Source organism: Gastrolobium bilobum, unplaced genomic scaffold (assembly GCF_033153095.1).
Source record: "Gastrolobium bilobum isolate Gb01-03AN ecotype WA unplaced genomic scaffold, APGP_CSIRO_Gbil_v1 utg45331, whole genome shotgun sequence".
In the NCBI taxonomy this organism is placed as follows: domain Eukaryota; kingdom Viridiplantae; phylum Streptophyta; class Magnoliopsida; order Fabales; family Fabaceae; genus Gastrolobium; species Gastrolobium bilobum.
In genome coordinates, this window is record NW_026895795.1 from 104,529 (window position 1) to 176,617 (window position 72,089).

General features: G+C 37.1%; 3 protein-coding genes across 6 annotated transcripts; all 3 read right to left on the reverse strand.

Annotated features, from left to right (window-relative positions):
* Positions 1 to 18,146: 18,146 nt before the first annotated feature.
* Positions 18,147 to 41,719, reverse strand: LOC133296061 (uncharacterized). The gene is made up of 12 exons (XM_061495012.1): positions 41,308 to 41,719; positions 41,071 to 41,172; positions 40,903 to 40,983; positions 26,468 to 26,577; positions 23,477 to 23,612; positions 22,749 to 22,847; positions 22,050 to 22,137; positions 20,997 to 21,445; positions 20,751 to 20,927; positions 20,425 to 20,622; positions 19,296 to 19,622; positions 18,147 to 18,481 (listed from the first exon to the last, which is right to left on the reverse strand). Exons 1-12 carry the CDS (start codon positions 41,566 to 41,568, stop codon positions 18,389 to 18,391), a joined length of 2,121 nt encoding a protein of 706 aa, XP_061350996.1. The 5' UTR covers positions 41,569 to 41,719; the 3' UTR covers positions 18,147 to 18,388.
* Positions 41,720 to 50,214: 8,495 nt separating this feature from the next.
* On the reverse strand, positions 50,215 to 52,410 carry LOC133296064 (pentatricopeptide repeat-containing protein At5g39350-like). Its single transcript, XM_061495018.1, has one exon. The coding sequence runs from the start codon at positions 52,408 to 52,410 to the stop codon at positions 50,506 to 50,508; it is 1,905 nt and encodes a 634-aa protein (XP_061351002.1). The 3' UTR covers positions 50,215 to 50,505.
* Positions 52,411 to 52,729: 319 nt separating this feature from the next.
* LOC133296063 (methionine aminopeptidase 1D, chloroplastic/mitochondrial-like) lies at positions 52,730 to 61,716 on the reverse strand. 4 transcript variants are annotated; one of them, XM_061495014.1, is made up of 10 exons: positions 61,579 to 61,716; positions 61,226 to 61,295; positions 60,514 to 60,718; positions 59,961 to 60,122; positions 59,844 to 59,885; positions 59,277 to 59,348; positions 57,246 to 57,325; positions 55,329 to 55,426; positions 53,735 to 53,782; positions 52,730 to 53,243 (listed from the first exon to the last, which is right to left on the reverse strand). In XM_061495014.1, the coding sequence occupies exons 1-10, from the start codon at positions 61,697 to 61,699 to the stop codon at positions 53,098 to 53,100; spliced, it is 1,044 nt and encodes a 347-aa protein (XP_061350998.1). In that variant the 5' UTR covers positions 61,700 to 61,716; the 3' UTR covers positions 52,730 to 53,097. The 4 variants fall into 4 exon arrangements, with proteins under 4 accessions (XP_061350998.1, XP_061350997.1, XP_061350999.1 ...); XM_061495013.1 differs by having other exon boundaries at positions 60,514 to 60,742; XM_061495015.1 differs by lacking the exon at positions 59,961 to 60,122 and having other exon boundaries at positions 60,514 to 60,742.
* Between the last annotated feature and the right edge of the window lie 10,373 nt (positions 61,717 to 72,089).

Here is a 72,089-nt window from a genome sequence, read left to right on the forward strand (position 1 = left end):
ACCTCGAATAAAAACAAAGAGTTAACAAGTCATCTCAGTTAATTTTATTTCTCTAAAAAAAAAAAATGATATTCATAAAGGTTGAAACATTATATTATAAGATGTAAATGATTTTTCATTTTAAAGATTCATTAAATAAATAGACAAACAATAAAATAAAAATTAGTGAATTGAAAGATTTTTTTTTTTCATTATTATTTTTTATGGCTCCCTTTTTAATATGTTTAATATCTAAATTCGTTTATCTGATAATTTATTCTTTCAAACAACTGGTGCTCCATGTGTGTGTGTAAATAGGCTAGGCTAGACTTTGACTTAAATAGGTCAGGCCTGTGTAAAAAGACCTTATGTCTGGCCTGGCCTGTTAGCATGTGTAGACCCATATTACAAGTCTGGCTTGATCTATATTTAAAAAATACAAGTCTTGGCCTAGGCCTGTTAGCCTGCTTAAGCCTATTAAACATTCAACAATAAAAAAATAATTAAAATAATATTACTTTATTATTCAAAGTTATTAAAATAATAATTTTATTTATTTTATTTAAAATAAATAATATGATATAGGCCGGCCTATAAGCTTATAAGCCCGACATATACAACAAAGCATATGGCCTGCTTTCTAAATAGGCTTTTTTAAAAGTCTAAGCCTATTCTATTTGACTATTTATAATAGGCCAAATCTGTCCTAATATAAGCTAGGCCGTAGACACTTGTAGGCCAGCCTAGTCCATTTACACCCTTATGTGTGTGTGTGTTTTTTTTTTATTATTGTATTGTGTTCCATGTGTTTTTGCCTAACCTTTCACGCTAAATATGAAACACATGGAGAAATTTCTCAACCATTATTAAAAAATATAATTCAAATTAATGATAAATATCAATTAGCATTAAATGATTTATCTTCCTTTTTTATCTAAATCCTAAGCTGAATGAAAAAAATTACACATAAAAGGCATCAATCAGCATTTAATAGCATTAATTGATTAAACTTAAATTAACAATAATCATAATAAAAAAGAAACATACAAATTGAATAAAATAAAGGCCAAAACCAATTCAATAGTCAACTTAAAGGAAAAATGAGAGTTTGAACAGTGTGATCGAGAGAGGAAAGGCAATGAAGTGGCTGGCTAGACATGTTGAAAAGTTAAGCTCAATAATGCCGTGGGTAGTCCATAGAAATGTGTGGTTGTCGATATGAATGAATAGTACTAGATGGTGACAGTCGATAGCTTGGTTTGGGAGCAAGGTCTATGATATAAAAATTGGTTCCAAGTCACATGTAGGATGGATGAGACGTCACAAGTAGAAAAATATTTTCGGTATTATCTATGTTTAGTTTTATTTTTTATCAAATATGAAAAAAAATTATTTATATTATCTTTATCTTTATAATTATTTCATTTCATATTCTATTTTTTTTTTTTCATTCTGAGAAAGGAAATACATATTCCAGCACCGTAAATGTGCTCCACAAATAGATAGTGCTAGCATGCAACTCACTACAACGAAGTTGTAGTGGACGGCGGTTCTACTACTATGAAATGGTAAACAAATGACCAGAGACCTTGTTCAAAAAAAAAAAAAAGACCAGAGATTCAATATATGTTTGGTTTTCTAGTTCAGGCGCTCGAGTTGAAGGTTTGATGCAATATGGTCTAGTTATGGTGGTTTGGATTTAATTTAAGTGCCTATGAGAATTGATTTTTATTTTTTTTAATATTTGTTGTTGTTATATTTGCTCCAAAAGCAATAATGGAGCTCTACTACAACCATGTTTGATTTTTCACTCCGCTATTTTTGTGACTCGAAATTATTGAGCGTAGTATAGAGACGAGATAAAACTTGAGCTAACATAAATCATAACTTCAAATGTTACAAGTTACTGATTCATTGAAGAAAAGTTAGAACAACTGCAAATGAGTAGAACAAGCAATATTGAAATCAAGAATTCAAAAGGATTCATAAATCATACCTCCTTAGTATATCTAGCGCTAGACTTGTTTCGTTACTCACTCCTATTTTCCAAATTCTTTTGTGTATTTTTAATGGGTTAAGAGTTTGTCCTTTTAAAAGGTGTAATTTATATTATTTTAGCAATTTATAACCATGTACTAAGGGTAGTAGATAGTTATAATGCTAAATTTGTACTTTTTTTTATTTTTCACGTCAGCAAACAATATCTTAAGAGAGAAAAAAAGTATAATTTCAATATTATAACTATGTACTACTCTTAGTACATGGTTATAAATTATTAAAAGAACATAAGTTATATCCTTTAAATGGGCAAATCATTTCTCCATTTTTAATTTGGGATAAGTGTCTGTCATTTTAAATCATAACTTTGTGTCATTTTTAATGAAACTAACTATGTCGTTTATGTGTGTTTTGTCATTTTTTTTTATAAAATTAGAAAAAAAAAGAAAATGGAGGAGAGAGAATATAAAAATACATCAAAATGACATAATTTCATTTAAAATAACAAATATTTTTCCTTCTTAATTTATAAACGTATCTTCTTCTTCCCCTCCTTCTCTTTCAACATACTTCCTTCATTGCCTTGATTTCACTTCCCATGTATGTATCTCTTCCTCAAAAATGTTCTTCTTTTTTTTTCTCTCCCCCAGTCTCATATTTAGCCTCCCTTTTTAAAGGGCAACATATGAATCATATCATCAACTATTCATCGATCTCATTGTAATTTCCAAAAAAATAGAAAATTTCCAAAAAAACTATTCATCTCATTGTGCTTCAAATTTTCAGAAGACACAGACTATTAGTTTTCAATTATTAAGAAAGTTATTTCCCTTTTGTTGCACTCTAGCTGTTATTTTTTTTTAAGCATCAAGACAACTTGTCACATATAAATTAAATAAATAAATAATCAATTACTATGATTATTATGAAGTAAAGTAAATGTACCTGGTCAAAAAATAGGATGTTCACAATAGCTTTTATTTTAAAAATTATTTGTTTTTTAATGAAAAAATATCGAAAAAGAAACACAAAAAGTGATGTTTAAATCTACTATTGCACGTGCTTACCAAAAAAAAAAAAAAAAAAAATCTACTATTGCACGCAATGCCATTCAAAAACACGTCCAAAGGGACCAATGCCAAAGGGCGATCGAACATAAATCCGTTGATATTGATGGGTACATGAACTTACCGAAGCCTAAGGAACTGGAAGCAAGAAGGTCACACATGTCTTCTCTCTCGAATTTATATAATTAAATCTGAAAGTTCATTTCGTGAAAGCCATTAATATTAACTCGGCAATAGGCGTCTCTCAATAGTGCCTTTGACGACAATCTAATTTAAGCAAATTGGATATGCAAGGTGACCAACAAGTTCAAAACTTCAAATCAGAAGCTACAAATTAGTACAGCTTTATTTGCAACCAGCTTGACAATAAATGCCTTCATATTGATACTTTTTAATTAACATATGAACTCCATAATCGAAGTGAAAGACCATAGGTTTAAAGTACCGAAATCTTTTTAAGGCGTTTGGATTAAAAAAATAAATTATGCTTCACTTATTATTTTAAAATGACTTTTTTAAAAGTTAAAACTAATTTTTTTTTAAAGTTACAACTATTTTGCATTTGGATATAGTATATGAAAAATATTTTTAGAGTAAATATCTTTTATGGTTCTCAACAAATTTTACGATGCCTGCTTCAGTCCCTAGCAAATAAAAAAGCTATTTGTGGTCCTAAGGCTGCGCATGACAACCATTCTAATTCCTGGCATTGTTTCTGAAAAAAATGATTTTTTTTCTATTTCTGTGCTTCGGAAGAGTTCTGAGAATTAGAATTGTGTTTGTTAAAATATTTTATTTTTATTCCGAGAATCAGAATTACGTTTGTTAACACAAATTTTTTTTTCATTCTGAGAATTAAAATTTCATTGAATATTGGGTTGTTATATTACAAGAAATTGCAGGTTTGGAATTGTTTACCTATAACAGCATCTGGCAATTCACAATTCACGGTGAACGAAAAGAATTGTCCAGAATCGGTACCCATAAACCATGGAATAAACCAATGTTGAAAACAGTATAGCCAGCACCTGAAAGGATTGTGAAAATTCAAGCCATAAGAATGACATGAGAAGAAGAATAGAGTGAAAACTTCAATTTCTCTCTCTTTCTCTGAGGATTTCTGGAACTGAAGGGGATGCCTTGATGAAATGATGAAGCTCCCTATTTATAGAGAACCATACCGCCTCCGTTCTGGTTTCTTGAACTTTCCAGCCGCCATTCAACGTTTCTTGAATTTTCCGGTGAACGCATCCAATTCTGAGTTCTTGAGCTTTCGGTACTGGAAGCTCCTCCAACGTTCGTGCTTTCCGCGTTTGGAAGAATGCTCCAGAACTTCTCCGTCCAATTTGCAGTTTAATTGAATATAAAATTCATTGTAAACTTTCAATGAATGAATAGTATGATAATAATAATAAAATAAACAATGCTTTGCCGACAATTAGGAAGAAAAGTCTAACAAGATGCAAGGTTCAAAGCAGCACGTGGTTCTGCCTTACACAATATAACATATAACCTTGGGTGAGAGGGAGAGAGAAAATCGATTCTCTTTTTGTGCCCAGAATTAGAAAAGTAGAAATTTTTTGATTCTTTTTTTTGTTCCCCAGCATAGAAAAAAAACCGGTTCATCCCGGGAACAAAAAAATAAACTGATTTTATCAAACGCAATTCTCATTCATTTTTGTTCCCGGGAACAGAAATTAAAAAAAAAAACTCATTCCGAGAAGGTTATCATGCACACCCTAAGAAATTCAAAGTGAACTCATTTTAGTCCTTTCGAGGGACTAATGTGGGTCTTTTTTGAATTTGTGAGGAACCACGATTTCAACTAAATGGATTCATTTTGAATTTCTTAGGGACCACAAATAGCCTTTTTATTTGCTAGGGACTAAAGCGAGCATAGTAAAATTTGCTGAGGACCATAAAGGATATTTACTCATATTTTTAACTAAATACATTATTTGGATATTAAAATTAAAAAACACTTTTTATATATTAAAAATTATTAAAAAGGACATGTAAAAAAAAATCACTAGAGCAAAGTTGATGGTGGAGGAGATAATGATGGTGGCAGCGGCGACAAGAGGGTGGTGGAGGTGGGGTTATGGCGGTGGTATGGGTAGTGGCAGAGGCGGACGCAAATAAGGGAGAAGGGAGGCAAGTGCCCACCCTTAAATTTTGATATGAAAATACCAAAATACCCTTCACTTAAAAATTTTAATCCTTCTATCTCTCACTTTCTTATCACACATCTATCTCATTCTTTTCTAATTTAAGTGCTACGGCACTTTGTGCTTTTCTTCTCTCTTTTTCTTTCTATTCTTTTCTAATTCCTAATCTCACTTACACACATATCAAACTACAACATACACCTATATATAGACTTCACCTACCGATTTTTTCTTCTATATAATATAATGTTCTAAACTTTTGCTACTTGGACTTTTCTTTCCTTTGCTACAAGTCTACAACTTTCTACATCTTTCTTCAAGACTTCAACGACATGTTTTGTTTCAACTTTGCCAACTTGTCTTCTTTTTCATTTGTTTATTATTATTTGTTGGCAACCCATCTTGAGTGGCGTAGATTCTTCTAGTAAATGGCAAGTCTTTTATTTATCCAATCTTGTAGATTCTTCTTGAACGACGGTGGTAGCTTTCTGGTTGCTTCTTTGATCTTCCACGCCTCATAGCTTCAGGAATTTTCTGGTTTAGCAACTCTTGATTCTTCTATGATTTTCATAGATTCTTCTTGAACGACGGTGGTAGCTTTCTGGTTGCTTCTTTTTCTTTTCAAGTATGACGTCATTATCAATTACCAACTTGATTACTTAATCAATTTCATAAAATATCGCCTGTATGTAATTTGCAACAAGACATCTACTGAAATACCTCAATATATAAATAAAGTGTGTATCTACATCACGGTATTACATCTCGTAATCCGAACAATATCCTGATACATTATTACAACTTCAAAAGACTCAAGACATAATGAAGACATAACAATACTATGCGTCATAGACTATCCCCATGCTCACCAAATAAACATAGTAAACAACCAGTCTCAACATAAAACTCCATAAACATAAACTGAAGCTATAAGCATATAAGCAACATGCATATCCAGCATCCAATCATGGCAGCATAATATAACAGCAATCTAACTCAGCTTCGGCCTCCTGCCGCCTGAGGTCTCAACATTACCTAACCCTGAAATAAGCATTCCCCAAACGTGGGGTGAGATCTCTAAACAAGAAATCTCAGTAAGACAAGGGGTCCTCAAGGATCTTCCACCCCAAGCTCACTTACATGTGCAATATAAGTTCTAAAAGCATTTATGTCATTATCAGTTCCAAAACTATGTAGTGCAACAGATATCTATGGCATGTGTGTAATCACTATCTACTGGCCAGAGAAATGTAGGAATACGTCTATTCCCTACATGTAGTACAAGGAACACCGCTTGCACCTCACCCACAGCCTCACCCTCTTGTATGTTCGACATACTCAGGCTTACCGTATAGGTGGAACACCTCCATGCATATCAACAAGGCACTAACATACAATAGCTCAACAACATTTCCAAAACGTCAAAAGCATGTAACAGAGCATGCATATACCATATCCCCATGGGACATGGTGGAACCACAACATGGCTAAACCGAGGACACGAAAGCTTACCTCTAAGCTAGCTATCCAATGCCACAAGCTCAAAGTCCAATCACAGCAGATCACAATCTGATATGGACCAAATATAAATCAATAAACATGTACCACATGCATACAAATTAAAGACAACGCCTTCTCATTACGTTTTATGTCTTAAAGCTTCTAACAAATTCACAAGCCCTTAATCACATGATTCTGGTTTAGTCCATTAAATACAGAAGTTCAACTTCATCAATCTAGGGTCCACAAACCCGCAATAGCCTACTGTACACACAGCACAGCTACTGTTCTGCGAAATTCCAGAATATCCGGATATTCCTCGGGACCATATCAGGATATGCAATATCCGGATATCTTACTGTCCAATATCCGGATATACAAATTCACATATCCGGATATCCAATATCCAGATATCCCAAAACCCCATATCCGGATATCACATATCTGGATATCATATCCGGATATCCAATATCCGGATATTTCACGACAGAATGCAGTTTCTGCATTTTCATGAAGATATCCCTTAAAGGTTCCCTTTTTACCGATTTTATACACCTAATCATGCATTTCTAGGTGTGTTAAGCCTTACCCAACAACAAGTTATCATCTTTTAACCTTAACATGCATCAAGCTTCCATTTTTAAGCCTTAAAACTCAAGTTAAAGGTTGGTGATCATACCACAGCTCAAAAACAGAGGATGGAGATGCTCTTGGAGCTCAACACAGTCCCTCAAGTCTGACTCAAGGATAATGCACGAAAATGAACAAGAAGGTAGGTCTCTCACTCAACAAGAAGGCATCTTGGAGCATCAAAATGCCAACAAAAGGTCACACCCCTCAAGAACAGCAAACACAGCTCTTCAAACTCCCTCACACAGGTTCTCTAACTCAGAAACAGCACCCCAATGCAGTCCCAAGGCCAACCCTCACCCTCACCAAGTGTTTAAATGGAAGAACAAGCATCAAAGGTGAATTCTTGCTCAAGAAATGGAAGGGAAGGAAATGGAATAGTGTATAAGGTGCAAGTCAGCCACCAAGTCACGTAGACAAAACTGAGTGCTTAGGGTTTAGGGCCAAGTGTGCCTATTTATAGTGATTTAACACATAAACGCACAGTATTAACTTTAATTACTATGCTTAGCATTTTAATCCCAAACTTTGGAATCTGAAACTAAACATTTTTTCAAGAATTAACATATTTTTATTATATTTTTCTGAGCACCTTTCCAGAACGCGCTTTTCAAAGCCAGTACCGGTTTCTAGCACCAGTTCTCATTATTTGGACTTGAAACTCGTTTTAAAAGTCCTACATATTATTCTAGTAATTATCATGCACTTACTTTAATTTTCCGGGATACTTTTTCGGTACGCATTTATATCGACTAGTAGAACCGGTATCTGCACTTTTCTTCCGAAAAGTGACTTTCAGCATTTTTAATCACTTACCATAATTATTAAAGCCTCTTAATAATTATTAGGGTCAATTATGGAATCATTTTCTAATATTGCATAATTAATTAATTAAATACCTTAATTAACGGTGCGAGTTCTTACATTCATCCCACCTTTTTAGGATTTTGACTTCAAAATCAGAAACATACCTGGTTGAAACTCGGGGTACTGCCAGAGAAGCGCGTCCTCACGCTCCCAAGTACACTCCTCAGGAGTTCTTCCGGTCTACTGCACCTTGACCATTGGAATGATCTTGCTCCTCAGCTGCTTCTCGCCACGATCGAGAATTCTGAGTGGTCCGACGGGAGTCTTCAGGCTCTCCCGAACCTCCACATCATCCGGTTGCACCACGTGCGACGAATCTGCTATGTACTTTCGAAGCTGAGACACGTGAAACACGTCATGGATGTTAGCCAAGTTCGGAGGCAAGGCAAGCCGATAGGCAACAGGTCCTACTCTACCAAGGATCTGGTATGGCCCAATATATCGCGGGCTCAGCTTCCTCACTCCGAGTGCCCGACCAACACCGGTGACAGGTGAAAGTCTCAGAAACACGTGCTCACCCTCACTGAACTCCAGCGAACGATGCTTGACATCATAGTAGCTCTTCTGGCAATTCTGCGCCTGCTTCAACTTTTCACGGATCATCTGGATCTGCAAGGTGGTATCTTGGACAAAGTCCAAGCCAAAAAGCTCCTTGTCCCCAACCTCAAACCAACAAGTAGGAGTCTGACACCTCCTACCATACAGTGCTTCGTAGGGCCCCATGCCCAGGCTAGCATGGAAGCTGTTGTTGTAAGAAAACTCAACCAATGGAAGGTACCTATCCCATGCCGAGCCCTGCTCCAATGTGAAAGCTCGCAACATGTCCTCCAAGGTCTGGATGGTCCTCTCAGTCTGTCCATCAGTATGAGGGTGATAGGCGGTACTCAATCTCAATTGCGTACCAAAAGCCTCCTGCAGCGCCTCCCAGAACTGAGAAGTGAACTTCGGATCCCTATCACTAATGATACTCTCGGGCACCCCGTGAAGCCTCACAATCTCGCGGACATAAAGCTTGGCCAACTGCTCTGTAGTGAAGCTCACCTTCACTGGAAGAAAATGGGCAGACTTCGTCAGTCTGTCCACGATGACCCAAATAGAGTCACAACCCGCCTGAGTCTTCGGCAATCCCACCACGAAGTCCATAGAAATACCTTCCCACTTCCACTGTGGTACTTCGAGAGGTTTAAGTTCACCAGACGGTCTCTGATGCTCAATCTTCACCTTCTGGCAAACTAAACACTTGGACATAAAGATAGCAACATCTTTCTTCATGCCCGGCCACCAGAAGTTCTTCTTCAAGTCTTGATACATCTTAGTAGCACCAGGGTGGATAGAAAACTGACCCTTATGGCCTTCTGCCATAACCTCTTCTGTCAACGGACCTCGAGGAACTACAATTCTCTGCTGAAACAAAAGCAATCCATCATCATTCCAAGACACACCGTCTTGGTTCTTCACATAATCCAGACACTCTCTCTGAACTTGTGCCTCTTTGATCTTTTCTAACAGCTCATTCACAACATCTGTTGCTTCCAACTCGAGAAGTACACTCTCACACGGAGCGGTCACTGCCAAGTTTCGGAACTTCTCAACCACATCAAAGTTACCAAGTAACAAACTGGATGAACTACTGGATTTCCGACTCAAAGCATCAGCTACCACATTGGCCTTGCCAGGATGATACCTTAGCTCGAAGTCGTAGTCCTTTATGAACTCCATCCATCTCCTCTGCCTCATGTTCAACTCCTTCTGGTCGAACAGGTACTTCAAACTCTTGTGGTCACTGAACACCACAAACCTCAAACCAAAAAGATAATGCCTCCAAATCTTGAAAGCAAACATAATAGCAGCCAACTCCAAGTCATGAGTAGGGTAGTTCTCCTCATGAGGTTTCAACTGCCTCGAAGCATAGGAAATCACTTTGCCTAACTGCATCAACACACAACCTAGCCCCTTCCCGGAGGCATCGGTGTAAAGCTCAATCTCAAGCGCAGGATCAGGAAGGACCAACACAGGAGCAGTAGTCAGTCTCTCCTTCAACTCCTGAAAACAGACCTCACACTCGTGAGTCCACACAAATGGAGTCTTCTTCCGAGTAAGGCGAGTCAATGGCAAAACCATGGTGGAGAATCCCTTGATGAACCTCCGATAGTAACCTTCCAAACCCAGAAAGCTCCTCACTTCCGTAACTGTCTTGGGTCTCTCCCAATCCAGTACGGCCTCAATCTTGTTCGGATCCACTGCAACTCCCTCAGCAGAAATAACATGCCCAAGAAACTTCACAGACTTGAGCCAAAACTCACATTTGGAAGGCTTCGCATACAGCTTCTTCTCCTTTAACACTTGCAGAACAGTTCTCAAATGCCCCACGTGCTCTTCCTCTGTCTTGGAGTAGATCAAAATGTCGTCAATGAAGACGATCACAAACTGATCCAGGTACAGCTGGAAAATCTGGTTCATGTAATCCATGAACACAGCAGGTGCATTGGTGAGACCGAACAGAATCACCAAGTACTCAAAATGACCGTATGTCGAGCGAAATGCGGTCTTCGAGAAATCCTCCGGCTTCACCCGAATCTGATGGTATCCGGACCGGAGATCAATCTTGGAATACACACAAGCACCCCTGAGCTGATCCAACAGGTCATCAATCCGAGGAAGGGGATACTTGTTCTTGATTGTCACCTTGTTCAGCTGCCTGTAGTCGGTGCACAATCGCATTGTCTCGTCCTTCTTCTTCACAAAGATAACCGGTGCTCCCCAAGGAGACACACTCGGTCTAATAAAATCTTTCGCTGAAAGATCCTCAATATGCTTCTTCAGCTCTGCCAACTCTGGTGGCGACATCCGGTATGGAGCTAAAGAAATCGGCCTCACACCAGACAACAGATCTATGGAGAACTCTATCTCTCTCTGTGGCGGAAACTCAGGAAACACCTCGAGGAACTCCCTCACCACAGAAATGCCGGTGATGTCCTCCTGTGTACCACTCACTAAACCTCCCAATATGACATAACCAAATGCCCCTGCTCTCAAGGCTCTCCTAGCCTGCAGCAACGAAATGTACGGCGAGGAACTGGCTGTGGAATCACACGGAAACAACACTACACGCTTGGCACAACATTCAATCATCACACAATTTCTGGACAGCCAATCCATGCCCAGAATAACCTCCAAGTTGGCCATCGACAATCCTATCAGATCCACCGAGAACTCACGGCCATCCCACTGAAATGCCACATCGCGATGAACAGTGGTAGCATCACATCTTTCTCTGGTGGCGGTAGTCACCCACAGCGGTGGAGAAAGCACAGACATGGGCAACTCAAGCCCCACAGCAATCGGGGTAGAAACAAAAGAATGCGTAGCCCCTGAGTCAAACAAAACATCAACAACTGATGTACCAATCGTAACAGTAGCTCTGACAAGGTTCGGAGCTCGATCCGACTGCTGACGATCCAGAGTATAAGCTCTCCCAGAAGATGGTGGCACTACCGGTGCCGAAGTAGGTGGAAGGGGAACCATCTGAAGTGGCACTGCCTGCACTGTAGTAGCCTTCGCCGTCGCCGACGGACAGTCTCTGGAGAAGTGGCCCTCCTTGCCACACTGAAAGCAAATCAACTGGCCGGTAGAGCACAGCCCAAAATGAGTCTTCCCGCATCCCGAACACTTGGGAGCAGGAGGTCTCGCTGCACTCCCCTGAGCAGAAGTCCTCTTGAAGCCGAGTTTCCATCTGTTTACCCTTGCCCTTGTTCCCAAACTTCCTGTCTCGCCAAGAAGTGAAACTACCAGCTGCAACCTTCGTCGCCTCAGCAACCTTGGCCTTCTTGGCCTTACTCGAGCTGTAGTAATCTTCAATATCACGACACTGCTGAACCAGTGTCCCAAAATCTCTAGAAGCAGAACCAGCTAGGTAACCAGCAATATCCTCACTAAGTCCCTTGCGGAACTTAGCAGCCAGAAATGTAGGAGTAGGCCTCGCCATCCTGAAGTGTGCAAACTTCACCAACTGGTTGAACTTGGCCAGGTACTCGTCCACAGACAACGAGCCCTGAACCAATCTGTCAAACTCTCCCTGCTGCCTCTCCTGAGCGTCATATGGAAAGTACTGACCCAAGAAGAAATCCTCGAACATAGGCCAAGTCATCACATGACCCTGCATCTCGTAGACATGAGAAAGGTTTGTCCACCACTCATGGGCATCTCCCTCCAGCATGTAAGTAGCGAACATCAACTTCTGCGGATCTGTGCACTGCATGACCCAAAAAATCGTCCAACGCCTGAAGCCAACGTGCCGCAGCAACAGGATCAAAGGATCCATCAAAGGTAGGTGGCTTATGCTTACGGAAAGCATTCAGTCGGCGGTCGATCTCATCTCGATCCTCAACAAGAACAGGGACGGTCTGCATGGCCCCCGTAAGGTGACTGCCATCTCCCATTTGACTCTGAGAGTCATCCTGCAGACTGGGTAGAGGTGGTGGTGGTGGCGGTGGAGGTGGTGGCGGAGGGACAGGACCAACATCAGGGCCATTCCTCATCTCCTCCAACATGACTCTAAACATCGTCATGTTCGCCAGACGGTTGGCCTCCAACACGTCCTCAGTGGCCTTCCTGTTCGCCTATCTGACGGCGTCCAGCATGGCCTGGTTTGCCATTCTCATGGCCTCCTGGTCGGCTTGTCGGGCCACCTGCATCTCAGTCAATGCAGCCAGGACAGGATCGGGCCGATCCTCCGAAGTCTCGCGGTTTCTCCCGGGTCTTACCATGACTCTGCACAAGTTACACAAATTATGAATTGATCAGGCCCACGCAATGTGGTCACATATGCATTATCATAATAATACTCGACGGAGCAAACACATAAAACAGACAAAACCAAACATCCTAATCATTGCAATACATACAGGCTTTTCCCTTGAACCGTTGCTCTGATACCATAAAATGTAACACCCCGTGTATACTCGGAATATTAACATTACATCGTATTAAGCGGTGCTTAATTAAAAATGCGGAATATTCTTTTTCTTTTCAAACATGCATCAAGCTTCCATTTTTAAGCCTTAAAACTCAAGTTAAAGGTTGGTGATCATACCACAGCTCAAAAACAGAGGATGGAGATGCTCTTGGAGCTCAACACAGCCCCTCAAGTCTGACTCAAGGATGATGCACGAAAATGAACAAGAAGGTAGGTCTTTCACTCAACAAAAAGGCATCTTGGAGCATCAAAATGCCAACAAAAGGTCACACCCCTCAAGAACAGCAAACACAACTCTTCAAACTCCCTCACACAGGTTCTCTAACTCAGAAACAGTACCCCAATGCAGTCCCAAGGCCAACCCTCACCCTCACCAAGTGTTTAAATGGAAGAACAAGCATCAAAGGTGAATGCTTGCTCAAGAAATGGAAGGGAAGGCAATGGAACAGTGTATAAGGTGCAAGTCAGCCACCAAGTCACGTAGACAAAACTGAGTGCCTAGGGTTTAGGGCCAAGTGTGCCTATTTATAGTGATTTAACACATAAACGCACAGTATTAAATTTAATTACTACGCTTAGCATTTTAATTCCAAACTTTGGAATCTGAAACTACACATTTTTCCAAGAATTAACATATTTTTATTATATTTTTCTGAGCACCTTTCCGGTACGCGCTTTTCAAAGCCAGTACCGATTTCTAGCACCAGTTCTCATTATTTGGACTCAAAACTCGTTTTACAAGTCCTACATATTATTCTAGTAATTATCATGCACTTACTTTAATTTTCTGGGATACTTTTTCGGTACGCATTTATACCGACTAGCAGAACATGTATCTGCACTTTTCTTCCGAAAAGCGACTTTCAGCATTCTTAATCACTTACCATAATTATTAAAGCCTCTTAATAATTATTAGGGTCAATTATGGAATCATTTCCTAATTTTGCATAATTAATTAATTAAATACCTTAATTAACGGTGCAGGTTCTTACAGTGTCGGCCAATTTATTTGCTGTTTACTTCCTTCCTCCTTTGTCACAACCTAGAGTCAAATCTCAACCTAAAGATAAAGTAGTTATTCTTTGTGATGGAAACCACAAAGGTTAGATCCCATTTTTTTGCATTTCAGGTGCGGAGGGGCCCACCCTTCATCAAATTCCTAGATCCGCCATTGGGTAGTGGTGGAGGTGTTGATGGTGGCAAAGTGATGGCAGCGGTGATAGTAAATAAGGTGGTGGCGGTGGCGAAGGCCATGATGACAACAGCGAGGTGAGATTGATTTTGGTTAGAGTTAGGGTGATGGTGGCAGCAGTGGCGACAATGATGAAGGATAAGGAGGTGGCAGTGGTGGTAATGGTGACGGTATGAGAGATGAGATTGGTTGAAACTATGGTTGCAGCAATTTTGGATTTTGAAAAAAAATATATATTTGAGTTTTGACTTTTGCTTTTTTCGTAAGGTAAAACAATTAGCTTTGAAAAAAAGTAAGATTTTGACTTTTTGTGAATTCTATTTTTTGGAGGAGAAAAAAGGTCATTCAAACGGTCACTTAGACTCAAACAAACACATGTTATAATGCCTTACATGAAAGTAAAAGCTAGTTTCACTTATAAATATTATTTATGTATACTCATTAATACAAATTAAGAAGTTTGAAATAAAATTTAAAAACCATTAGCCTTAGTCTAATGATGAAGGACCTGAGTGATTTGCATAATGAAATAGGTTCTAGCCACCATTATATTAAAAAAAAATATATACGTTTATATTTTCATTCACCAATATAAGATAGGAGAAATTTAGATTTATTTAAATTTTAAAAGCAAGAATATTTAATTTTCTATGATTCAAGGAGTAAAATATTTTTATCACTTAAATAAAATTCAATCATTTATATATAACATTTGAATTGACTTCAAACTTTTTAAAATTAAAATATATTAAAAAAGCTAATGAATTGACAGTACAATCATACTAAAGAAGCATAAATTTGGAGAAAAAAATACATGATTAAGTGACAGGTGATATCAATTCACTTCTATATAATAAAATGAGGTAGGATTCTTTGACACCGGTGTCAAATTTGAAATTTGACACCTTATCTGATAGTCGTTAGATCAAAAAAGATCAATGGTGTCACATGTTTACAAATCTGAGTCATTGATCTTTTTTGATCTAACGGCTCTCAGATGAGGTGTCAAATTTAAACTTTGGCACTGATGTCAAAGGATCCTACTTCTAATAAAATTGCAGAATTATAACCGTTAATTAAAAAGTTAACAGTTTAAATTATAATGAAATACATGCATAAATATAACAAATTACAAAATTATTAAAGTTTAGTTCCATAAATTTTTAAATAATAATTATAATTTTGATCTTTACTCTCTAAAATATTCTCCCATTTCAGCCATACAAGTTGACTCAAAAGACATCATGAACCTCCTATTTAATAACCCAGCGAAAAAGATATTATGGATATACATTTTACCGTACTTCACCCACTGCATTATATCAGTGAAGAGTCTGAAGACCATAATAGTTCAGTTACTTAAATCTTGTTATGCTAGTTATCACGTGTGTAGTTTTAATTATTCATGTTTGTATAGTAGCTATTTGTCTATTTCCTTCAGTTAGATTCTCCTATAAGTGAACGTGGGTTAGTTTCTTATTTTGGCCCCTTCTCTTTAGCATATATAGCTAACACACGTATCAGTCACTGTAATCTTACAATTCAGAACATTAAATATATGCAAAAATATACTCTTATGTTATTGTAGTGTATTTTTTTCTCCTAGACATAGATTAATTTTTATGTTATTTTTTTTATATATAATGGTTGTGTCTATAGCATGAGAAAGTTTCCTTTCTATTGCATGAGATAAATAAAGCCCTAAATATAAACCTCTTTTTTTATTCATAAGAAAAGACATCATTAGGGATGTAAATAGACTATGCTAGGCTAGACATTGCCTTAAATAGGTTAGGTCTGTGTAAAATACTTTAGACCTAGCCTGACCTGTTAGTATTATGTAGGCTCAAACTATAAGTCTGGCATGACTTATATCAAAAAAATAAAAGTCTAGGCCTAGGCCTGCTTAATCCTATTAAACATTTAATAATTAAAAAAAAAATAAAATAATATTACTTTATTATTCAAAATTATTAAAATATAATATTATTTATTTTAAAGAAAATAAATAAAATTATATAGGTCGACCTGTAGACTTATAGGCTCGACATAAAAAAGAAAGCCTATAGCCTGTATTATAAATAGGCTTTTTTAAAAGTCTGAATCTGTTATATTTAGGGGTGTAAATAGGCTAGGCTAGGCTAGACTTTGACTTAAGTAGGCCAAGCCTGTGCAAAAAAATATTGGGTATGGCCTGACCTATTGGCCTGTGTAGGGCCCGAATTATAAGGCTGGCATGACCTATATTTAAAAACTAAAAGCCTTGTCTTAAGTCTGTTAGCCTGTTTAAACATATCAAACATTCAACAATTAAAAGTATAACTAAAATAATATTACTTTATTATTCAAATTTATTAAATAATAATTTTATTTATTTTATTTAAAATAAATAATATGATATAGGTCCGATATATACAAAAAAAGCCTATGGCCTATTTTCTAAATAATTTTTTTTTAAAAGTCTAGGCCTATTCTATTTTACTATTTGTAACTTATAGGTTAGGTCGTAGGCACTTGTAGGCCGGTCTAGCCCATTTACACTCTTAATTATATTTCACTATATGCAATAGAGGTCTGATATAGGTAAGCCGGCCTAGTTTATTTACATCCTTTGAACACGATGTTCAAGCCCCTTTGCTCAGTTCTACTTCCATTTCTTCGTTTTTGTCATTCTTCACATAATTTAGATTTAATTTATTGTTACAAAAACTTTAGGCTAGGAGAGTTTGTAAGTAATCAATTTTATGAGTTAACCACCAATGAATATATAAATTATTTATTTTTATCAATAAATGAATGAATGCCATTTAGGCTAGGAGAGTTTGTAAGTAATCAATTTTATGAGTTAACCACCAATGAATATATAAATTATTTATTTTTATCAATAAATGAATGAATGCCACGTTATAAAGTTTTTATAGCAAAAAGTATAATAATTCTTTAAACTAAAGGTAACGTTTGTTTACCGGAAAAAAAAGGTAACGTTTGTTTACCGAAAAAAAAGGTAACATTTATTTATTTAATAATAATAAGGTAAAATTACTTATTTTATTAACGAAATTAAATCCTTCCAAGTATATAACAAGATTTAAAATTAGACCATTAACTACGGAGCAAATCATAGTTTCCAAAATAATTTATTTAATCAGACAACAATACCCCTTTCTATTTATTTTTATTTTTTTGGTAAACTAGCCCTTTCTATTTTAACTACCAAAAAACAAAAACAAAAAAAAAAACAAAAAATCACTCGTAGCTCGTTGGATGCCTGATTCGATTCTCGTATCGGCTAAGTTTGAATTGGAATTTCGATGTGTTTGAACAATCCTTACTTCATAGACTATTACCGAAAATCTCATTTTATGTTAAAAAATATTAATAAAAATGTCATTAATCATGTAGGAGCGAATGCAAGATGATTAAAGAGTTAAAGATGAATTTACAAAAAAAAAAAAAAAGAGTTAAAGATGTCCACCCTCTAATTTCAATTTTGGTGCATATCTCACGTGACAAAAATAAGTCTTTTTTTACCGCAAAAATCACAGGTTGACAGAATACAATGAGAAATTACGTGCACATATTAAATTATTCGCTAAGTTCAGGGCGTTATCTAATTATTTTTTGTGAATATAAATGTATATGAAAAATGATAATGCTAATTCGGGAAAGGACACGAATGAAAAGATAAATAAGAATACATTTTAATCTTCGCGAATAGGTTTCCAAATCATTCGTGAAGAATAGCTTATCATAAATCCACTTGAATCACACCAATAATTATTTTATTAATTACAGCTTTCTCATATTAAAAATGAGAGGATAAAAAATAAAGAGATTCTGTACAGAGATAAGTTTATGTCAATTCAGATTTCGAACAACACAGACTCTCTCTTTGCATCTATCTGTACATGTGTTAGAAAAATTCACAAATTTGAATCAAATAATATAATATTAAAAAAATAATAATATGGCCTTTCTTCAAAATAGCAGACTCGATTTTGATACACAACGACTAGGCAAATATCTGCTGAATGACTGTCTCCGCATTTCCGTTGTATTGTGCAAGCAGATGGATAGCATCGGCCCTAGGCAAAGCCAAAAACTCCTGCACTCATCCAAAAATCCGAACATGAAAAAAATTCCATTCTGCAAAGGTGGTTTGATTGAACAGAGCCTACTAATGGTAAAAATAGAGGCAGCAGATCTATACCAATCGAAGAATAAATAGGGGAGGGTAGAATGAATTTCAAACCTAAAACAATCCCTAGAGTACGACTCAGGACAATGAGCGAAATTAAAACATCAAATAAGATTTATAACATTGGTGTTACTTTGTTTTAGCCGAAAGAGAGAAATTACTTATCACAGAATTGATATAAAGGTTCACAACGAAAGGAAAATATCATGAAATGTGCTCAAAAGTAGCCACTCAAGTTAACATACAAGAAAATCGAAAGAGATTGAAGTATAAACAGCAATACATAACACATTGGGGTTTTGGCATGCAAGTTAGAAATCATGAAAATGCATCTATATGCATTATTTTATTTACCCGATTAAAGAAGAAATACTATTTGATACATAGTCATGAATATAGGATCTGACAGAAAACTTCTCTATCATGAAATGAAATGGGACAGAAAACTAAAGAAAGAAATAAATAAAAAATCTGCCTAGAAACCCATTGAAACTATGGTAGATCCATTAATTTTGCACTACCTACATGAACTTCTCGATCACGAAGGACGTTACCAATGTATTGCTGACAATTGCAAATTTACATACAAAATTGTGCCAGTGAAAACTATAAAATTTTCGCCAAACCCTCTTAAAACATAAGGCATGATGATAGGGTACTTGAATTTTTAATTTTTGCTAAGAAAAAAAAAAAGAATTAATGGCTAGAAACCATAACTTACCATTACTTTGAGTATTGCACCTTCGTCACTGATGACATCCCTTGACGACACTTGAGTTGGACTGCTACCATCTTCTGACATTCTGGTTCCTGATGATACTGTAGCCTGAGAAGATCCATTAGTGCAGCTATCAGCACATGACTTGGCCGTAGATACTGGAGCAAGGAAGGGAATATTAACTTCCTTCAAGGAACCAATCCTCAAAAGACCTTCAAAACTATCTTTGCACATTTGAAGTTTAAACCACTCATTATGAGTATAAAGAGTGGCTCGCATTATTTTCATGAGCTGTGGTTCTTCAACACCAAGCCTCCTACCAACTGCAACCTATACAATATAAAACAAGCATTTCACATTTAAAAATGACATAACAGAGTAAAAACATTGATATTGTATTAAAATGATTACAAAATAATAGAACAAACACCATAAGTAGTGATGGAAAAGCTTTCAGGTACAGAACATAACATGAAGCCACACCGTCACAGGAAATATCGTACTTTAAAGAAGACGTATGATAAGAAGCCTTTGCACTAGATAATTTATAATTACTTGGAACTTGGAAGCGAATATTACTTTAGATTACCTTCCAAGTTATCAATACTAGGTTGGTCTATAAGAAGTTATAAGCTTTCAACCCGCTTCAATCAGTAACACTAAAAACTAAACTAAATAGTAATCCCTTCCCATCTTTTTCTATTAGTAGTCCTGCTCATATTGTTAAGAGATATAATAAAACCATCTATGTGTATCTTCCTAATGGCTTAAGCTTTTGGGAGAGTTAGTTGTGTGTCATGGTATCAGAGCCTACGATCAAATGGTCTAGAGTTTGATCTTTGCCACCCCATTATCAAATAAAAAAGTTAAATTTAAGCACAAGGTAATCAATTCTAAAAAGAAAAAGAACTCTGCATTATTTACACTTTGAACCCAGAAAAAAATTTAAGGTCTCGCCTCTGGGGGTGTATTAGGAGATATAACATGTTAGAATGAAGGAACAAACTTGCCTACAATTTTATCATGACATTTCTAGGCAAGCATCATGAATGAGAAAATCCCATTGATTAACATGAAAATATTAAAAATTTGTATACCAGAAGACATATTAGATCAGCAAAACACACAACACCTGGAGAGAAGCAGCTAGAGCATGTAGAGGTAATGCATTTCCAAGAGCATCTTCATTAGGTCGAAGTAAAGCCAAGAGAGTTTCCTTCAACGGCTTTAATAAAGCAGGATCACTAGCAGCTAAAGGACCCAAATGGGAGCAAGCAACCCTCAAAGCAGCATTATAATCACCAGAGCTGACCAACTTGAGGAATTCAACCTATAGCCAGGAATCCCATTAACGATAACATTATTGATGCAATAATGAGAAGCCCAACAACACCCCCGGCCCTCTAATATAAAGTTAATAAAAAAAAGGATATCAATATCAACATAGAAGCCACCTACCTGCTTGAGTTGGAAGAGTAAAACAGAGTTCTGGACAAAGAAATTGGGATCGATAACATTGACTTCTTCAACTGTTTCAGCAGCCATTCCTTTGCTAGCTAATTCCTTCATTCCCAAGAGAATCTCATATTTATCTTCCACATCACTGACATCAAGAACCGAAAGCTTTTCAGGGCCCTGCAAAACAATATTCTGTCAATAATTGATCTCCCAGACAGAATAACATCAAAATTGACAAACAGATACCTGTTTTTCCTTTGATAAAGTTGAAACAACGGTACTTATGCTATGCTCTTGCTTGCAGTGCTCATCCAAAGAAGCATTGGGCATGTAACTATTGTCATCATATCGTCCTCTCCACCGCTTGCGCTTGCTTCTTTCTCCATTTCCAGGAAATCTGTTTCGTTGCAAAACATTCGGATTTTCAAGTTGCTGCGATCCACTGGTGCTACAATCTTCATTAATGCTAGTGAGTTCAGAAGCATATCGTACTTCAAAATCAATTCTTCGCATGCTTGTAACATCAGCATTATTATCAGGGGAACCGTCCATGTGAGCATTGGTAACAGAAGTTTCACCATCAGAATGCTTGCTGGCATTACAATCAAGCTCAAGAGAACAATCCCTTGATGAGCAATAACCAGGCTCTTGGTGGTTGAATTTTGAAGGTTCTGAAATAGGTTGCTTCCCAAATGCTAAGTTCATCATAAATTGACAAGAAATAATCAAAATAAGATATGAGAAATATGTGTTAGAGAATAATATAAATCATTATAAAGGCCATTACCCAACACCTTAAGGTTTTGGGAGTGGTTCTTTACATGGTATCAGAGCTTCAGTGACCATAGATCACGAGTTCGATCCTCACCGCCCCCCACTTTCTAGTGGAATTAAAATAAACACGAGGTAAAACCAAAAAATTGGACCTGTGTAATATCCACACTTCAAGCCCAAAGGGCTCTTGCGTGAGGGAGTGTGTTAGAGAATAATATAAATCATTATAAAGGCCATTACCCAACACCCCTTAAGATTTTGGGTTGAAATGGTTCTTTACAATATGTGTAACATAGAATAGGACTCAATTTTCTACAAAACCCATTATTAAATTATAATGCATACATGAAATAACCAACTAAAAATTTGATTTAAAATTTTGAGAGACTTGAAATCTAATGCAAGATTAATGATGAGCAGATGCCATGAAAAATATGAATTACTGAAAGCTAGTAGCATGGAAGTTTTTCTAGACATATCACACACACACACACACAGCTAGGTTCAACAGAGGAGAAGCTATACCAGAATCAACAAGGCCTCGATAAACACAATACTCCCGAACAAGATGGTCAAGAAGTGGAACATCCAATCTCATCCGACATAATTCATTCTGCAACAAAAGGAATAAAAAATTAAGACATGAAGGCACAATTGACATGAAAATTAAATAAATCACCAATGCAGCGAAAAATTAATGTGCAAAGAGATTAAAATCATTCAGTCATATTTTGCATCAACTACAACTATTTTTCTTTCTCCTCCTTTTATGTTCCAATTCCCGTAGCCCTTACTCTGACAAGACGATGAGACTGTTCCTTAGGTCTGAAATTGGAAAAAGAAATTCGGGAATGTTGTTCCTTAGGTCTAAATATTGATCCTTAGGTCCAGTTAATATGTGAAACAACTAATTTTTTAAACAGAATTTTCCAAAATCAATGACAATACTACGTCATTAGTATGTTTGATTTCTTATTTTTTATTCTTTGAGTAATAGTGCAAGGGAATTTATTAATCTAAAGAAAGGAAGACTTGAATGCAAAGCAGAATTAAAAGATGATAAGTAAAAAATGAAATTTTAAATTATCTTTTTATCAAAAGAAAAACAAAAAGTCATCTACAATGGGCTAAATATATTTAATCCTAGAAGTAAAATGAACAATTCACAGGCTAATATTTAAAAAGAAGCCAAAAAGAAGATGAACTAGAAAGATTATGTGTAACCTGAAATGCCAGAAACAGATCACCCTTAGCAAATCTCAAGCTATCAATTGCCCCTTGTCTGGTAAGCTCTACAGCATGTGCAAGAGCCTGTATGTCAACCTGGGTTCCAGAATCAAACATGTAGCTTCAGCCTAAAAATGATGCATGCATAAATATATATAAAAAATGGAAGCCAGATGTATCATTGTACAAACATGTAGAAGCAGAGATATCAATGCGTTTTCACAAAATGATAATGTTCACTATCAATAACACTTGACATCTGATAGACATCCTCCCATAACATAGGTGTACAACAGTGGAAAAGGGAATAGCAGCAGAGGATTAGGAACCCATGAAAGGTGTGTGATTTGTGGGTTTGCATTATAACAACCTGCTTATGCGGCTGCTTGTGCGTTATAACCACCTACTTAGGTGGCAGGTGTACAAGAAGGCAAAATCGGGTATTGGAAGTGGAATATAAAGTGCAGAGAAAAGAGGAGGGGTAAGTAAGAACTGAGAAGAGAGATTCAGAGGCAGAGACCAAGGCCTCTCGAATGCTTTGGGACTATCAGAATTTTTTCCTGATTTCTGTTCAATATTACCTATGTGAATCCTTACACTGGCCATATCCCACCGATATCAGATTATCAGTAGTTTGAGTGATAATATACCGCATATATACCATTTTCTTTCCTTAAATTAATTTCCCCGTGAAAGTTTAGAATTATATAATATAGATATCTCACCTCATCAAATGGTGGTACTTCATATAAAATGTCTTGAGGTGTTGCAGGCAGGTCACGCTCCTCAAGAAGCAATCTTTCAGTCAGATCAGAGATGGGTGATGTAATACCTTGACGTAAACAATATGCCCTGTGTATACTGCAAAATAGAAAAAAATTCCAAAAGAAAAATAAATAGAAGACAGCTAAACAATAACACAGATGCAAGAGAACAACCAGAATTGGACTTGTAAGGATTGTTAGAATATCTCAACAGATATGTAAATATGAAATTATGTATTTACTATAGAATCAATTAGGATCATAAATATAAAAATCACTCCATTAAACCCCGACTAACGAGGGTAGAGATGAAGGCAATCCTTCTACGCAGTCTTTTCCTTGAATATTTGCAAAGAGGTTGTTTCCCAGATTCAAACCCGAGACTTTTCGGTCACAAAGGAACAGCTATACCACTGCTCTAGGCTTGCCTGAGGAAGGAAATTATTGTAAATAATTTCCACACTAATATATATAGAGCTATGTGTGATATATTTTATAATACACAAAATTCACTCAATATACAAAAATTTCAAGCTGGTATTAAAACGGGTTTTGACCCGTCTCTGCTGACGAAAACCCAGTCCCATTGTACCCACTGCCGAACAGCCCTTCTCTTGTCACAACTCCCTCCATCCTCAACTTTTTTGCCCACCAGAAAAATTATCCAACAAATTTGCAGCCACCAGAAAAAAATTTCGGGAAATTTCCAGCTGGTGACCACTGGATCAAGAGTGGCTCCTAAAGTCTGATGGACCCATGGTCATCCGTCCAACCACATGCCCAAAAAAGCCAACTCTTTGTTCTGTGTGTTATCTTTTCCGGTGACGTCTCCACCACACGTGGGCACGATACTCGTCCCAACCTCCCCTACAGCAATCTATCTGTTGGTCGTACCATTTTAGAGTTTGTAGGATGTTTTTTCTGCATTCCAGCTTTTTTCAGCACTTTTTTCAGCATTCCAACTCTTTCCAGCATATTCATACCACAATCCAGCATACTTCCATTCAGTTCCCAATGGTAGACAACAATTCTACTGCATCAGATATTTTTTCCTCTGGTCTAGCTTCAGCTAACTTTCCTCAAACAGGGTTAAGCATCATCTTCTACTCCAACTGTGGCCATTCTGAGTGCAAACTATAACTTCCTTCATTTTAAGGCTTCCTCACAGCACCCAGTTGCACAAATCAATAATCCAATTACCTACATCTCTTAATCATCTCTTGGACCCTGGATAATTGATTCCGGTGCTTTTTCTTCTCACATCTCTTACCTACCCTAATAAGGTGACATTGATTTTGTTAATTTGAATTGAAGGGTCTAAAATCGGTTTATTTCTCGCATCATCATCAAAGTTAGAATCTCCAACTCCGTATCAAGATCACAGTCAATATCATCATTATAATCAATAAGGAAACCCTTAGGTTTGTTATCTAGGAACTTGTTCAGAAATGCTATGATGAAAGGAACATAGAGTTCATCACTAGGTATTTGACCAAAAACTATCGTCTAGTTCCTATAGAATTTATCACTAAAATACCCCAAGGGTAGGACTAAGTGGAGCAAGAAGGGTTTCTTATGAGATGGGAGATGAAAACAATTAACCCCTCTGATAAGGACAAACTCCCAGTGCACAAGGCTCCCTGACTTTGCGAGGATAAGAGTGAGGGTCGAATGTATGCAGCCTTACCCTTACAACTTTACAAAGAGGATGTTTCCCAAACTCGAATTAGTAACCTTCCAGTCATAAAGGAACAACCTTACCGCTGCTTCAAGACTTGTCCTCAAATGATTGTTTGATAATGAGCAAAAAAAAATTCATCTTTATGCTAAACAGGATTTATTGAACTTATAATTCATTAGATACTTTTTATGAAACCCAATTAAGTATCATAAGTAAATTGCTTCCATTTCTTTTCTTCTATCATTTGATAACCAAAGTTATTCTTTGATAAATGATGACCATGAATCAGACTCAATAGAATCTGATCAATTTTTTTTTTCTGTCGTTAAGGTAGAGAACTAAACCAAGAATTCTCTTTCTTTATTATCAATCGAATTGAGGCCCAAGATTCTATTTTATCATCAATCCAATCATTCACGTTTTTTATTTTTCCTAGTTACCCTTGGTAATACTACCAAGACAATTGAAGGCATTCGATAAGCACAATTGTGTCCCCTCTTTACCATTAACATATATTCATGTCCATGATTGTCCCTTTAATTTAATATCAGTCAACCAACTCATTCATTCTCTTCACTATTACATTATCTTTACTATAAACTTTGCTCTTGTGCAAGGTCCGACTATAAGGAGAACAATTGGAGTCAGTAGTGAGTCCCAAGGCCTTTATCATCTTGTTAGGCCTAATTCCCCAGTAGCAAGTATGTTGACAAATTATCCTGACCTTATTCACATCCATCATGGACATCCAAGTCTCTCCAAACTCCAAAAGATAGCCCCTTATTTCTCTTGTTTATAGTCTTTAGATAATGAGTCTTGTGAACATGGAAAAAAGGCATGATTTTCCTTTCCTAGTTGTGTTAATAAAAGAGTTGATGCTCCTTTCTCTCTTGTTCCTTCAAATAAATAGGGCCTGAGTCACGTAAGTTTTAGTTTGGGATTAATATATTTTGTGATCCTTTAACATAATTTCCTCTCTCTTCCTCCCTCAACCTTCCCGGATTTCTTTCTTCTAGCTGCCTAGCTAATGCCATTACACATAGTCCACTAACAACTCATTCATAATTTTGTTACGCTTCTACAGAAAGTAAGAGGTATAATCCCCTCTGACCCTTTTTCTTGTGCCTGTACACCTGTATTATGGGTGGTATATCTTACACGTGTCTTAACAAAAATAAAATGTCAAATTTAGCAAAAGAAAATCCAATGTAATTGCAAAGAAATAAAAACAGCATAGTACAAACAGAATGAGTAGTAGTTGATAGATAAACCTTATCAAATATCTCAGAGCCATTGAAAAAACTGGATCATAGGCATTTAAATGGGCTCTTAACATAGAGGACATAAACCCGGCTAAGTCAAACCTCCTCCTTTCTGACCACTGCATAAGATAAAGCAAGCATGATCATGTGCTTAATAAATTCACTCGTGACAGAGAACTACACACAGGAGTATGAGATCAAACACAAACCTCACTAGAAGTACTTTATTTTATTTTTTTTTAAAAAGGTCAATACAGTTTCAATCATTATCATGAATGAAAATTGAAGTTTCAAATCAGTTCATCTGCATAAACCTTAACAAGTGAAAAACAGACAGGAAATGAATGTTCTGTCTTCTGTAATGTTTTTCCCAAGAAAGAAATGAGCTTATGCAAGAGCAAGGACTTTACCCTCCAACAAATAGCCACTCAGTCATAAACTCATAACTGACTGCACAATGTACCTCTCCCCTAATGGTAAACATGCCAATACATGGGAAATACCCACAAACTACAGAACTCTGAAGGCCTATCTTTAGAAAACACTTGGCAGGATGCTGCCAGGTGAAGATGCTTCTCTGACAGCCATAATGTTTTCAAAAAAAAACAGCCAAGTATTTCTATTTTCTACCATTGTATCATACATTACACAAGTTTTGGACATCTAACATTATATGAAATGGATAAATAATCAAATCCAGGTAACACACTATATTTACCAGCCTACACTTCAGGTGCTACACTCCTACTAAATACTTACTAGTAGAAGCTTTCCTCAGAAAACAATTCCAATATTTATTTACTTGCAAAAGTCATTACAGATTCATACCTAGACACCATGTCCGGGGAGCTGAACATAATTCATTATTTGAAAAGAACAAAGGTTCAAAAAAAGGGTTATTACACTGACATCCCCTAAGGTTAATGCTTACTATAACCAATAGTGCTCTTTTTAGAATTATACCTTCCTGCCTTACTCTGTTATTTACGAGAAATGATGTAGGAACTGTTAGTATATGGATGTCCTAGAGACAATCTTTTAATTAGATTAGGACATATGTGGACCTTTTATATTGTCGGAAATAAATAAAAAGCACTATTTATACTGTTTCATATTTTGTCTCAATATTATAGTTAATATTTTATATGAGTAACTGGATGAACCCCTTGGAATAAAATAAGTATCTCTTGAGTATCTGTGATGAGATCACGATCATGAGGATTCAAGGATACTGGATGTTTTATGTTCCTAGTCTAAAGACACTGAGAATAGAGATCAGTGATCTCGGATAAGACTAGCACGACTTATCTACTTGTATTTGGATACAAGGTAAAGACCTCATCTGCTACAGATATGGAGATGTCTTAGCTAAAGTCGTGGGTGGACCTATAAGGGTATAGCTCGCACTGAACAGACCCACAAAGAGACTCTATGAGGAAATCTCACAGAGAGTATCATTAGAGTAGTCTCTTTATATTTGGGTATGTCTTTCCTTAGACCAGAAGTTATTACCTAGACTGTGTTCTAGAAGGCACGCTTTTGACTGTATATCACGTCTGCCTGAAACATGGAGACTCATAGGTACACTATTGGGCTTGTCCTGAAAGAGCACAGGGCTAGGGTGATAAGCTGAAGGAATTCGTCAAATCTCTGTGAGAGATTAGGTTATCTATAAACCGGAGAAATCAGGATGACATTTACAAGGACTCGGGAATCTATGCATAGTAAAAGAGATCATGAGATGATCTGCCATTAGAGTAAGTAAATTGAAGATTCCCTATTTCGAATAAAGCTTACCCTAAACCGCAAGGGTTGATACGTTTCCTTACCCTAGGTTTAATGTAAGGTAACTGAGACAAAAGGAAATACATACGGTAACCAAATATGTGTAATAGGATGATTATGTCATTAACCTAACTAGCTCTAGGGCAACAAAGCATTGCTAGTGCTCTGTGTTGTCATTAGATGGGTTGTGGGCTTGTTGGGCCCAAGCCCATTTATGTCAGTGGCTATGTTGGGCTGGGTCACACACTAACACCTTATTGTCATGATAATATAGCATTAAAGGTATTGAGCCTAAGAATGGTTGTTAGCCCAAGAAGAAGTTTGGAAGCCCACCAAAAGGGAAAAGGACGCATGGATCATGTAATGGGCTTGGATGGTCCAAGACATTACTAATTAATTTAATTAGTTAAATTAATTATTAAATATTTCAATTTTGAATTTTGAATTTGAAATTTGAATTTTGAAATTTTAATTTTGAATTTTAATTTTGAAATTCGAATTTTGAATTTGAAATTTGAAATTTGAAATTTGAATTTTGAATTTTGAATTTTGAATTTGAATTTTGCAATTTGAATTTAGAATTTAGAATTTAAATTTAGAATTTAAATTTTGAATTTAAATGTTTGAACGTTTGAATTTAAATGTTTGAATTTGAATTGGAATTGGCAATGAAAAGTTGTTTCATAACAAAAGGATAAGGTAAGATCTTGTTGGAACAAATTCCAAGTATCAAGAGGAGATCTTTGAGCATCATCCAAGGCTGATTTGGGGCGCTGATTTTGGGGTCTTGTGATGGTCATAGGATCAACCAAATGAGCTCCAATCAGATTTGGTTTGTTAAGAGAATAAGTGAGTGAGTTGGTTCAAGTTTGAATGCAACTGCTCAACGTAACTGGACTGTTTTGAGGCTGAATGGGGCGCACCATATGGCTGGCCATATGATGGTTGTTAAGTCAGATTTTTGTTGAGATATGCACTTGATATTATGAGAATATGATAGGAGGTTGTTGGCAAGATTTAGTGAGTGAGTTGGTTCAAGTTTGAATGCAACTGCTCAACGTAACTGGACTGTTTTGAGGCTGAATGGGGCGCACCATATGGCTGGCCATATGATGGTTGTTAAGTCAGATTTTTGTTGAGATATGCACTTGATATTATGAGAATATGATAGGAGGTTGTTGGCAAGATTTGATTTGCAACAACTCCACTCATTCCTCTCCTAGTGTGCGCTACATAGGGCTGATTTTTGAGTGAAGAAATCAGATTTTTATTCACTCATTCTCTCATCTCCTTTGGTCATCATTTTGTGAGGTTTTTCTTAAGAGAGTTTTGAAAATTACCTAGCACTTTCTAAGTGAATTCCATGTGCCACTTTTGTGTTTTTTCTTGCTGAAAATTCACTCAACTAAACACCTTGAAACCTTGCCTCCTACCTCTCCATTAGGGACGCCTAGCTTGCCTCCCTTGGTGTTCGTTGGTGGCCTTGAAGAAGAGTTCTTCCGTTTTGACAAAAGGTGGTGTTGATCAACATTAGAGGGCTTGTATCTTCAAGCCTCACCTTGATCGTCTTCAAGTTTTGGAAAGCAAACAAGGTAACATCCATGTCCTAAAGCATGTTTCTTGATATGGTATGTGTAATTCCGCTTTGAAAATTGTTTTTCATCCTCACATGCCTACGGCCTTCAAGGCCATTTTTCTTTCAAGTGGTATCAGAGCCCGGTCGTTTTACCATCGGCGGGTGATGGTACTTTGTTTGTAAAAACTTGTTCTTTACGGTCAAAAATTCTTTAAAGAATTAAATCATGAATCATAGCATATGGATTTTGAAATACTATGCTTTAAATTGTTGAAGTTTTTATTTTACGAAGATGATAATGTGATTGCTATGTTCATATATCTGTATGTGTTCATGGTTTTGTTTCTTTTTCTTTGTGAAAGTTTTAAAAAGAAACACCTTTTTGAAAGGGATGACTCGGCCATGAGGGTTACTTTGAGTACCTTGATTGTTTTCTTATTTTTCTCTATGAATTTTTCCATGAGAATGACATGAAAATTTTGTGAATTTTTTTTATCATATATACGGATATGTGATTCGGCCATACAAGGTGTGGTGTTTACATGTGTGGTTTAATTTTGTGTTCTTTGAGAAAGAGTCATCAAAATTTGAATTATATTAATTGTTATATAATTCGGCCATTAAGAAAATTTGAATCATGATTCTTGCAATGATATTTTAATTGTTAAAATGATAAGACATATGGATGAACATGTTATATAATATTTGATATTATGTGCTTGCAAGTTATTTGAATTTTCAGGTGCAAATTGGAAGGGGATGGTCATGGTGCCCGAGTTTGAATTTCAAATTTTATATTTTAAATTAAAGGTGTAATTTTGCTCGATTTAAATTAAAATGTAAATTTGAATTTTAAATTTTAAATATTCAGTTGTCCCTCCAAAGATGTTTTGGAGTTTCTTTAATTATTTTGTAATTAGAGAATTAGGCTAGTGGCGTTTAGACGACAAGAAGCCGTAGCTTGAGAAGCAAGAAGGACGAATGCACGAGCACCATGACCGTCTCAAATAAAATTGTTTTATATGCATGTATGCTTTTGTTTTAAAAAAACGACTAGTATGCATGAAATTTGACAAATCGCGTTTGTATGTATTATTATGCACGTCCAATTACGACTAGTGTAATCCGATAGATGTTTGACATAGGATACGACTAGCATGTATTAATTATACCTATGCGTTTGATGAGACTTAATAATTATACCTATGCGTTTGATGAGACTTAATAAACCCTAAATAAAAGGAACCCTTAAAAGGAATAAATTATTAAGCGCATGATTACCTCCCACCACCAATATTACTCAAACATCCTCTAAATAGTGGTGCTCCACAACTCAGTTGGGACCCACTGTTTCGTTGAGCAAGAGTAGTGTTAGAAGTGTGAGACACTTAGGGTGCTGGTTAATGGTTAATTGAGGCATAAGTTGCAGGCTCAGCCGGGCTTATGTGCTTAGGGTAATAATGCTAGGTTGGTTGCATGAGATACACCACTAAGTGACAAGGAGTTGTCAACCTAATGTTAAGAGAGGGTATGAGATACTGTTGATAAAGATCAACCCATTATTTAAATTAATCTTGTGGTCACAGACGGGGGTTAAAATAGATAAACGCACTCTTAATCTCACTAAGGTAAAATCTAAAAGTAGATTAACCCTAAGTCAAACGGTAAGGGTAATTGACTTAGATAAAATAGTGGGAGGGGCAAATTATTTAAAGTCTTTAATAATTTGTTTTTACTACATGTCGAAATATATTAATTAAATTATCTTTACATCTTTTCAGTTTTTAGTATGACTAATCCACTGTCACTGCGTTCAATACTCGATACGAACAAACTGATCGGTTCAAACTTTATGAACTGGTATCGGAACTTAAGAATTGTTCTTAGGGCCAAAAAAATAGTTTATATCCTGGATGCTGCATTACTCGTAGCTCCTAAGGAAGGGGAAGATGGGTTCGCAGAATTTGATTTCGAGGCCCACAAACAGCACATGGATGACAATGTGTTGACTGTCTGCATCATGTTGGCATCCATGTCGCCTGAACTGCAAAAGCAGCATGAGCATATGGATGCTCCCTCTATTGTCTTACATCTCAAAGAGTTGTATGACATTAAAGGCAGGCATGAAAGGTATGAGGCCTCTAGAGAATTGTTCTCATGCAGGATGTCTGAGAGCATGTCTGTGAGCAGTCATGTTCTTAAGATGATCGGGCTCATTGAGAAGCTAGGAAATCTAGGCTTCGTGATGGATGCCGAACTAAGTAATGACTTGGTCCTGACCTCGCTTCCACCTTCCTTCAGTCAATTCATTATGAATTACAACATGCATGGGATGCTTGTGAGCTTGCCTGAATTGTTAAGCATGTTAACAACTGCTGAAGTGTCTATCAAGAAGGATAGGACACATGCTCTTCTGATTGGTGGGCCTAGCAAGGCCAAGGGTAAGGGCAAGGAGCCTGCGAAAGGCGACTCACTTAAGCCCAAAGGAAAACCCAAGAAGAAGAAAGGCAAAAAGAAGGGTAAGAATGCATCCAAGGACAAAAGCGATGCTGAGAGCTTCCATTGTGGCAAGAAAGGCCATTGGAAGAGGAATTGTCCAGACTACCTGAAGAGTGTGAAGGACAAGAAGCATGGTGAGCTTCTACCTCAAGTATTTACATGATTGAGATAAATTATTCTTGTGCTAATCCGACTTCAAGGGTATTGGATACCGATTGTAGTTCTTATATTTGCAATTCGTTGCAGGTGCTTAGGATCCCTAGAAGATTGGAAAAGAACGAGGTGAACCTCCGCGTTGGTAATGGAGCAAGAGTTGCTACCCATGCTGTTGGAGATGCCAACCTCATTTTGCCTACGAGCCTTTTATTGCATTTGAATAATTGTCTTTATGTTTCTAGATATTTCTTGTTTAGAACAAGATGGTTTTGCTTTCACTATTAGGGATGGTACATTTTAGGGGAGTTCATCAAACGATCCAAACCGATTCAAACCGCGAAAACCGAACCGAAAAACCGAAAAACCGATAACCGAATAAACCGAAAAACCGAAAACCGAAAAAAACTGCAAATTTTAATTGGATTGGATCGGTTTTCGGATGGGTTGATGAAAACCGATCCAATCCAAACCGATCCAATATATTAATTATCCTCTACATACTTGTCCTTTCTCCAATCATAGCCCAAAAATTTCTAAACTCAATACCCATTAACTCATCAACTAAACCCAAGAAAAAACTTAGTCACGTCTCATCAACTATAGTATTGTTTACTGATATTTTTGTATTTCAAAAAAAAATTTTATACAAAGCCAATATTTACAAAAAATTGTTATTTGCACAATAATCATGAAACTAATTTTAGGATATTCAAAAAACCGAAAACCGATCCAATCCAAACCGAAAAAATTGGATTGGATCGGATCGGATTTGAAAAAAAATCTAAACCGAATGGATGATTACATGATCAAACCGAAGGGATTGGATCGGATGAGTTTTGCTTCCAAAACTGATCCAATCCAGACCGCGAACACCCCTAGTACATTTTCTATCATTGCGAATGATATTGTTTTTGGTACTGCTTCTTTAATAAATGGCTTATATGTTTTGGAAATGGGAACTGAAGTGCTCAATGTAAATGTGAAACGACCTAGGATAGATAATCAATCTTATCTTTGGCATTGTAGACTAGGGCACATAAACGAAACAAGATTGTCTAGGATGCATGCAAATGGATACCTAGATTCCATGGATTTGGAATCCTATGGACAATGTGAATCTTGTCTAGCTGGGAAAATGACTTGTCACAAGCCCAATGGACTTGAGAGTCATAGGGCTAGTGAGTTATTAGAACTCATTCACTCTGATGTTTGTGGGCCAATGTCTATAGAAGCTAGAGGAGGATACTCCTATTTCATTACCTTTACTGATGATAAATCGAGATTTGGGTACGTGTACCTAATGAGATATAAATCCTAAGCTTTTGAAAAATTCAAAGAGTTTAGGAATGAAGTAGAGAAACAGCGTGGCAAGATGATTAAAACATTACGATCAGATCGTGGTGGCGAATATCTGAACCATTAGTTTCAGGATTATCTGAGAGAAAATGGAATTCTCTCGCAGTTTACTGCACCATACACACCACACCAAAATGGTGTCTCTGAAAGGAGAAACAGGACCTTGTTAGACATGGTCAGGTCTATGATGAGTGAGACTCAACTTCCAAAATCGTTTTGGGGATATGCCTTAGACACAGCGGAATACCTTCTAAATAAGATACCGTCTAAATCTGTTCAGACCACACCATATGAGATATGGAACGGTAAGAGACCCAACCTGAGTTACCTCAAGGTATGGGGATCGCCAGCATATGTCAAAGCGTTGGCATCAGACAAGCTTAGTGCTAAGAGTACTAAATGTCTATTTGTGGGGTATCCCAAAGGTACTAAGGGATACTACTTTTACTCCATGGATGAACACAAGGTGTTTGTGTCCAAGAATGCTGAGTTCCTTGAGAAGGATTTGATCTCTCAAGGAGCCAGTGGGAGTAAGATTGATCTTAAAGAAGTTCAAGGACCACAAGAACAGATTGAGGAACCCGAGTCTGCTCCACAGGCGACGTTCTCCAATGGAGAAGTAAACACACAACTCCGTAGGTCTACTAGGGCCATCCATCCACCTGAGAGGTATGGGTTTGTGATTGAGAATCAACAAACCGTCGAGGATGATGAACCTAGTAACTATGAGGAGGTGGTCAAGGATGTTGACTCCTCTAAATGGCTTGAAGCCATGGAATCTGAAATAGATTCGATGCATCAAAACAAGGTATGAACCTTAGTTCCTAAACCGCAAGGAATAGTTCCTATCGGAAATAAATGGGTCTTTAAGAGAAAGACTGATGCAAATGGCAACGTTCAAACCTACAAAGCTAGGTTGGTTGCGAAAGGGTATCGTCAAAGACAAGGAGTTGACTATGATAAGACTTTCTCACCAATTGCCATGATCAAATCTATTAGGATCGTGATATGCTGCTATTGTAAGCATCAAGGAGTTGGAATATTCGTTTTGATGAAGTGGTTAGGAGTAACGGTTTCATCAAGAACGAGGATGAACCTTGTGTTTACAAGAAGGTTAGTGGGAGTAATGTCGTTTTCCTGGTACTTTATGTAAATGACATATTGCTAATAGGAAATGACATCCCCACATTATAAACAACGAAAGACTGGCTTTCAGAAAGCTTCACCATGAAGGATTAGGGAGAAGTGGCCTTTATACTTGGTATAAAGATCTATAGAGATAGATCCAAGAGGCTGCTGGGTTTATCTCAATCCACGTATGTTGACAAGATGCTAAAGAGGTTTAGCATGGAAGGGTCAAAAAGGGGTTTTCTTCCTGTCAGTCATGGGGTACATCTTTCCTAGGCTGTGTCCTAAGTCACAGCCTGAGAAGGATCGCATGAGTGGAATTCCATACGCTTCGGGTATTGGATCCATCATGTATGCCATGATATGTACGAGACCAGATGTCTCATATGCTTTGAGCATTACGAGCAGATACCAATCTGACACTGGAGAGGGTCACTGGACAGCAGTCAAGACCATCCTTAAGTACTTGAGAAGAACTAAGGATGCGTTTCTGGTCTATGGTGGGGTTGATGAGCTTTCAGTGAAAGGATTCACTGATGCCAGCTTTCAGAGTGACAAAGATGACTGCAAGTCACAGTCAGGGTTCGTATTCACCTTAAATGGTGGGGCAGTATCTTGGAAGAGTTCCAAGCTGGAGACAACAACAGATTCAACGAAAGAAGCTGAATACATAGCTGCTTCAGAAGCGGCTAAGGAGGCCGTGTGGATCAAGAAGTTCATATATGAAATAAGGGTGGTTCCAAGCGTGGATGAGCCCATACAGTTGTTTTGCGACAACACTGGAGCCATTGCGCAGTCAAAGGAACCTAGGTCTCATCAAAGATCTAAACACGTGCTCCGCAGATATCACCTGATTAGAGTAATCATTGATAGGATAGATGTAAAAAAGGATTATGTTCCCACAGATAATAACCTAGCCGATTATCTGACAAAGGCTGTTTCTCAGAGAAAACATGATAGTCATTATGAGGCTTTAGGTATACGACTTAGGTCAGATTGGCTCTAGGCCAAGTGAGAGCTTGTAAGTATATGGATGTCCTAGAGACAATCTTTTGATTATATTAGGACATATGTGGACCTTTTATATTGTCGCAAATAAATAAAAAGCACTCTTTATCCTGTTTCATATTTTGTCTCAATATTATAGTTAATATTTTATATGAGTAACTGGATGAACCCCTTGGAATAAAATAGGTATATCTTGAGTATCTGTGATGAGATCACGATCATGAGGATTCAAGGATACTGGATGTTTATTCCTAATTTTATGTTCCTAGTCTAGAGACACTGAGAATGGGGATCAGTGATCTCAGATAAGACTAGCACGACTTATCTATTTGTATTTGGATACAAGGTAAAGACCTCATCTGCTACAGATATAGAGATGTCTTAGCTAAAGTCGTGGGTGAACCTATAAGGGTATAGCTCGCACTGAACAGACCCACAAAGAGACTCTATGAGGAAATCTCACAGAGAGTAGCATTAGAGTAGTCTCTTTATATTTGGGTATGTCTTTCCTTAGACCAGAAGTTATTACCTAGACTGTGTTCTAGAAGCCACGCTTTGACTGTATACCTCGTCTGCCTAAAACATGGAGACACATAGGTACACTGTTGGGCTTGTCCTGAAAGAGCACAGGGCTAGGGTGATAAACTGAAGGAATTCGTCAAATCTCTGTGAGAGATTAGGTTATCTATAAACCGGAGAAATCGGGATGACATTTACAAGGACTCGGGAATCTATGCATAGTAAAAGAGATCATGAGATGATCTGCCGTTAGAGTCAGTAAATTGAAGATTCCCTATTTCGAATAAAGTTTATCCTAAACCGCAATGGTTGATACGTTTCCTTACCCTAGGTTTAATGGGAAGGTAACCGAGACGAAAGGAAATACATACGGCAACCAAATATGTGTCATTAACTTAACTAGCGCTGGGGCAACAAAGCATTGCTAGTGTTCTGTGTTGTCGTTAGATGGGTTGTGGGCTTGTTAGGCCCAAGCCCATTTATGTCAGTAGATATGTTGGGCCTAATGGGTCACACACTAACACCTTATTGTCATGATAATATAGCATTAAAGGTATTGGGCCTAATAATGGTTGTTAGCCCAAGAAGAAGTTTGGAAGTCCACCAAAAGGGAAAAGGGCACATGGATCATGTAATGGGCTTGGATGGTCCAAGACATTATTAATTAATTTAATTAGTTAAATTAATTATCAAATATTTAAATTTTGAATTTTGAATTTTAATTTTGAAATTCGAATTTTGAATTCGAATTTCGAATTTCGAATTCCGAATTCCGAATTCCGAATCCCGAATCCCGAATTTTGAATTTTGAATTTTGAATTAGAATTTTGAATTTTAAATTTGAATTTTGAATTTAAATGTTTGAACGTTTGAATTTAAATGTTTGAATTTGAATTTGAATTGGCTATGAAAAGTTGTTTCATAACAAAAGGATAAGGTAAGATCTTGTTGGAACAAATCCCAAGTATCAAGAAGAGATCTTTGAGCATCATCCAAGGCTGATTTTGGGCGCTGATTTTGGGGTCTTGTGATGGTCATAGGATCAACCAAATGAGCTCCAATCAGATTTGGTTTGTTGAGAGAATAAGTGAGTGAGTTGGTTCAAGTTTGAATGCAACTGCTCAACGTATCTGAACTGTTTTGAGGCTGAATGGAGCGCACCATATGGCTGGCCATATGATGGTTGTTAAGTCAGATTTTTGTTGAGATATGCACTTGATATCATGAGGATATGATAGGAGGTTGTTGGCAAAATTTGATTTGCAACAACTCCACTCATTCCTCTCCTAGTGTGCGCTACATAGGGCTGATTTTTGAGTGAAGAAATCAGATTTTTATTCACTCATTCTCTCATCTCCTTTGGTCATCCTTTTGTGAGGTTTTTCGTAAGAGAGTTTTGAAAATTACCTAGCACTTTCTAAGTGAATTCCATGCGCCACTTTTGTGTTTTTTCTTGCTGAAAATTCACTCAACTAAACACCTTGAAACCTTGCTTCCTACCTCTCCATTAGGGACGCCTAGCTTGCCTCCCTTAGTGTTCGTTGGTGGCCTTGAAGAAGAGTTCTTCTGTCTTGACAAAGGGTGGTGTGGATCAACATTAGAGGGCTTGTATCTTCAAGCCTCACCTTGATCATCTTCAAGTTTTGGAAAGCAAACAAGGTAACATCCATGTCCTAAAGCATGTTTCTTGATATGGTATGTGTAATTCCGCTTTGAAAATTTTGATTTCATCCTCACATGCCTACGGCCTTCAAGGCCATTTTTCTTTCAGGAACACTATACAAAGTAGATGTAAGATTGTAACTTAATTTTTCGAACAAATGGTGGTGTTGAGTAGGGGTGTAATCGAGTAGAATCAAGCCAAACCCTTGAAGGTCAGACTTGCCTTGTTAAAAAGAGGCTACTCAAGCTTGAATCATTATTTAATCGAGTCAAATTTAAAGGTCAAGCTTGGCTTGTTCAAAAGCTTGACCAAAATTACAAAGCTTGTGATCAGCTTTTTTAGCACGTTTATAGCTTGATTATCTTCTTTCCCTATATTGTATTTTTTTTAAGTCTATTAATTTCATATTTTAGAAGACATCTTTATGCTAGAAGATGAACAAAATATAGAATCGCAATTTATTTAGTGATAGAGATAATTAAATTATTATCTATATACCCTTTCTTGTCCAAAATTATAATTTCTTTTGTTTTAGATTTTACTGTCTATATAGAATGGAGGGAAAAGTGCATGAAGCCCCTTTCAACTTTAGACCTTCCGCAAATAAACATATTGAACTCTAAAGTTATCTTAATTAATCACTAAACTTTAACTAATGTCCCAATACATTCTTTCCTTAAGATAACATTAACTCCCTAATGGTGAGTTACTCCCAGCCGTCCATCTAAATTAAATATGGGCCCTTAATTTATTTAGCATTAAAATCCTAATTTTTATAATTTTTAAATATGCTAAATGAAAAAAAATTATTAATAAAAACACTAAAATAATGGAATATTATGCTTCTCATCTGCTGCATTCAATGAGTGTTTGCTGCATTTTGCTTCTCTGCTGCGAGATGTGTGTCACTTCCTAGGAACGAAAAAGTGTACTATAGATGCTCATTTTCCCATGGCCTCTTCCTTTCGTGTACCAGCGACAGGTCACAAAATGATTCTGCAACTTTGGGGTAACTCCATGGAAGGCTATGAAGCATGCTCATCTCCTTCACTTATAACTTTTATATAGTTATTTCACTCCCTTCTTTTAATCTTCAAATTTGAGTTGGAGACCACACTTCCTTTCCAAGCAATGTGTTAAAGAATAGTATAAACCATTAAAAAGCCCTCATCCACTAGCTTTGGTTCTTTACATGGTATCAGAGCCTCGTGTCCCAAGTTCGATCCTCACTGCCCCACTTTCTCTTGTGAAATTTTCTTAGCATAGGTAGGTGGGCCTGTGCATTGATCACCCTTCCAGCCCAGTGGACTCTCGTGTGAGGGTGTGTGTTAGAGAATAGTATAAACCATTAAAAAGCTCTCACCAACTAGCTTAAGCTTTTTGGTTGAATTGGTTCTTTACACATTGGATGCATGTGGTGTCAATGTCAACTCCTAATCAAAAGACCCTCTTGTAATGCCAAAGAAGAGAAACAAAGTGCATCACTCTTTTGCACATGGTCCAATTCAACTGCTTTTTTTTTTTTTGCTTTTTTATTATCATTTAGCGTGTTTAAAAGTCAGAGAGAAAAAAAGATTATTAAAATAAATAAATAAAGGATCCAGATTTACTACAAAATGGATAGTTAAGATTAACTCATTTTTAGTGAGATAATGACATCTTAATAGAAAAATCTATTGGGATATTAGTTAAAACTTGGGGATTAATTGGGAAAATTTTAGAGTTTAGGGTTCCTATTTGTAAAAAGGCCAAAAATTAAATGGGTAATGAATAATATATGAGAGGAGCTAATCTTGACCATTCAATCTTTTCATGAATGGTCAAAATTAGCTCCTCTCACCTCTCATGCTCATTACTCGATCAAGTCTTCAAAATTTCATGAAATTTAAAACTAGTGATACTTTGCTGAACAACTTCATTTTAACGTAGAATATATTTTTTTAAATGAAAGTAAATATCACATACCTAATCATGTCCAATTTAACGAAAATTTGGAGCACATGATTATCAAGATAACATCAGATGATTCAACGGATAGATTTGTTAATTTAGTATTTTACAAAAAGTTATTCAATGATGTGAGTGTCCAAGACTTACTCCTCCTGTGATAAGTGGATACCCTCCCTATATATATGTTTGTGTGTGTGTGTAAACGACACAATCACAAGCTACTAGTGAAAATTTAATGTCAAGCCAATAAAACTTGCGTTTGGCTCATTTATATAATCGAGTCTAAATTCAAGCTTTAGCTTGTTTGTTTAGGTGAACAAAATAGTTTGATCAACATTTACCGAGTTGAGCTCAAATAATTCGGGGGGAACTCAACTGATTTACATCCCTACAAGTTTAAGAACAGTACAATGACAGGAGTAACAAGTGCTAATCAGTGTTGGGTGATTTAATGATGTACAAAAACCATAAAAAATACTTCTCGTTAAACCAGACTAGCGAGGGAGGGTGATTGCATGGTGTACATAAGATTAATTATCCTGCCCTAGAAATTAGTAACCTTTCCACGCTCTCTACAACTCAGACTTCGAACAATTAACAAAAAATGGTGATGCATGATTAATGTCAATTAAATAACACAAAACAAAACATTAAGCACACAACACTTGACACACTGTATACTTAACACATCAACAAATATTTCATCCAACACACTATCTTCTACTCAACTATACCAGCTAAAAGCATAAGCATGCATGCATCTGCGCAGGTTAAACAGACAGTAAAAGTAGAAATCAGACCTACCTCATTTGCCACCGGAGAACTCTTATCATCCTTGTCATATATAAATGCGAGCAGAACATGCTTGAATTCCTCATATGCTTCCTTAAATACAAAGACAACCATCAGAACCAAGCATTGAACAACAAAACAGAAGAAAACAGAGTGTATTCTAGTTCCAGATTCGGATACCGGGTAAGCATCGAGTGCACAAGGAGCAAGAGCTGTCCTCAAACAATCAATAGCAGAGTCGCGATCCTCCGTCGTCCCCTTCCGAAGAAGCTCAATAAATTTCTACAAAACAATCAAAATTCGGAACGACGACAACAATAAATTTCTACAATAATAAAAATAGCAAAAAATAACAAATCGTTTGAGAGAGCGAGAGAGAGAGAGAGAGAGAGAGAGAGAGAGAGAGAAGTAACGGACCTGCTTGTGCAAGCGGAAGAGAATCCTGTGATCGTGGAGGATGGAAGGGGCATGGAGGCGGAGGAGATCGACGGCGGCGTCAATGGCGCCGGTCTCCAAGGAGTGCCTGATCTGGCGGATGACGAGCCTGGAGTGGTAAGAGGAGGAGGAAGGGGATGAAGATGGAGAGGGCGCAGAGGAGTCTTCGATTAGGTTCTCAGATTTGGCGAAATCGATGACCAAAGCATCTAGAGCTTCCCAATTCACCGGCGTCGACTCCATTCTTTCTCTCTTTCTCTTTTTCTATCGGAATTTTCTCGAGAAAATATCCTGAGATTGACAGAAAAAGAAAAAAAAATTCTGAAATCTAAAGTGTATAGTGTCGTTTTGTTTGAAGGGATTGATTTCTCTTTAGTTAGGTCCCCAGAACAAGAAAGGCGGCGATAAGAGGTAAATATGAATCGCGGTTCTGGATTTTATAGCCGCCTGACACATGTCTCTCACTGCATTCCAACTAACGTTATATCATACCTAAACGACTTGTCGTTTACGGAAGAATTAGCCATTCCACTTGCAATGGTAATATTTTTCTTTCTTTCTTCCGCTGATCACCACCACACAAACGGCCGAGTCGGTTCTCTCAAAAATTTTGAAGTGATGCAACTTTTTTCACTTTACCTCACATGTTTTAATGTGGAAAGCATTTCTGTAGAGAAAATTATCTGCCACAAACACAGAAATGGCTTCCCCTATTTTAATATCTTTTATATCGTAAATAATCTTTCAGGGCAAGAAAGAAATAAAATTATTGGAAAAATTATAAATATGAAATGATATGTAACACGTGGGGATTATAAATTCAAAGAAACAGCCCTCGCACGGAAGTGTAATTCTCGTGTTTCCATGACCAAAAAAAGATTAATTGTAATTTAACGAGCACGTTTGGTGGAAATGAGAGTGGAAATATGATAAGATAAATTATGATATCTTATTCTTTGTTTCGTGAGTTAATTGCATATAATAAGTTTGTTCTGTTTGCTCATTTTATTGTATTCATAACTTGATAAATTTGAATTAATTCAACATAATAGGATAGGGAAATTTTTTTTCTTCTAAAATTAGTCTTATGGCTCTTTAAACTTTCCTAAGAAAATAAGAGTCTGTCCTACTACCGTTGTCACAACTATCACCATTGGCTAGCCACCTTCACTATTACCAGTGGCCATCAATCACTACCTCCAACCATCGCCATCCGCCAGCCATCGCCATGCCCTTTGTGCTTGAAAAAAAAAATTATTATTTTTACCATATATCAAATCTCTAACTTTACCAAAATATTGTTGCATATATAAAAATTGATAATTAATGTAAAACTTATTTTTAAATATTTATTCGGCAAAGAATTTTGAATTTTTTTGTAAATTATTTTATATATTTGATTTATTTTATTATAACACTTATTCTCAAAAAAATAAAAATGGAAACTAGTCTATAAATAGAGACAGGTTATTCTTACACTGCGAAAAAATAATAAGTATTACACAATATATATATATATATAAATATGATCATGATCATTTTACACCGGTGTAAGACTAACAAGTCTTACATCACATTTCAACCGTTGATTTTCGTGCATCCAACTGTAATAATTTAGAAAGTCATACGACTAATTAATATTAATTAATCTTTAATTACACTACAAATATCAACCGATGATTTTCGTCCATCAACGGTTGAGATGTGGTGTAAGACATTTTAGTCGTACACTGGTGTAAAAAGAACTTGCCCTATATATATATATATATATATATATATATATAGGGGTAGGATCCTTTGACACCGATGTCAAATTTAAAGTTTGACACCTCATCTCAGAGCCGTTAGATAAAAAAAAAGATCAATGGTGTCACATGTTTACAAATCAGAGTCGTTGATCTTTTTTTAACTAATGGCTTTCATATGAGCTTTCAAAATTTAAATTTGACACTGGTGTCAAATGATCATGTCATATATATATATATATACATATATATATATATATAGTAAAATCATTTCTGCAGCCGCTTTACGTATAGCAATGACAGGTGTATGGTTATGATTCCCCACATTTAATGATTTCATCCTTTGTATGGTTATGATTCCCCGCATTTAATGCTTTCAAGTATATATATGGCAAGTATTTGATTGCTGTACGTACAGCAATTGTAGAAATGTAAACCCCTATATATATATATATATATATATATATATATATATATATATATATATATATATGGTTAAAAGAACATAAAATGCAGACAAATTGAAGAAATATTTTAGCTGAAGAGCAGAAAGATGTTTGAATTTTACTTTGTTATTCCAAGTTCGATTATGAATAAAGTGAATAAAACGGATGTTCATTTCTTCAGAAAATCTGATAATTATTTTAAAGCCGAGGTAGTGGAACCCGTCTTGCCCAAGGGTAAGATCGTGAGTTCTAGCCAGGCACGAAAATCGAGGTAGTAGAACCCGTCTTGCCTAGCCAGGCACGAAAACCAAGGTAGTGGAACCCGTCTTGCCCAAGGCACAAAAACTGAGGTAATGGAACCTATCTTGCCCGAGGGCAAGATCGTGAGTTCTAGCTGAGGTATTGAAACCTGTTTGCTAAATTAGTAAGTGGGTTCTAACCCACATAAATAACTTGAGAAATAAGGGGACGCCCTTAAAATTTCAAGTCCTTGCGAATAAAACAAATGTATTGCTTAAAGCAAACATACCGAAATACACTAAATAACCCTGATCAGGTTAGTAAGCTATTTAAAAAAAAAAATCCATCAATGACAAGTTAAAAGTGTATTCAAATACATATGGCATGCAGCATTTACGGTGTTCATCACAAATTAAAAAAGGAGTCATTACAAAACAAACCGGCATCCCGACCCTTCATTCAACCTATTGATCATCACTCTGAAACATCTCCCGCACTTTGGCTTCAAACACTTGCCTAGCGGCTTCAGCTTCCGGGTTGATGGTCACGTTCTCAGGTATATCCAGGCTTGGCTCAACTCGAGGAGGGACGTAAACCCCACCCTGGATGTAATCAAAGCAGTCCAGTAGATCGGTCTTCAGCGTTACTTTAGGATTGAAATACTTCATCGGGTTTATAGCATTGTTGAATGCAGAACACACAGCTTTCTCTAACGCGGCTTGACTAAACTCATAATTAGACTACAAATCCTGAAGGTCAGATTTCAGCTTATCATTCTCTAAAGCCAAAGCTATCGTTCTTGATTCATTCTCGGCTAGCAAGGCTAGTTTCTCTTTAAAATAGTTAATGAGGGCCTCTTTGTCAACATCAAGGCCAAAAGAATCTTACACAAGTTTCAAATCAGCTTTAGATTGTTCTAAAGATGACTTCAATTCAGAAGCAGCAACTGACAAACTTTGACTCTCCTGGACTGCCTTGTCGCGATCAACCCGGAGCGCATCCCTATCAACCCGGAGTGCGTCCCTATCAGCATAAATCTTTGAATGCTTCTCCAACAGCAGAGAGTAAGGTTTCAATAATGAGGCCACCTTGAAAGCATATAGCTCGTCTTTCTGCAACTCCTCCATCTCGGCTCTCGAAATAACTCCAGTCCCATAAAATGAGGGCGGGGGGCGGGTAACACCACGGAGTTCGATGGCAACCAGGGTTTCCCATAAGGCTCCTCTCCTAAGTCCAGCGGGAAGAACAGAAGGAGATGGTGTACCTCGGTCAACAGATACCACGGCTCGAGTGGTACCTTCAGTGCCTTCAGCAGGAGAAGCTTGATTACAACCCGAATCCAACCAATTTCAGCATCATTGGTAAGATACAACACTGATATGTTGGGATTAACAGTCGGAATAGAAGAAGTGGCACCTACAGAAGGACTAATAATCCTTTGCCTTTTAGCAGCATGCGGAGGCCGAGCTGCAGCCTTCCCTCGAAGAGATAACACATAGTCAGGTATTTTTTCCGCGGCAGAATCCATCTGACAATCTGCAAGTCAAACGGGCACAATTAGAACAGGGAAGAGAAACAAGTAATAAAAGACATGTTAAAAAATGAAAAAAGGCATACTAGTTTGATCCACGTTAGCCTGGGATCTAGCAACCAAAGAAGCCGCACTCAAATGGCCTTGAGAGCCGACATGGGCTAGTAAGGTCTTAACATTAGCCTTATCTTCCCCTGACAATCTCAACTTAAAATCATCCAACCTACGCAGGTGATGCTCTTGAAACCAGTAAAGAGGAAACTTTCCCTCTCCATCCTCTCCAATAAACCATGGCTTTTCTCCGACTTCGGCAACCACTTTGAAATATGCACCTTTAAAGTCTTTGAAAGAGTCACTATAAATGGAGAACAGTTTCCTAGAGGGCTTGCTGGCACGACCGCGGATGCTAGTCCACCCTTTGAGTTGAGGAGGCTCAGAACCAGTGCGAGGAGTATATATGTTAAAAAAATAAAGAAAAAGAGGAACAGTGCAAGTCACAGACAAGGATGCACATAATTGTTCAAAGGCAACAATATAGGCCCAACCGTTAGGGTGAATTCGAGTAGGAGCAAGAAGGAGATGGTTCAAAAGTTGTATTTTAAAAGGAGAATGAGGAAAGCGGATACCAATCTTGGTAATAAAAATCGCGATAAAAGAAGAAAAAGTGTGGCTCCTCGGGATTTCGACCTGAGCAAACGGGCTCGTCTTCTACTGGACAAAAAGTATTGAATCCAACCGGATTACCTATGGGAAGCCCATATATCTCTTCAGTAGTCATAGCGGATCTGAAGCTTAGAACTTCCTCTGTGACCCATGGAAATTGTTTGCGAAGATTACTACTGACAGGTGCAAAACCTTTCTCGGTCGGGTTCACCTCGGCTTCCTGTCCTTGGCTAGATGAGGTAACTTCCCCATTTAACTCTGCAGAAGGGGACTCCATAAATACCTAGAACAACAAAATGGAAGGATTAAAAACAGGAAAAGTATGTAGCAAGGAAAGTATGTACCTGAACTAAACAAACTACTATGGGAAGAGCTTGAAGAGTCGCCTGAGGTAACCCAAGGGGCGGGGGTAGATGAGCCGAGATGATGAGAAAAACTGCCTAATACTAGATCGGCCATAAAATCGTTTCCCTTTTCAACAAATTGGGCACTAAGGTAAACACACTTAAAGCAGGGTTCTAGATTCCTACCACCCGGGTTAACTGGCACAGTTTGATGAGGGGTGCGAAGCGGAACAAGTTTATGAGTTGAAATCGGGATTGAACGTAAAGGGATAGAGGTTTGACCTAGGTTGAGAGCAACACGTGTTGGCAAAACCCCTACATTACGACGGAGACCTCGACCACGTCCTCTGGTTAAGGGGCGAGATGAAGATGCTCCTCTGATCCCACCACCTCGATAGCCTCCTAACAAGGCGGCCTGAGTTTCCTCCTCGGTCCGAGGTCTTCCAAACAACCAATATCTCGGACCAGGAGGTAGATTCTGGATGAACCTTTCTTCTTCCTCTGCGATAATCTCATCATTACGGCCAAAGACGCGGGGAAAGGTGGGTCTCCCTCGACCAATGGGATTCCTCTCACTCACACTAGGAGGAATTTTTAAAATAAGGAACAATGAAAATAACAGCAGTGACAAGTCTTATTGAAATAATGTAGTACGCATAAATATAACAATAGGGCGCAATCAGAAAAACAGAAACAATGCATGATTGTTTAAAACACAAATGTGGTAATTCCAGAGGAACTGCGAGTTCCTAACATATTTGCTAGTTTACACTTCATGGAAGAAGATGAAAGAAGTAGTAATGGAAGCTAGAGATAAAACATACCTGAAACAAGGTTCTTGAAGAAATGTGGAAGTAACGGATGAAAAAAAATCCAGAAGATGCTAAACCCAGAAGATGCAAGATCAGGAGAAAGGATAAGTGAATAGAAGCCAAATTATGAGAGTATGAAACGGGAAACGAAGTTGAATGGGTATATTCCGCGAAATGAAAGGGCAAGGATAAAAAAGTAAAATCATTTGCAGACAGGACAGTTGAGGGATGTTTGTCTGTTACCAATTAATGAGATGCGGCGTGGAAGGAAGTAGTGGCACACGTCGTGTCTATTGAAAGAAGCCACGTGGAACGTGGTTATCATTATGTAAGAAGGAAATCATTGCATGCGAAGGAAAGGGAAACCAACATGGTAACTTAACCAAGATATTTCGGTTAAAGATGGAAAACTGGATAGAAGAGTATTGTGATGCAAATTGGACCAGTGGCTCTAAAGACACTAAATCCACAAGTGGATTTGTATTCACCCTTGGTGGGATGTTGTGTCTTAGAAATCATCCAAGCAGACTTGCATTGCAAGATCAACTATGGAAGCAGAATTTATTGCTTTAGATAAGGCCGGTGAGGAAGCCGAATGACTTCGTAATTTTATTGAGGATGTTCCCAATTGGCCAAAGTCGGTACTAGTCGTATGCATACACTGTAATAGCCAAGCTGCTTTTGGAAGGGTCAGGAATGTCATGTATAACGGTAAGTCTAGACATACGTCGTAGACACGATTTCGTGAGACAACTACTCTCGAGTGGAATCATTATAATTGACTATGTAAAATCTAAAGAGAATATAGCGCATCCGTTGACTAAAGGAATTTCTAGAGAGTTAGATGAGAATTTGTCAAAAGGAATGGGTTTAAGGCCTATCAGTTGTTGATTATTGCGATAACTCTACATTGATGAGTGGAGATCCCATACACTAGGTTCAAAGAGACAACTAAATGATGATCGACTGTTAACACTGTGGAGTTTCTAAACTCATACTCATTCCTATGACAAGACATTATATATACAAGGGTAAGCATTTAGGCTCTTAATGGTTTCTTAATTTGATGTGTTCAGATGATGTATGATGAGTTACATCATAAGGAATAACCTATGTGAGAGAGAAGTGAGGGTCGCTTCTATGAGAATTTAGAAAGGCCGATTCTCTAGAACACTTACAGAACCAGGCAGGTATCAAGGGCCAAAATGGGCATAACAATAAGGACCAACAATGTTAGGGGAAGCAATTGCGTGACTCCTATTGTCTTCGTGTACACAAAAAGGTCAATGGTTCAAGTCATCCTGACCACCGAGTGACCGAGTACACCCGATAGGTTTTACTAGAGTAGGTTCAAAGGTGATCCCTACCTATCTCGATGCAATTGTTTCTCACTGAGGAATCGCACTTTGCATTCATGTTCATTTGCATATGGTCACGATTAATAGACTTCTTATCCATGTGGGGGATTGTTAGAATTTGTGTCTAAAATTCCATGGGTTATGGATAAGAAATGAGTTGAGGAAAGAAAGAAATAGGGAAGGGGAAGGGGGTGTTTGTGGGTAGAAGTCCCACATTGGACAAGTAGTGAAAAGTGAAAAGGTTTATAAACCTCCACGTCGCCTCTTAGTTTGCTTATTAGGGGCACTCCACTTTTGTGGAGGAGAGAAGACATGTGTAGGCCTTGGAGCACCAAACACGCGCGCGCCATTTTCGCCGTCTGGCAAGCTCGGTCGCGAGTGTGTGTGAGAGAAATAAAAATAATTATTTATTAAATTATTTTTTATTTATTGTCCAAAATGCCCTTGTCATATTCGTTGCTTCTCGCCGAACCAGTTCTTTCTTTTCGTTTTTGATTTTGAAGCGAACTGGTGCGTTCAATTAATTTTGAACCGAACTGACCACACGTCATATTGGTTTGCCGCCGTCAGTCACATCAGTTTGTCAGCGACGTTTCATCGAGTCCTTTCGGTTTCTATATATAGATGTTGACACCAACAGAAAATCGTCCAGATTTTTTGCATCGTTACTCTGTCGAATTTTTTCATCGTGAATGCATGCATTCTGCATCCATACCATACTGTTACATAATGTGATTCCTCAAGCATCAAGTTGTATTCGTTAGGGCTCCCGATTGATAGTGCCATCATTCCAGAGACGCTTAATTTGTTCTATCTTGGGAGGCAATTGTTCATCAACCTTCGACATTAATAGAAGGAACGAATTATCTTAAGGAGGCATCTTCTGTTAGGCTCAGATTCTTCATCTTTCTCTGCATACTGACATCTGCTTCTGATATCAAGTTAGTTCATTCTTTAATTTATTGCAATTGCTTGTAGGATTAACTAATATATCTGATATCATACACGGATTCAAATCTTTCGGTGACTTTCACCCACTGTTTTCTAAAACAATCTTAAGACAATTTGTGTTTTGAATCTGTGTTCAGTATATTTTATTTTTCTATATTATATACTGTTTATTGCTCAATGTGTGATTACAACATTAATCTGTGTGATTATTCGGAGTTTATGTTTGTGCAACAGATATGGCTACGACAAGTACAAGTTTGGTTAACTCAACTGCTTAGGTTTCAACTCCTGCTGAGAAGCCTGAAAAATTCCATAGGATTGATTTCAAGCATTAGCAATAGAAGATGCTATTTTATTTGACAACCCTGAGTCTGGAAAGGTTTCTCAAGGAAGATGCTCCTAAATTAGAAGAAGGACAACAAACTAATAAGGAGAAGGTTGTTGTAGTTGATGCGTGGAAGCACTGTTATTTCCTCTACCGAAACTATTTCCACAATGGTCTATACAATTCATTGTATAATGTGTATAGCACTTTGCAAACCAGTAAGGAACTGTGGGAAAGTCTAGACAAGAAGTACCGTACAAGGATGTCGGCTTGAAAAAGTTTGTTAGGGCTCCCGATTGATAGTGTCATCATTCCGGAGACGCTTAATTCGTTCTATCCTGAGAGATAATTGTTCATCAACCTTCGGCATCAATAGAGGGAACAAATTTTCTTAAAGAGACAACTTTTGTTGGGCTCAGATTCTTCATCTTTCTCTGTATACTGACATTTGCTTCTGATATCAAGTTAGTTCATTCTTTAATTTATTGCACTCCACTTGAAGGATTAACTAATATATCTGCTATCATACACGAATTCAAATCTTTCGATGACTTTTCACCCATTGCTTCTAAAACAGCAAGTACTGTAGTTTGTTTCATTGTTGTGAAAAGCTAACTCTGCTAATACCAATCACTGTCCTGTCCCATCCCAAGGCAACTCAATTAGTTGCACGCTTCTAAATCCTAGTGCAAAATTGACAAGGCACGGTAATGCTTTGATGTATGATAAAAACATTGATTTGATTATGTTGTCTTCACCGCTAGATTAACTTCCAGTACCAACCAAACTATGTCCTGATGGCTTGAGCAATCCTTGGCCTTCCATCATCTTCCTTATTCTTGAAGCATCATTCCATCTTCCAGCTTTTGAGTATATATTTGACAATGTCACATAATGACCAGCTTCTTGAGGTTCCAAACTGATCAACTTTTCTGCAGCCAGCTTACCAACACTAACATTCTGGTGCTCCTGGCATGCAGCAAGTAAAGCTCCCCAAATATATTTATCTGGTTCCAGGGGCATTTGGTTAATGAAATGGAAAGCATCTTCGAGTCTACCAGCACGAGCTAGCATGTCAACAACACAAGAAAAGTGTTCCTTCACTGGGGTTAAGCCAAAATCTTTTGTCATTCTGTAGAAGAGTTCAATCCCGTCATCTACAAGTCCTGAATGACTGCAAGCTGAAAGTGCTGAAGAAAACGTCACCAAATCGGGTCTAATGCCTAAATCACTCATTTCTCGCAAAAGCTTCAGAGCAGTTTGGCCAAGTCCATGGATTCCAAATCCTCCAATAATCGTGTTCCATGAAACCAAGTCCCTCGCAACCATGGTGGAAAATGAAGAATATGCATATGCAATACATCCACGGATCGAGTACATATGAATTAGTGCATTATAAACTGGAATCATACAATTGAAATTGGTTTTCCTGACATATGCGTGTATCTGTTTTCCACATCTCAAATCACAAACAGGCAATATAGTAGATATGGTTGTGTGATCAATCTTTACTCCTCTGCCTTGCATTTGTCTGAAACATTCAAGAGCTAAATGTCCCAAACCCATATCAATTAAACCAAAAATCATGGCATTCCACGTAACGACATCAGATTTATCCATTGTATGAAACACATTTTCAGCAGCATTATGTCTCCGGCAACTAGCATACAATGTCAACAAAGCAGCACCAGCAGACTTGTAAAATGCATCTCCAGATATGATTTTGAGACCATAACCATGGATTTCCTTCCCACTTGCTAAAGCCCCCAAAGACCGACAGGACGCAAGGATACCAGAAAGAGCATCAACATCAGGGAAAACCATCCCAGCATTTACCATTTTCCTGAAAATTCCCAAACAAACATCATGCCTCCCAACATTTGAGTAACCTGAGATTAAGGTTGTCCATGAAATAACATTAGGATCCTTAATTTGTTCAAAAACCCTTGAGGCCTCACAACAGAGTCTCATCCTACAATAAGCATCCATCACAGTATTCCAAGTGACAACATCAGGTTCACATCCATCCAATCTCATAAACCCCAACACCTCCACAGCCCTCTCCAGCAACCCATTACACACATACCCAGACATCATCGAATTCCACGAAAAAACATCCCTTTCAGCCATTTCATCAAACACCCGTGCTGCACTCCCAACATCCCCACACTTGAAGTACATGTCCAACATGGAATTGCAAACATGCAAGTTAAACTTCAAACCCAACACAATAACATCTTTGTGCACAACAGCACCAGTTTTCAAGCACGCTGATTGAGCACAAGCCTTCAGCACCTTGGGAAACACATACCCATCTGGCAAAACACCCTTAAACCTCAATTCGGCATAGGTTTCAATGCATTGGTGAGTGAGGCCGTGCCTGGAGTAAAAACCAAGGATTGAAGTGAAGGCGAAGACGTTGGGTTGCGACACTTGGTGGAGCAACAACTGGGCAGAGTGCAGATCGTCGCAATCAGCGTAGATTTGGATTAACTTTGTTGCGAAGAAAGGGTTGCGGTGTGAGCCGTTCACAACTAATTGCTGGTGAACTTGCTTTCCTTGATTGAGAGCTTTTGAAGCAGAGCAAGCTTGCAGCACAGAGTTGAGCTCCGAAGGGAATAGTGACAGAGTTTTTGGGGTTGCAGTGTGTGAGCGTAGCCATGATCCCATCTAATATGGAGCATTCTGTGAATGCGGGAACTGGAATTTTAAGAAATCTCAACTATAATATATTTCATATATTATTAATATTTTATTTATTTTCTTATGCATTTATCATCAATGTTGGGGAATTTAAATATTTTTAAATATATTTAATTTTTTTTTCTTTATCAAATCCAAGCTATGGGTTGGTAAAAGAGAATTTTTTTACCAAATATCAGTGGTAGAATCCGACAAGTACTCGAACCGGGTATAATCCGATTGATGTACCCATTGGCAAACTAAAAAAATAAAAAATAAATAAAAAAGAGAATTCCTTTAGTAAAATCTACATTAAGGGTAAAAATAACATTGTTTTACAGGATACCCAAAAAAAAAAAAAAAAAAAACATTGTTTTACAATGCCGCAAGGTGGATAAATGCCCCCCTTGAAATAATGTTAAAATAATGATTAAATACACATTCCTATTTGTCTATTAGGTAACAACTAGTGACATGCAAATAATTTGTGCATTAGGAACTTATCAAAAAAAAAAAACAATCTTAAAAAATTTGGAGTTCCACATCCACTTTCAGTGATCTTTTTCCTTTTGGTGATTTCAGCACGAACTTTTTGACCAGGAATTATTTAAATCATTTACATTTCAATAATAAGGTTCTTCAGGTGGGTATCTGCAAATAGTACTGTTGGATCTGTCAGCATTGAGTCATAATCTCAGCCCCATCAGGGGTTATTAGGAGGGTGTGTTCAAACTGCGCTGAAAGACTTCCATCTTCGGTTACAATTGTCCAATTGTCATTCCACATAACAGGATTGATGCTGCCCATAGTCAGCATCGGTTCTGTAAAAATAAACAAGGTAGAGAAAATTAAAGTTATTATTATATATTATTAGCATTGCAGTTTTTTATGCTAAAACGAGTCGAAAGGATAGTTGTTACATGCACACAGCGTCATGAATGTCTCGAACTTTATATGTATTCCTGTATTACTAGTTAGGTGGTGAATTCCACGATTTGTTTATATTTAATACATATTTTAAATTATCATTTAATAAACTTTAAAAAATTAATAATAATAATAATAAATTTGAACTTATAGTTTCTCAATTTCCACCTTTTCAAGTTATAGCCCAAATTCAGCAACACCTAAAACTAATACCGATGGAAATATAAAACTTACAAGCCCCTCCCCACCTCTTGCTTAACTGTGTTTCATTTGTAAGTTAAATATACTAAGCCCAGTTAGAATAAAGGGCAAAGACAGGTACAGTTTCCAGCTCCACATCTACAAATCTTAAGCACGAAAGTTCAAGAACAATAAACTAAATTACCAATTGTGAAGGTTTGATTTAGCATCATCCGTCCACCTTCATTGTTTCCTGAAGATAATAATAGATGTTACTAAGACACTAGTGATTAAACATAAGCAGAATAAAATATTTAGGACAGGCAACAGATAAAGCATATTGGGGGGTTGAGAAAAATAATTGTTTAGTCGTTTACCCTCGTGTCTTCTCATCACCATTTATGGACGTTTTTTGCCATGTTTTCATCCTAGCTAACAATGCATTAAATGTTCTATCAAACCTTTCCTGGGTGCGCTGGCTTTTCCTATCCACGGTGACGCACATAATAAGATAAAATCTAGAACTAATTAAATTTTAATATTATCTAGCGTTTGATATAATATTACATAAGATAATGTATTATATGAGATAATATCATCCATATTTGATAATATACTATATAATACTACATAGAATAAAAATAAATATTTTTGATAAAAATACCCTTTAATAAAGAATTTATATAATTCTTCCAAATATGTCATATAATATTAATTTTTACAAAAATCTATTGATGAATGTGTCCAAAAAATATATTAATTTTTATAAAAATAAAAATCTCCAATATTTTAAAAATTAATATATTGAAAATTTATTTTTTATTTTAATGTATTAATATATTAAAATAATATATTAATTCTTGAAAATTGCACTGATTAATGATGTTAATACATTAATCTCTTATCAGGCCTAATCACACCCCCTTAGGCTTGATTAAGTTATAAATCATTTGATGTATTAAAAAATTCTGCTGTATAAGTTTTATACTAAACAACTAAAAATGTCATAACATATAGTATAAACTTATTCGGTCTTATACATCACACCAAATAGACCATGGAAATTAACATGGGTCTTTTGTTGGGAAAATTTCACGTGTTTCAGAAATGGAAGAAGTATGAAAAGAAAAAAAAAGTTACCTCAAAGCAGAATTTTGAAGACTATATTTTCTGTTCAAATTTTCCATTACCAGTTTATTGCTTTAACTGAATTTTAGTTCTATATAATATTATTAACTATTGAGAAATAATTTTTTAATGTTGTACGAAATAATATTTATTTCCTTTTTATGTTTTATAAATAGATATGTAATTACATTGTATACTTCCCTTTCCTTGAAACATACACACTCATAACTACATAACTATGTATACTTGTCAATGAAAGAAAAATCCTATTTAAGTATGGACGAAAATAAACTCTATATTTCTCCATCTCTCCCTCTCCCTCTCTCTCTCTATATTAATCAACTCTGCCATCCATATCTTTGTGCTCTTTTAGACCCTTTATCAACATTTCTATCTTTTTTAATATTAGAAACATTTCATTATTCCAAACTGACTTATTAAATACATCTGTCAACTTGGAATACTATTTAATAAAATCCTAAATTTAAATGTAACTTCTAAAATATAAAATGATAATCCGTTTCAAAATTAACACAAACAAATATTGATATAAATATGCCGTAAACTGTAAAAGTATTGCCTAAGCTCGTCAATGCAGAGTTTCATTGCTAGAATATAATTAATTAATGTGAAGCAAATAATGACAGAAGTACAAAGTTTAGGATAATTACTGCAATGAATAATAACTGGATCAGCATGAAAAACACGTCCCACTCCATGGCCAACAAACTCACGTACAACACCATAATGATATTTATCTGCATTATCACTTTTAAAAAAGAGAAAAAACATCAATTATGAATCAGCATATAATCAAGAAACGAAATTCATTAATCAAAGTCTTCGACTACTAATATATTAACCCCCCCTGTTCTGCATTGGAGCATTTGGCCCTTATATAGCCCATTCTCCACCCTTCATTATAGGACAAAATGTCCCTATCACAAAATATCTCCGTGCTCTCACAAAATAATCACCTCTCATCGCAGAAGATACGATTCCCCCCATCCTTCCACTCACTTGCAGAATCATTCATGCCACCTCACATCTTCTACAATACTACACAACCACCTATATAACACATATACCTGCTCCATTGCAAGGACCTTTTGGCTATTTACATGTTGCACGCCCCATACTCTCCTTAAGCACTTGAGCACTCTGCAGGTGACCACATTTCACCCTTCCTCCACAGTATACAGGGCGAAATCCACCATCTTCTACCTTAGACTGATTACAACAGAGCTCTGGTTCTCTCCATTTTAGTAACTGTAGCTCAGTTGACACATTAACTCATCGGACCATCTACCCAGGCTGAACACTTCAGTACAACATCCCCCCCCTACCCGGGCCCGGGCCAGGGCCCCCCAAACAAAAACAAAAACAAAAATTCAACTGTTTTAATACAAAAGGTAGGTATTTCTTAGAAACTGGTTTTTAAGAAAGAAGACAGGAGGATGGGAAGATATATACGAATCATAGGAATTTACATATATTGTGCATTTATTTCCGATCCCATTTTTCTAAATCCTCCCAAACGCAGCTTAAGCATCAAGCATTTTATAACACCTCAAAAGGCCCCTTCATCAAATAGAATAGATATGTATAATGGCTGTTTTGGTGCCTGAAGTGTTCATTGTTGACTAAATGTATAAAGGCCTTACAGGTCGTGAGTATAGAGCAATCAATTTCTGTGCATGAAATAATATCTAAAACAAAAGTTTGTTGCAGTATAGTTGGGTTAGTTGATAAATTAGTTTAGGTAGCTAGTGATTAGTTAGTAGTTAGTTACTCTCTCTACTATATATAAGCCATGCATTAAGTTTATATCACATACCATTCCCCATTTTATCATTTTCAGATTTCTATTCTCACATTCTCTCAATTTTCTCTTTGGCTCTAGCCATGTTTGTCAGCAAAGTCACATAGATTTTTTTGTGTTAGCAGACCCCCCAAAAAAGGTGTATGTTAGAAGAAATAAGAATAGGAGGACGAATCTTGACGCATTTGTACATTTGCTTTTTGTGACTAGAAGGTCATGGATTCGAGTCTAAGAAACAATCTTTTTGCAAAAATGATACGGTAAAGCTGCATATAATTGACCTTAATACATGCTCTCGCAAAGTTGGGGAACCTTTATGCAATGAGGTATACCCTTTTTATTTAGAAGGAACAAGAATGAGAGCAGAGGAATAGAAGTAAGACAGAGTTATGCAGACAACTGTATCAACATTCAACAATTAGTTAGTTAGTTAGAGAGGGACAAATAGAAATGTCTGGGCATAAATAATAGGAAGAAAACAATAGACAGAAGTTTTTGGCTTTGGAGTAGAGGATGGCAAGGAGGGCCGGGACTCTTGAATTTTCTGGAGTTGTGTGAGATACTTCTTTGTTATCCTTCTTTTCCATCTTCCCTCTTGATTCAAATTCCGGGAGAAGAGTGACATTCAATAAAAGTCAATCTCTTTGCTATCTATTCATTACCTTTTCTGGTCCAGTTCCTATTATATATTTATATTGCCAGAAAGTTTCGGCAGCATAGGGAAAAAGGGGGAACAACAGAAGAACAAAGAATAGAAACTTCTTACTGAATTGTTTTTCCAATTTTCTTGAACTCCACACCCGGTGCACATATTGATATTGCTTTATCTAGGCATTCTTTAGTTACCTGTATTAATACCAAACAACCCACCCATATAAGCATAACCAAACGAAGAATATCTCAACAAGCAACCACTTATCAAAATCAAGCCACGTAAGAGACTTATAGAACACTATCAACTGGAAGCAAAGCTGTTGCAATATCTGCTCTGATTTAGAGAGATACGCAGCTATATCTTCTCCAACTTAAGTGATATTGTTGCAAACATTCCCTATTAATTTTTTGCTTATTTTCCTGTATATTGTAGATTCCTTTCCTTATTTACATTAATCAACAACCATTAATTTGGTAGAGATCTTTCACCTTAATTGTAATAATCAATTCTCCTTTAATTAAGGTATAATGTCTGGCTAATTTGCAAAACTTTGGAAATAAAATCCTAAAATAACAGTTAAGTGATATAGCTAGCAGGTGTTTTTCAGCTTCTCATTCATTTACAAAGTAAATATAAGAAATCTGTTTTCTTAGCACAGCTGCTAGAACTTCAAAACAATACTTTATATAACCAACAGAGTCCATATATAAGGTCTTAATAACATCATTTCATCGGCTAAAAATGACAGGATTTAAGGGCATGTCATTGGCAGTCCTTTCTTTTAAGAATGAATGCTGCCAATGCAGGCAACAATAAGGTTTCTGGGCCTTCCAAAATCAAGAATCAAAATTTATTAGCCAACCAGCAAGCTTCAGCCCATGATTTGGGCATAATGTTATGCTTAGTAATTTAGAATGATAAATTTAAGCAGGTTTATAACAAAAAATTATATAACCGAGACAAAGCGTACTATGTAGCAAATTATGATTCTTATATAGTTAACAGTTTAAGTTATGGATTCAAGTATATTTCTATTTTCCAAGTGGCTCAGTTTTATTATCACTATACTATCATAGTTCGAACCTAATGAAAACCTGATAAGGAATGTAATTTATGGATATAAATGAATTAGATCCTAACCCCAAACTACCTTTACCATTGAATAAACATTGTTAGAGATGTTTATATAAAGCTACTCATGTGTCTTCATTTAATAGCTTAAGTTTTTGGGAAAGTCGGTTTATGACACAGTATCAGTTACTGGGACCAAGTGGTCTAGAGTTTTCACCCTTAACTCCCCTATTCTTCTAATAAACAGTTGAATTTCAATGCAAGTAGGTGGGTATGTGCCACACTTTAAGCCCGGAAGACTCTTGCGTGAAGGGACATGTTAAAAGTATTAATATAAAAACATTTATGTGTCTCCATCTAATAGCTTTTGTTTTTGAGAGAGTTGTTTCATTACAAACATAATCGTTATGCACCAAAGGACTTCAAATAAAATCCATAACTCACCTAGAGTAGGGCTCTATATCTGATAATGACTAAACTTCACTCATCAGTCTATAGTCTACACAGACTATTACTAAAACAATAGTGTTTCCTGTTTACTTTGTTGGTTATGGAATTCTTGATTGTATTGTTTAAGTTCTTTCCCTTAGGTAGTTAAAATTTTTACCAAACCTATCAACTTTCCCAATGAAAATGTAATTGTAAAGAACCAATTCAACCCAAAAGCTCAAGCTGTTGGGTGAGGTTAAATTAATGATTTTATATATCTCAACACGCTCCCTCACACGAGAGCCCACTGGGCTTGAAGGGTGAACAATGCACAGGCCCACCTACCTGTGCGAAGAAAGAAATTCCACTAGAAAGAAAGTGGGGGGCAGTGAGGATTAAACCCGGTACACCAAGGCTCTGATACCATGTAAAGAACCAATTGAACCCAAAAGCTTAAGCTGTTGGGTGAGGTTAAATTAATGATTTTATATATCTCAACAGTAATCAAATGATTCTCATGTCCAAAAGATCATCTTCCACTAAATCCTGACAACTTTTAAGGCTAGACATCAGGTAAATGGATATCTGGCTCGACAGCATGTAATTGGATATTTTGCAGATATAAATGTTCCAAACTGGTACCTGAACTAGGCTTCTGGCTTCATCATCAACATCTCCACAAAAGAACATTGCCGATGTGTCACCATGAAAACCCTACAACTCATTCTCATATACTCAGTCACCAAAATGAAGCTTATGATTTCATAAATATTGAAAAAAAAAATATAAAAATTGAAGGGGAAACAGCTGATTTAATACAACATACTCAAGCAATAAGATCAACATCAACATCACCTACATCCCAAACTAGTTGGGGTCAGCGGTCAATGAACACCAATAAAAAAACAAGGACAGATTGAGGGAAAACATGCTTGATGAAATAAAGTTCAAAGGAAAATCAATGCAACCAAGTGAAAAGCACTTTTTTGAAACAGAATTATACATTCCTGACAAATAAAATCTCCACGGCCCTCCCAAAACAATAACAACACATTGCGAACAGAATGTCAATGTTGATCACATCATCAAGATGGCATAAAGCCATAAACAATAAATTTTAGCAATGGGCCCGGCAAAGTTCAGGGTAAATACAATTCCATGTTTATCCCACTCCCATCTCTAACAAAGTAAAAAAGAGAAAATTCTTACATTTAGATACACAGTAACATCAATGTTGATTATATCACCTTCCTGCAAGTTAAAGAAAGAGTCAATACTTTTTTCACAAAGGATTACTAATTTCAAGTAGAACTTGCAGACGAGGACCTCAAGTACACGGGAATCTGGTATTCCATGGCAAATGCAATCATTCACAGATGTGCAAACACTTTTTGGAAAACCACCATAGCCAAGTGGAGAAGGGTACGCACCATTATCAACAATCATTTGGTGAACTGCTTGGTCAATTTCATCTGTTGTTATGCCTGGCTGCCGACAGACGTTATAACCATTAACCAGCATAAAACAATTTTTTTTTTTTTTTTTAGGATAAAGTCATAAAACAAGAAATAAATCTCTGTAGTCATATAAGTTCATTAACATTTTATATTAAATTATAAAAATCCTACTCATTAAATGACAATTATCGCAGCAACTATGCAAGGTCTTGCACTAGCCTAGCCAAAAATAAAAACCTAGAGCGTTTGTTAGCTACTTTGGACTTGTGATCCTCATAATCTGAGCAAAAGGCAAAGCTGGGGACAAGAAGGGCACTTAATCAACCCAGAGGTATTAATAAGTTGCTTATGCAGCCTAAATTTTATGTAGTTAACAAATGAAAATGGGCGATTGACTAGCAAAGAAGATAAAAAGATCTTACCTTGACTAAGTTGCCTGCATATTGAAGAACTTCAGCTGCAAGCTTTCCAGAAGCTCTCATGCATATTATCCCCTGCTCGTCATGCACTTGAGGACCACTCACAATTCCCGGCGGTGCCTTGGATTTCACATATGCAGGCCTTGGTATGTTTTCAGGCACTGGTCGAGGCGGAGAAACTTTTCCAGGCCTCAGACGTTTACGCTTGCTGTTTTGCAATTCATTTAAATTTCTGCAAAGCCGTTATGTAAAACATTTACCAAGAAGGTGCACATATATTGTGCTAGCTGATAGCATTGTAAGAGATACAATATTCCCTCAGCTGCTGAATTATATAGTTACTTTAAGCTTTTAAATCTACAGCAGCAATAATAATAATAATAATAATAATAATAATAATATAGTAGTGCTCCAAGCTTTTGAGATAACCAAGATGATATCAGAACATTGATTCCTTCGGCACTGATTCTATACAGTTAGTGTAACAACCAACTTCATTACATTGCCACTTAAAGTCAGGTAATGACTGTTGCTACTCCATAGCAACATCATAAAATATATTTGAGCAAATACCATGGCCAAGTGAGATTACTGACACATCAAGCATAGCAATGACAAAAAAGCTTAATGCCCGCATCAATAAACTCCTTTGACAATATAAACTAAGCAATAAATACTGATTCTACGTACATATGCAGAATATTGAGTAGCATACCTTCTGTTAAATAAGAGATTTGTCAAGCCAGAGAGAGTTCTCGATAACTGCATTGAAACATGCTTCCTTCCTATTACCGAAAATAAATCAATTAAAAATAACATATAATATTATGTAAACCCTAAATGCTGATAGTCTCAAAACCAGAATGGCCAAAAACATAAATAAAATAAAAAAAATAAAACTCAACAATTATATGATTAATTATTTGTATTATTTTGTATCATAATGAGTAAAAGTGCTCCAAAACGAGCAATCTCATCAACTTATATGGTGCTTTTAGCAGAATTATGTCTCCAAACATCTTGAGCAGAATTAGAAAAGCGTTTTCCTTCACACGAAAAGAGAGGAACCTGCGTTGTAACGGAACAACTGAGGAAGGAGCTGTCGTTGCTGCCTTGAGTGTAGAAGGGGACTTCCCACGAAAGAAGAGAAGAACTCGGGTTGAAGTTGCAGACACGCAGCACCCACCATTGTTGCTTCTACCAGTGTTGGATGTGCCTAGGCTACTGCTTTTCTACGCCCTCCACGTCATTTTATCGTATTCATTCGTATGTATTTTTTTTATGGAATAAGATATTTTGTATACTCTATTTATTCATCTACAATATATTATATCAAAATCTCAACTAACATTTATTTTTTATTTTTTTATCTTAAAATTTTAATCTAAAAAAATTTGAAAATAAGTAGATAAAATAGGTATAAAAAAAACATAATATCTTATTTATGTATTTATTGATATAATTAGTTTAAAAATACTAACCTTAAACAACTTATTTAATCTACAACACAGAAATATATCTATTAGTCTTTGCACAGTCATTCGGTCAATTCACATAAAGATAAGAGTAAAGTCTTTTTTGGTCCCTAATAAAAAATACGGTCTTCACTTTAGTTCTTTACAAAAAAAAATTAATTGTCTGGTTCATATGAAATTCAAAGTTGATACATTTTAGTCTTTTTGAAGAACTAATGTGGATCTTTTTTGAATTTATGAGGGACCACAATTTCAAATAAATAGGTTACTTTAAATTTTTTAAAGATCTCGGGACTATTTTTTTTTAAGGGACTAAAATGGGAATCATATTTTTTATTAGGGAGTTAAAATAGACTTTACTCTAAAAATATATTGTCTTAAACAAGTGAAGCTAGGATTATATGACTTGGACATAAACTTATAACTAATCTCGTACCTTGGCTAACAAGTCCATGTTATTGGTAATTTGTAATGAAAATTACTTGAATTAAAATGAAATACTAAAAGAGATCCGATCCCTAGACACGTGATTCATTGTTTTCGCTCTTAATGCTAATTCTGAATATTGTTTTGCATTTGCTTTTACATTGCTTCGTTGCTTCTTCTTTCCATTCTTAATTTAAATAAGTTGCTTTAGTAATGCGTTGATGTATCTCAATCTTATCACAGGAATATGTCCTAGCTATGTCACATCCAAAAATAGAGAGAGAAAATAGGTTGCAAATATAATGAAGTATCACATTTTACCTCAAATATAATACAGATTGGCTGTGCTGTAGCTTTTCCAATCACAGGAAAGAAATAGTGAAAAGAATTAGGGATGAGATATCGTGATTATCTTCTCTATGTGTATTTTGTCTATTCATTTTCAATATTGTTAGATCAGAATTTTAATTAATATTCATCGTTTCTCTTTTTTTTAACATTTTGCGATATTGGAAAATAATAGACATAATATCATATCCCAAATAATTATAAAGCAAACGACAAAGGGGATAGAATTGCAAAATTCATGAAAAGTGTGTGGTAGACACTAACACAAAATCACAGCACAAGACAAAGGATTCTTCTATTGGAAGAGGAAGATGATGACTTTTGTTGGTGGTGCCATTGCTACCATAAGACGAAACTAAAGTTATGTGAAAGTAACATCCAAATGTTATAATTCAACACAACAACAAAAGGAGTGTCAAACAAAACAAGTATTCACGTTTTAGAAAGAGGACAATGTTTTCGTACAAGAAGGCCACTGCCTCTTCTAAGGAAAAGGAGAGGAAATCCAAGGAGACAGAAGAGATTGACTAACTGGAAAGGAGCATTAAGAAACCAAAAGAATCTGCTAAGGATGATTGTACCATGGATGAGGCAATATCTGAACCTGTCCTGGTAGGAGAATGTCCTCCTACGGTCGTTATGGAGGAGTCTATGATTGCTATGAAGAAGTCTACGGTTATTTTGTAGGAGCCTAGGGACGTTTCCTTGAAAGTTCCTTCAAGACGTAACCTTGTTTCCTATAAGGATAAGGTGTTGGCTTTAAATGGCCAATCGTTAGATTCTGATTCTGAAGAAGAAGACTAGACGGAGAGGCAAAGGAGAGAGGAGGAAGAAGATGGTCAGGAAGATCCTATTGCAGAGGTTGACCCTATTTGCTCTACCTACAACTTTTCAAGAAGCCAACACAAGAAGGATTGCGACCAATGGAGGAGAGCTGTTATCATTAAGCTCATAGGGAAAAGAATGGCTCCTAGCTACCTCGTGGTTCGGTTATAGAAAATATGGAGTCTTGTGGGCTCTTATGAACAGATTATTCTGGATGATGGCCACATTTTACTCAAGTTCTCGGACGATAGGGATTATCGGCACGTCCTCCAGGAGGGACCGTGGATCGTTTATGACCATTACTTAGTGGTGCAACATTGGCAATCGTTTTTCAACTCGAACAATGATTATGTTAAGAGGCTATCTGTGTGGGTTCGTATTGGTGGTCTACCTATGGAGTTTTATTCATCTTACCACCTCTGACGCATTGGTAACCTCCCAGAGAGAACGCTCAAGGTGGATAAGAGGCCAGTTAGAAGAAACGACGAAAGGGATGGGAAATCATTGAAAAATCCAGATTCGTCTGACTATGTATCGAAGTTGACTTGAGGAAAAGCTTTGTCCCATCGTTTAAACTTGGCGAAGAAATATATCCAATGGGATATGAAGGTCTCCATATAATTTGTTTTACTTGTGGGAGGTATGGTCACAAACAAGAACATTGCAGCTCCTTGGACGTTCGGAAGCTAGTGGATGCAGCTAACAAAGAATCTGCAACTGGTAAGCCTGGTCTATGGAACACGAATGTACCATCGGTTAATTTGATTCTGAATGAGGAAGAGGAAGCTTTTGGGGATTGGATGATGGTTCAGAAATCTAGTAAAAATCGCCAGTTGAGAGCTGTTCTGGTGGTGAAGGGACGTAGTGAAAGTGGCAACTTAGCACAGCAAAAAAGGAACATCAGTCAAAGCTCTGCAGCAGTAGTGGTTGGGAGAACCGAAACTATCACCCTTCCGCGTAAATTGTTACTGCTATAGAAAATCTAAGCAGTGTTGTGACCTCTATTAGAGGTACTCCAACAACCAAGGGAGCTGATATTCCTATCATAGGATCACCTACCAAAAAGCCTGCCCCCTCTCTTGTCAAAGGAAGCTCCAAAAGTAGGAAAGATACGTTGTCCTAAGGGAAGGGAAATTTTGCTAGGGTGGGCCATAGTTCCATGCATAATACCCAATATAAATGCAAATGCATCACCCATCAGGGGTTAACTTCCACTATGGGCACTAGTGTACAGTCTGGCCCTACCGCAGCTGGTGTGGGGCTCATCTCCTCAACCGAAAAGAAAACATCTATGTCAGTAGAAACTATTCAATGAAAGCTGAGCTAGTTAAAAAAGAGAACGACATCTTAAACCTTATGAAAGTGATGTCTAAATCACAAGACAATTTGTTATTGGACCAAACTTTAGCAGCCATTGGGTCTGCAAATGGTCCTTTTTGTTTATAACCCCCAGTGACCTTTGGTCCTTGGCCCCCTCTTTTTGTGTGTTTCTATGTATTTTTGCAACTGAAATTGTAGAGGGTTTGCCAAGAAAGGTTTCTTGGCCTTCATTCGGGATCTGAAGTGGAGGTTTAACATCAGCCTCTTGGCTCTCTTAGAGAGAAAGATTAGCGAATAAGGCAGACAGGCTTATTCCCAAGCTTGGTTTCTCTAAATCATTCAGACAAGATCCTGTAGGGTTCTCGGGGGGTATATGGTTGTTGTGGGATGAGATCGACTTTTCCCTTCACATCCTTAAATCACATCACCAATTTATCCATACGAGAATCAGCCATAAAAATAGCTCGAAGGTTGATTTCATCACCTTTGTTTACCCCAATCCCAAAAAGGTTAACAGAAGAATCTTTTGGCATGAGCTTTTGAACCTTCATTCTAACAGCTCCTCCTCTTGGTTAGTTTTGGGAGACTTCAACTCTATGCTAGCTCCTTGCGAAAAGTTTAGGGGGGGGAGGGGTTCCTTTTGCTGGGGTGCTGCCAAGGAGTTTAGGGATTGCTTTTCCAATTGTAATCTTCAAGACTTGGGTGCCAATGGTCCTCCTTTTACTTGGAAACTTAATGGAATTCAGAAGCGCCTTGACCGTGCTGTTAGTAATGAGGCTTGGAACATCTAGTGGCCAAACCATTCTATCGTTAATCTTCCCTTCTATATCTCGGATCACAAACCTATCCTCCTTATAGATGATAGCCAAAGATATTATATGCATCGAAACAAAAACTTCAAATTCCTTGTAGCTTGGCTCAATGATGAGAGTTTTGGCAATATTGTTAATAAATGTTGAAGCCATGACTCTGACTAGCTTTTGAGTGCCCATCAATTTTGGTTGGAAGCCTCTCATTGGCACAAAAATTCTTTCAAAGCCATTCAAAGGCAGAAGAATCACCTCCAAGCTAGGCTTAGAGGGATTGACCCTCAGCTCGCTACCCACCCTAACGAGAGCCTGGAGCGCTTGTGGCATTCTCTCTGGAGGGAGCTAGATATGATTCTCATTAGAGAAGAGTTGTCTTGGTTTCAACGTGCTAATTGTAATCGGTTGGCTTTTGGGGATAAGAACACTAGATTTTTTTCACTCTACGACTGTGGCTAAACGTCGTAGAAATATGATTATTACAATTAAAGACGATAATGGCATTTGGCTGGATGATCCTCAGCAAATCATAGAGTGTGCAATTAACTTCTTTGAGCGACTCTTTCGGGAAGGAGACAATAGTGTTGAGAAGTTCCCTATTTCTGGTGGTTTCCCAACTGTTGGTCGTAGTCTTGATGGCATTGGTTCCATTCCATCTCCTTTGGAAATTAAATAAGTTGTTTTCTCCATGGCAAACTTAAAGCACTTGGATCGGATGGGCTCAACCCTTTGTTCTATCAGTCCCAATGGAATACAGTAGGCAGATTTTTCTATAACCTATTTGCTAATATTTTTATTCATCTGAATCTTGTCCAAGATATTAACCTCGCCTCTATTTTCTTGATCCCTAAAGTTGACTCCCTTGAGTCCTTTAAGCAATTTCATCCTATCAGCCTTTGCAATATCTCTTACAAAGCGACTACCAAGATCGTTGCTAACCTGTTGAAGCCTTTTCTTCCTAAGCTAATCGGCCCCAGCCAATGTAGTTTCATCAAGGGTAGGTTGGGATTAGATAATGCAGTTATAGCTCAAGAGATTATCCATTCTATGAGAAGGAAGAAAGGGAATGTGGGATGGATGGCAATAAAGCTTAATCTTGATAAGGCTTTCGATTGTCTTGATTGACACTTCATTCATGACACCTTGAGTGATGTTGGTCTTCCTGTGAACCTAATTCAGTTGATTAATACTTGTGTCCAATCGCCTTCTTTCAGCCTAAGTTGGAATGGTATTACCTCAAGGAGTTTCATTCCAAAGCATGGCATCACGCAGGGGGATCCCATGTCTCCCTACCTATTTGTGCTGTGTATTGAAAGGCTTGCACACTTAATTCAAATGGCTCTGCAAACTAAGGCCTGGAAGCCTGTGGCTTTGAGTAAGAACGGTCCTCACATTTCGCATCTTCTGTTTGCTGATGATATCTTTCTTTTCGCAGAAGCTTCTCTCAACCAAGCTCAGCTGATCAACCAAGTTTTGAAGACGTTCTGTAGTGCTTCTGGTCAAAGGATTAGTGCTGAGAAATCCAAAGTCTTCTTCTCAAGAAACGTTTGCCTCCCCAAAGCTAGACAAATCAATGAGTGCCTGAATTTTGGCATTACTGGGGACCTTGGGAAATACCTTGGAATCCTTATGCATCATAAGAGAGTATCCAGGGATTCCTACTCTCACATTCTAGGCAAGATGAAAGATCGGCTTAGCTCTTGGAACCAAAATTCCCTCTATTTTACGGGAAGGATAATGTTGGCTAAATCTGTCCTTAATGCTTTTCCTTTCTATTCCATGCGATTATTCGTTCTTCCCCTCTCAATCTATGATGATATCAACAAGCATGTTAGGAACTTTATATGGGGATCTTCTGATTCTCAAAGGAAAGTCCATCTGGTTAACTGGGAGAAGGTGTGCTCCCCAAAATTGGCTGGCAGTCTCGGGTTCAGATGCTCCAAATTAGTTAACAATGCTATAATCATGAAAAATTGTCATAGGTTGATGGTGGATAAAGATGCACTCTGGTGCAAAGTACTCAGGGCCAAGTTTAAGGTGGGAGACGATCTAATTCCTAGTCTCAACAGAAATAGAGATGTGTCTAATCTCTGGAAAGGCATCATGAAGAGTTGGCCTGATGTTAAGAGAGGATCTACAATCATTTTAGGAGATGGTCGAAGTACCAAATTTTGGGCTGATAAATGGATCCCTCATGTGGATAGTTTATTGTATGTAGCCTTGGAGCCGATTTGAGAGGATATGTTACATTGGACGGTTGCTGATGTTATTTCTGGCGATGGAGTGTGGAACTAGCATCTCTTTCAACACTTAATCCCCCAACGTGTTTGCAACTTAATTGCAGGTATGATCCCCCCTGATCCCGAAGATGGTGCTGACCGTGTTTCTTGGGATCCTTCCAACGATGGCAACTTTTTGATTGGTTCAGCCTACTCCCTCATCAGTCATGCAGTGGATGTTCCCCATTCTTGATGGAATATCACATGGTGTTGGAAGGGACCCTATAGGATTCAGTCTTTTATCCGGTTGTTACATGGGAATAAGCTTCTAACCAATGTGGAACGAGCTAGAAGGTAAATTAGCAGCTCCACATCTTGATTGAGGTGCAACTCCCCTTTTAAAGATTGCAACCATATTTGTAGAGGTTGCCCTTGGGTGATTAATGTAACACCCCGTGTTAACCCGGTTTGTTAACATGTCATCGTATTAAGCCACGCTTAATTTAAAAATGCGGAATATCTTTTTCTTTTCAATTATGACGTCATTATACTTAGCCAAGTTGATTACTTAATCATTTTCATAAAAACATCGTCTGTATGTAAATCGCAAAAGACATCTAACTGAAATACCTCATGAAATAATTAACAATGAGTATCTAAGTCACGGATCTACAACACGTAGTCCGGACATAATCCTGGTACCTTATTCAACTCCAAACTAAAACAACAAAGTCAAAACATTGTGGCATGGACAATCCCCATGCTCACCAAATAAGGCAACAAAGCCCAACAGAGTCACAATTCAACTAACATAACAATAATATAAAGCATGTCAGCATCCAAAGCATATCATCATAAACAACATATATCTCAGCTAAGCTCCGGCCTCCTGCCGCCAGAGGTCTCAACCCCCGCATTACCTGAACCTGAAATAGTGCCCCAAACGTGGGGTGAGATCTCTAAACAGAAATCTCAGTAAGACAAGGGGTCCTCAAGGATCTTCCACCCCAAGCTCACTTACGTGTGCAATATAAGTTCTAAAAGCAGTAATTCAATATCAGCTCCAAAATCAGTGCAATGCAATAGATATTTATGTCATGTGTGTTGTAACAATTCTATTGATCAGAGAAATGCGGGAATACGTCTATTATCCACATAATACAAGCCCATGTTATACCCGCCCACAGGACCACCCCATGGCTTCCTGTTTAGACGGAACACCACATACATATCATATAGCATTTGCACTTAACAGTTCAATAGCATTTCAGCAAAACAATACATGAAAACACATCATGCATATGACCATCCCCCCATGGGACATGGTGGAACAAATAATGGCTAAACCGAGGACACGAAAGCTTACCTTGCAAGCTAACAATCCAATGCCAAGAGTCCAATCAAAGCTCAAAGCCCAACACAGCAGAATCACAATCTGATTTGGGACCAGCAATCATATCAATAACCATAGCTCATAAGCATAAACATTAAGACAATGCTTCTCTTTTACGTTTCATGTCTTAAGGCTTCTCACAAAGTCACAAGCCCTTAATCCCTTGATTCTGACTTAACTTAGTCATTACAGAAGTTCAACTTACACAAACTAGGGTCCACAAACCCATAACTTAGTTCTGTATGAACAGTACCGTTACTGTTCACGCAATTCCAGAATATCCGGATATATGTCGAGGACATATCCAGATATCCCATATCTGGATATTATATCCGGATATGCATATCCAGATATCATATCCGGATATCCATATTCAGATATCACAAGACCCCATATCCGGATACCAATATCCGGATATCATATCTGGATATTTCGCGACAGAATGCGGTTCTGCATTTTCGCGAAGATATCACTCAAAAGTCCAACTTTTACCATCATTATACGTCTAAGGATCCATTTTTTGGCATATACAGGTTCACATACGTGTTGTTTACTTCATGTTAATATATTACATGCCAAGACTCCATTTTTAACTAGGAAAAATCATGATCAAAGGTGGTGACACTTACCCAAGGTTCCAAATAGCAAACCAAAGGTGTCCTTGGAGCTCACACAGCTCCTCAAGGTTCTGGTATCAATGTGCACGAAAATGGCACACCAAGGAGGGTCCTTTCTCTTCAAAGGTCACACCTTGAAGCACAAAATGCCATTACAATGGCTCCAAAGACTCCCACCAAGAAGTCAGCCCCAACAACCTCACCAAACAGAGATTCCCACTCAGAAAACAAGCCCCTCACTCATCCCAACACAACTACTAAGTGTTTACAAGAAAGAATCAAGAGAAAAGATGACCATTTGGTGGTTTTCCAATGAAGAAATGGTGGTGGAAAGGGAAGAAGACACCAAGTCAGAAGTGGGAGGAACAGGGTTCACGTAGCAACTGATATGGCCTAGGGTTTTGGGCCCAAAAGTCATATATATAGCCACTTAATAATTAAACACACAGTATTATCATTAATTTCTACGCTTATCATTTTAATCCCAAACTTCGGAATTTGAACCTACTCATTTTTCTAAGATTTATCATATTTTTATTATATTTTTCGCAGCACCTTTCCAGTACGCGCTTTTCCATAGCCAGTATCAGTTCTGGCACTAGTTCTCATTATTTTAACTTGATACTTGAAATCACAGTCCTACATATTATTCTAGGAATATTCATGCACTTATTATAATTTTCTGAGATACTTCATCGGTACACATTTATATTGACTAGCAGAACCGATATCTGCACTTTTCGTCAGAAAAATGACTTTTAACATTATTACTCACTAACTATATTTATTTAAGCCTCGATAATAATTATTAGGGTCAATTATGGAATTATTTTCTAATTTCACATAATTAATTAATTAACTTCCTTAATTAACGGTGCGGGTTCTTACAATTAAGGTGTGGGAAAGCCTCATATCTACTGATCTTCTCAGTTCCTTCCTGTCTGAGCAGTTTCAAGACTGGCTTATGAAAAACCTTATTCCTAAAAGTCATCCTAGGAAGAAGGAGGTTTGGAGTACTTTGTTTGGCGTGGTTTGCTGGTTGGTTTGGAAGGATCGAAATGGCCTTGTTTTTAATGCTACGTCCTCCAATCCTAACAGTGCGGTGCACCGTGCTAGGAGTTTCTCATCAAACTTCTTTCAGTCCCAGTCCACTCTTGGCCTAGTTGGTGTGGGGCATATTCTTAAACTAAACACTTATGGATCTTCCTCCTTGTCTGGATTGCAAACTTCTTGCGGCAGTGTCTTTAGAGATAGCTCAGGTAGGTGGCTGGTGGGATTTTACAAGTCACTGGGTGTGGGTAACTCTCTCATGATTGAGCTTTGGGGCATGTTATTGGGCATTCAGTTAGCTTGGAACCATGGTTTTTGATACAATCCGGCAAGTGTATCGATCGTTCAAGTAATAAAGTGATAAGTAAGTTATCGTCTCCACAGGGATTGTGAGCGAATATCTTATAAACGTCCTTTCAAGATATAAAACCCAAGTGATTTGAAGAACAATATAAATTAAAGACAAAGACGTATTTTTGTATTTTAAAAATAAGAGAATGATGCAAAATGATTTGGATAAAAATATGAGAGATATTGCAGGTAAGTACACTCGCCCTATGATCCCCTCTTTTCACTACGGATTGATTCACATTGCTCAATTAAAATAAACAATCACACAATTTATCATCCAAACAATTATTAGCTAAACCCCAATTCCTTGCAAATTTAGCCCTTTAATCACAATTAAAACCCCAATTCCTTGCAATGTTTCAATTGAGATCAAGCATTACATAGATAAATTAAACGTTTGTAATCAAGAATGCGTCTATTCCTAGCACGCATGTTAATTATTATCCTACCCCCTTTCTGGACCAAAACCCCAATATTCCTATCTAGGGTTCTAACCCTCAGATTATCATTCACTACTAAACTGATCAGATTTAATATAAACGATAAGCAATACGCACAGAGTAGGCATAAATCAATTAAATTAAAGAGCGAAAAGTAAACCAATCCATAACTAAACAAAAGGTTCACATAGGGTTTGTGACCTTACCCACAATGAAAGAAACTAGCCAAACATAATCATGGCTAAAACTAATCCAATATTCAAAAGCATAAAATTACAGAGAAAAGAGAAGAAGAAGAACTGTAGAAGA

Bases quoted from the DNA above. Each gene is read 5' to 3' on its own strand.
- LOC133296063 (XM_061495013.1), bottom strand. From the start codon at position 61,699: ATGGTGGGTGCTGCGTGTCTGCAACTTCAACCCGAGTTCTTCTCTTCT. The intron at 60,743-61,225 runs GTATGCTACTCA...ACGGCTTTGCAG, and splicing joins AATCTCTTATTTAACAGAAG to AAATTTAAATGAATTGCAAA. The intron at 55,427-57,245 runs GTAAGAAGTTTC...CTTTTTTAAAAG, and splicing joins AAAATTGGAAAAACAATTCA to TGATAATGCAGATAAATATC.
- LOC133296064 (XM_061495018.1), bottom strand. From the start codon at position 52,410: ATGGGATCATGGCTACGCTCACACACTGCAACCCCAAAAACTCTGTCA.
- LOC133296061 (XM_061495012.1), bottom strand. From the start codon at position 41,568: ATGGAGTCGACGCCGGTGAATTGGGAAGCTCTAGATGCTTTGGTCATC. The intron at 19,623-20,424 runs GTGTTGTGTGTT...TATATTGTATAG, and splicing joins CTCTAGCTGCTTCTCTCCAG to GTTGCAGTTGGTAGGAGGCT. The intron at 18,482-19,295 runs GTAAGTTATGGT...GGATGAGTGCAG, and splicing joins GTGCAATACTCAAAGTAATG to GAGTTTTTGGCTTTGCCTAG.